The sequence below is a fragment of the Eulemur rufifrons genome, chromosome 8 (genome assembly GCF_041146395.1).
Source record: "Eulemur rufifrons isolate Redbay chromosome 8, OSU_ERuf_1, whole genome shotgun sequence".
NCBI classification, from domain to species: domain Eukaryota; kingdom Metazoa; phylum Chordata; class Mammalia; order Primates; family Lemuridae; genus Eulemur; species Eulemur rufifrons.
The window spans coordinates 105785325-105857413 of record NC_090990.1 but is presented as its reverse complement, the minus strand read 5'-3'; the positions used below and the strand labels follow the sequence as shown (position 1 = coordinate 105857413).

The following is a 72089-nucleotide window of genomic DNA, read 5'->3' as shown; positions in this document are numbered from 1 at the left end:
ACCCCACATTTCCATTTTGCGCTGGGTCCCACAAATTACTTAGCCCATCTTGCCTGTTGTGAACAAGAGAACTTGCAGCAGCTCCACAGCGGTGCCGGGATCCTCGTCTCTATAGTTATTCTTTTTTTGGGGGGTCGTGCTCTGTTGCCCAGGACAGAATGCAGTGGCATGACCATAGCTCACAGCAACCTCACACTCCTAGGCTCAAGCCATCCTTCTGCCTCAGTCTCCCAAGTAGCTAGACCTGCAGGGGCGCACCACCGTGCCTAGCTAATTTTTCTATTCATGTGGGGGAGGGGGGTCTCACTCTTGCTCAGGCTGCTCTCAGACTCCTGACCCCAAACAATCCACCCCCCTCAGCCTCCCAGAGTACTAGGATTACAGGTGTGAGCAACTGCGCCGGCCTTTATATTTATTCTTATTTCTCCTTAACCAGCGACTGGGGGCACCTCAGACAGGGTGGTGGTGTGTTCCGTTTAAACTGTCTGCACTTTAGTCATTTCCTTTTCCTTTTCTGAGTACTTTCAAAGTGCTGAAAGGAGAGGGAAGTTGTATTTAACACCAGGACTCATTTATTCAGCAAGCATCTATAGAGCACCTACTGTGTGTCAAGGACTGTGCAAAGGCTGGAATGAGGAAAAGGGTGTGTAAATCAGTTGTTACGATACAATACCATGATTACTACAGTGAAGGTGCGGACAGGGTGCAATAGGCCAAAGAAGAAGGTTCAATGAAGCCTTGAAGGAAAGGTGAGTTTTGGAAGGTTCAAAGGAAGCATTTCCTGGAGGATGGTGGTGAGCCCGTATGCAGCGGAAGAGGGAACAGCCAGGGCCTGCCAATGGGATGGGCTCTTTAAGGGAGGTGGAGGCAAGAATTGAGCCTAGAGAGAGGGCAGGTCCTGGGGAGCCCTGCGTGGCCCTGTAAGGAGTTTGAACGTCAAAGTTGTCAGCAAGGGAATCGGGTGATCAGACTGGCTCTTTAGAAGAATTCCTAAGTCGGGCTGTAGAAGATAGGCTGGGGGTGGGGGGAAAGAACCACAGGAAAATCACTTGCAAAATCTTGCTTATTCTACAAAATCCTTAAGCTCAGACTCATCTCTTTTGCTTTAAATAACATCAAATTGTATCATATTTCCCATGCTGTTTAGACAACTTGAGCCCCACTGCCACTTTCTTTTCTCTAACCAAGAACTGTGATTTTTTTCAAAGTCACAAACCCTTATATTTAAAAAAAAGTCATGGAATCTTAATTTGATGGTAATAATAACACATTTAAATAAACAGTTCACACAGCACAAAAACTAGTTTGTGGCCAAACATTTCATACTGGAGGGGGCTAAATAATAAAATAATGTTAAAAGGAAGGTATGCTATGAGGATGGTAATAAAAATTGTCTCTCTGTATTTAGCATGGCTTCTTAGCTGTGTTACTGCTAAACAGACATGGTTGTTTTCTCTGCTTATAGGTGACCATGCTTCAACCGTTAACTTGCTGGCTCAATGCTTAATCTTGCTTGGCAACCAGTACTGCTAAAGGGAAACAATGAGTGTATGTATGATCCTAGAAAGAGAAGTTAAAGGGATGGTTCAGAAATTATTTCCTCACACATATTTAAAGCAAGGAAAAATTCAGTTATTTCACCAAGTACAAGAGAACCGAGGCTTCCCTTGCAAAATACACCCTCAGAGCCGCTCAGCAATTATATGGGACCCTGGGGTTCCAAAGAAAGAGCAGGTTAAAGAAACCTAGTCCTAGGAAAGTATAAGTCTTTGCTGGGGGTCAGAGAGGCCAGCTTGATGTGCCGATGTGTGGCTCTGGGAGGTTTAGTTTCTCACACCTTGCAACACACATCTAGACCAGTAAACCCCTCCTCATGAGGGCCTGAGGCAAAAGTCTCCCCAAAGCACTTAGGAAGCAGCCCTCTGCCTTCCTTTCTCCAGTGGCTGGAGGGGCAGAAACAGCTTACAAATCTCAATGGTATCTAGTGTCCAATTAATTAGTGTTGCAGGTAAATTTAAGTTTTCAAACAAATTTTTTTCCTTTGCTACAGCCGAAGTCCTTTCTGTTAAAGACTCCTGGGAGCCTGTGTTTATTTCTCATCTTTACCAAGCTTCCAGGAGCTTTCATTTTCCTCATTTCCCACATAGAAACTCCACCCCGTGAGCTTCTTTCCCTGGAGGCTTCTGCCTGTCCCTGTGCATCAACCTGTGATCTAAACACATGCTTCCTGCCGTGCTTTGAGGGCTCAGGAGTATTGGCTTCTGGCTGCTAGGTTCTCAGCGTCAAACACAGTTAGGGGCTGGGCCCAGCTCCTTGCTAGAGATTGAGTCATCGCCGCTGCGTTCAGTCAAAATGTGTTTGGTTGCAGAGGATCGTGGATTACTGATTTATTTTGTTCTCCAAACTGCAAAAGTTCTCCTAAGCTTTGGTGAAATTCTCTAGGGAGCTGCCTGTACCTGAGCTATTAAAAAATTTTATACATACACACATACAGATTTATTTATACAAGTGTATATTTACCTTTAATATACTGAAGTGTGTAAATAATTAAATGCCAGTTGTGAAATGTCAACACACTGCAACGAAGATTAGTTTGTTTTTGCCTTGTCAATGAAGTTGGAGAATCCCTAGAATTTTCTTCATTCCTATTGTACTTGATGCCTGAAAGGCCTTGAAAATATAATCATCATTATTTAAAAGTGTGACGATACCAATGAGGAAATACAAGGACCACATCCATACAAAGGATGAACCAGGTGCACGTGGCCCAGGTAAGAAATACAGAATCCATGGTGGTAACAAGGACCTTTGTAAGAAGTTATTACCATCACTTAAGCAATAAGCTTCTAGTATCTGTTTTATATCCTGCCCTGGGCTGGGCACAATGGAGTATAATAGCTGTCCACAAGGAACCTACATCCAATTGGAGACATATACTAGGAATTACTGCAGAATAAGACTATATTCTATTCTCAGTGTTTCCATATTCTATATTTATAGTCTATATTGAAATAATTACTAAATTGGACAATAAAGACAGACAAGGGCCATATCTGATGCATATTTAATAAGAATATGATCATAACTCCAATGCCCTTTCTGCATTATTTTTCTTGTTTTTAGCCAGAAAGTATTTTTTAAATTAAGGTATGTGTTTTTTTAGACATAATGCTATTGTACACTTAATAGACTATAGTATACTATAAACATAACTATTTTTGAAATTTTTAAATTTTAATTATTATGGATACATAACAGTTATACATATTTATGGGGTACATGTGATGTTTTAATACAAGCATACAGTGTGCAATGATCAAATCAGAGCAATTTGGGTATCCAGCACTTCAAGCATTTATCATTTCTTTGTGTTAGGAACATTCCAATTCCATCCTGTTAGTTATTTTAAAATATATACCCTTCCTGCATTATTAATCTCTCCTCTACCTTTAGATCATCCCCATCAACATGCAAACATGTCCTGGGCTTGGTTCTAGGTCTTCTACTTACTCTTCTAATTCATCCGGTCCCAAACATTATAAACCATCTGTACACTGATAACTCTAGAATTTCTGTCTCCCTCTCAGCCTATTCATATGAGTTCTAGACTCACAGATTCAACTGGCACCTTGACACTGCCTTTTGGATGTCATGTAGGCACCTCAAACTTAACATGTCTTAAACTCAACTTCTGAATTTCCCCCAAACCTAATCACCATACTCCAGTGCCTGATCGCAGTAAATGACAAATGTCCATCCACCTAGTTCTCATGTAAGAAAGACACCTAGGGTCATTCTTAACTCTTTATTCCTCACATAAAACCACCAGAAAATCCCTTTATATCTATTTTCAAAACATACCTTAAATCCATCCACTTTTTTCCATCACTCTAGTTCAAGTTACCAACTTTCACCAGATCTACTACATTAGTTTCTTCACCTCTGCTTCCACTCTTGCTCCCCTTCAATTTGTTCTCCACAGTGTAGACAGAGTCATCTTAAAAAGTAGAAATCCTATACATCACTTTCTTCCTTACGGCCCTTTAGTGGCTTCATGACATAGCTAGCATGAAATCTGGGATCTTCAGCATGGCCTGCCAGGCCCCGGTGCCTCCCCAGTTCCACCTCCTGCCCTCTCCCCTCACTGGCTATGCTCCAGCCAAGCCATTCCATCTCCAGTGTCTCCAACGTGCCAAGCTCTGCTCTTGCCACGGACGCTTGCGCACACTGGTCCTTGGCCTGGTGTACTCTTGACTCCAGCCTTCCCGATGGCTGGCTCCTTCACATCCTTCAGGTCTCAGCTCCTCACCTTCTCAAAGAGGCCTTCTCTGATTACCATATCCAAATACCTACCCCTCCCTAACACACACACCCTGTCATTTTGTATCACAACATCCTGTTTGTATCCCTGATAGCAATTATTTATTCTGTCTTGCCCACTCTATGAAGTCAGGGGCTAAATTTTTCTTGCTCATCACTTGTTCACCAGCATCAAGCATAAATATAGAAAAAGAAGCATCATCGTGAGCTTGGGTGGCCAGGAAAGATTGGTTGTGGTACATGAGGTGGACCCTATAATAAAGCTGGGGCTGGGGGACCCAGGAGGTCAACACAGATAGGGGAATACAAGTGGGAATGAACAGATAAAGACAATCGGGCCAGATGACATCAAAGGGAACACATTAACCAAAAGCGGTCGTATGAGTAACAAAATGTGAAATTGAACAGGGAGGGAAGGAAGAACAGCTCCAAAAGCCAAGAAAAGGAAGTTCATCTTGATATGAGAAGTAACTGGGACCCAATCTTTGGTCCCAATTGGAGGACTTACATGATACATATTTTATAAGATGACTGCAGGGGTGAGCAGCATGCATTGAAGCAAGGTTCAGCCCAAGGCTGGGGAAGCTGACCAGCAGCACGCACAGTATTCTGGGGCGAGGAGGTGAGGCTCCTGGCAATGTGACAGAGAGGAAAGGGCGAACCCAAGAGACCTGCAGAGGAAGAACTTCCAAGACATCATTAGATATTGGGGCAAAGAGACGATAGGAGTCAAACATGGTGCCAAGATTTTGAGACTGAGAACCTGAAAGAAAGACAGAGTCACGGTGCTGGAAAGGACAGACCCATAGGCGCCCTGATGGTGGCCAGCACCTCTACTTGAGCCATCCAGGAATGGGAGGCCATTCTACTGAATGTCATTTGTTCTGATATTTAGAAAATTCTGCCACATAATGAATCAGGCTTCTTTTAGCTATTTGCTTATTGGTCTCAACTCTACCCTTAGGAGTAAATACAGAGTAAGGGCAGTCCTTATTTCACATGCCAGCCCTTCACATAGTTGAAAACAGTTAATATGTCCCTTCCAATTTTCTTTTTCCCAAGCTAAATCCCCTGTTCCATCAGTCAAGACTGGTGAGATCTAGTTTTGAGTCCCCTAACTCATAATTTTATTGGTTTTATCACAGTTTATACATACCTTGAAAGAAGCCCTAGTACTGCCTGGTCAGCACCGAGCACAGTGAGATTATTACCTCCTTTTATCTGAACACGTTTTACTAATAGACAAAAGTTTGCCTTTTTTGTTTCTACTGTGGATTTAAATTGGAATTTTAGGAAATAAAAACCTTAAGATCTTTTTCACACAAAAAAGCCATCACTTCTAATCATACATTTTTTTGCTTATTTTTATATCCTATATTCAGAATTCTATAGTTATTCCTATTTAATTTCAGTATTGATTTTGATCTATTGTTCCAGAATCTTAAAGTCCTTAGAAACTTATTCTAACACTCTTTATAATTGGTTCTCTCTAATTTTTATATCAAAAGCAGAGCTGTTAAGATTTTCATCCAAGTAATGAAAAGGCTCAGAATAAAGTCCTGGAGCTCACATTAGAAGTACTTTTTTTCACTTTTTTAAAAAAATTGTGGTAAAAAATATATAGCATAAAGTATACCATTTTAGCCATTTTTAAGTGTACATTAATGTATGGAGCATTCAGTACATTCACATCATTATACAACCATCATCACCATCCATCTCCAGAACTTTTCATCATGCAAAACTGACACTCTGTACCTATTAAATAGTAGCTACTCATTTCTCCCTCTCCCTAGACCCTAGCAACCTCCTTTCCACTTTTTGTCTCCATGAATATGACTATTCCAGGTACTTCATACAAGTGGAATCATACAATATTTGTCCTTTTGTAACTGGCTTATTTCACTTAGCATAATGTCCTTAAGTTTCATGTATGTTGTAGAACGTGTCAGAATTTCCCTCCTTTTCAAGGCTGAAACATATTCCACTGTATAAGTCGGCCACATTCTGTTTATCCATTCATCTGTCCGTAGACACTTGTGTTGCTTTCACCTTTTATCTATTGTGAATAATGCTGCTATGAACATAATTATACAAATATCTGAGTCCCTGCTTTCACTTCTTTTAGGTACATACTTAGAAGTGGAATTGCTGGATCATATGTAATTCTATGCTTAATTTTTGGAGGAATTGCCATATTGTTTTCCAAAAGGGCTACACCATTTCACATTTTCATAAGGAATGTACATGTTTCTAATTTCTCCACATCCTTGTCAATGTTTGTTATTTTTGTTTTTTATAACAGGCACCTAATGGGCATTAAGTGATGTCTCATTGTGGTTTTGGTTTGCATTTCCTTGACGACTAGTGATAGCATCTTTTCATATGCTTATCAGCCATTTGTATTTCTTCTTTGCAGAAACATCTATTCAAGTCCTTGGCCAATTTTTTGATTGAGATTTGTTGTTGCTGCTGAGGCAGTGGTCCCCAGCCTTTTTGGTACCAGGGACCAGTTTCATGGAAGACAATTCTTCCATGGATCGGGGGTGGTGGGGGGAGTATCGTGGGTTGGGGGAGGGTGGTACAGAGCTCAGGCGGTGATTGAGGCCCATTTCCTAACAGACCACGGATTGGTATCAGGCCATGGCCCAGGGGTGGGGACTGCAGTGCATAGCAATCCTTATCAGATATATGATTTGAAAATATTTTCTCCCATTCCATGGGCTGCCTTTTCACTTTGTTGATTATGCCCTTTGATGCTCCAAAGTTTTTTTTTTAATTTTGAAGAAATCCAACTTACCTATTTTTCTTTTCTTTGGTGTTATATCCATAAATCATTTGCCAAATCCAGTGTCATGAAGCTTTCCCCTTAAGTTTTCTTCTAAGACTTTTACAGTTAGAACTAATCTTTAGATTGACATCAATTCAGAACTTTATTCATTTTTAAAATGTACTTGTGTAATCACTTAGAAGTCTACCTATTATCATCCAGCTCATATTTCCCATCTACTTACTGAGTGATTAGTTCTTTTATTTATTCCTTCAGTTCCTACAAGGCTAGGAACTATGGCTACACCAGTGAACTGGTCAGGAATGGTCCCACTCTGCCCTCACCAAGCTCATAGTCTATTGAAGAAGTCAAACACTGCACAAGTGATTACAAGCACAGTCATGACACAAAAGAAGCAAAGGAAGCTGCCAACATGTAAGGCAGGGAAACGCAAGCTAATCTGAGAGATTTTATCAAAGTTCCTGGGCATCTTTCGATCTTTTGATCTATTAACACAAACAAGAAAGGAATAGTTTAGCTAAGTACTGATTCCTAATGGTGAGTACTGCTTTCTTCCCTAAGTGCTCATAGACTTCTGTTTGTTTAAGAGTGATGCATTGGTCTCCCAGAGTGCAGTTTTGGTAAAGCAGAAGAAATGAAAAGGTAAGTATGGTAGGAATAGGGTTTGGGTGTGAAAGAGACAAGGAGATACTGAGTTACACATACTCAGTAGGTTTGGCAGTACCAGGCAAGAGAAATAGGATGGTGGCTAGAAGGAAAGCAGAAATAAGCAAAGTTTAAGACAATGGAAACACTGCTAATTTAAGACAGAAAGGAAGAAACCAATTGAGTGGGAAGGACTGAGGACACAAGAGAATGCCGGCCATCTTTGGTGGGAAGATCACAAGAAACAGGAAGGGCACCAGAACCCAGGCAGAGGTAAGCTTTGGGGAAAGATACTGGAAAGCAAAAGGATGAAGGCACCATGTGTGGTAAAGGAGATAAAGCAAGGGACAAAGGGACACAACATGTTAACTATCAGACGTGATAGTGTGTATGCTTAGTATGAGTTATCAGACATTTTTAAGAGTCACCCACAGCTTGCAATGCAAATAGAAGATCAGATGGCTGCTCAGGTGAGTAAATTTGAAAGCTTACAAGACACACTGGCTAGGTGGTAAGAAGGTTCTAGCTGGAGCTGAAAACTGTGTTTCTTCTTTCAGAAGGGAGATCTGGGTGCCCTCTTACTGCTCTCCTGGGCACTGAAAGGTAGACTGAAACACCTTACAGAAAGAAGCACCAGAGTGCAAATTCCAAGATGGGATGGTGGTGGCAGCAGCAGGAAGGTGTTTTCAAGAACTACTATTCTCTGGAGTCCCAAAGCCCAACCAGCCCAAGGTGGGGCTAGCCACAACACTTTTAATAGGGTTATACTGGGGTCACTAGGCTCTCAAGCACTTCCCTCCACCTTCTTTAAAGTTGAGAATCATCAAATTAGAGGACCAACCCCACTCCCCGCCCCGACCACATGAAAAGCAAAATGAAGCCTGTTTCTGACTCAAACTGTTCACAGGGAATGAAGGATATGTGGAATCATAGAACCACAGACTCTCAGGGCTGGCAGAGACTGGCTGGCGGGTGACCTTCTACCATACCCTGGCTAAATGCCAGTGTAAGCTCACAATCCTCCAGTGACATAAGCCCTCTGAGGTAGCCCAATTCATCCATGGTCATTCAGCTCTGATTATTTCAAACATTTTCCTTATATCAATCTCAAGTCTATATATCCTTTTTTTTTTTTTTTTTGTTGAGACAGAGTCTCACTTTGTTGCCCAGGCTAGAGTGAGTGCCGTGGCGTCAGCTTAGCTCACAGCAACCTCAAACTCCTGAGCTCAAGCGATCCTCCTGCCTCAGCCTCCCGAGTAGCTGGACTACAGGCATGCGCCACCATGCCCGGCTAATTTTTTCTATATAGATTTTTAGTTGTCCATATAATGTCTTTCTATTTTTAGTAGAGACGGGGTCTCGCTCAGGCTGGTCGCGAACTCCTGACCTTGAGCGATCCACCCGCCTCGGCCTCCCAGAGTGCTAGGATTACAGGCGTGAGCCACCGCGCCCGGCCTTATATATCCTTGTAGTTTATACAGAGTGGTCTGAGTGTAGTCCTCCAGGGCCCACATAAATCAAATATTTGATATGCCCTCAGTCCCTGCGATCCCTCCTTCTTGGTGATCCTTCTCCAGTTGACAAGTTTGTCCTGCTCTTCCATCACATCTGGCTCTCAGAGCCGAGCACGGTTCTCTGGGTGTGCTCCGAGCTGTGCAGGGTGGAACAGGACTGTCGCTGCCTTCATTCCAGGTACCAGGACAGCTGCTGCACTTTGAGAATTTGGAGGAACACATCATACTATTGATTCACACTGAACAAAATGCTCACTAACCCCCTTTCTGCTTGTGGGCAATTGATTTGAAGACCAAGATCAGAAGTCTGCATTTGTCCCCATTAAGTTTCATCTTATAACATTTGGCCTAGGATCTAAAAATTATATCAGCCCAAACATACCTAAGACATCTATCATTTATTCAATTAGTCATCCAGTTTTTCCCAGTTTTATGTCTTCAGTAAAGGTGAACAGTCCACACTCTGTATCTTCATTCAGTTGTATTTTTATACAAATCTTTGAAAAAACATGTTCAACAGGGCAGAAGCCTATCATACAACGTGAAACACCTCCCCGAAGGGCAACTGACCACTGAATTAGTTACTTTATCACTCATTCTTTAAGTATGTACTGAGCCCCAGCTATGTGCGAGGTCAGGATCTACACACAGCATATAGCATGTTCACAGCACACAGCAGTGAACAAACCAGACACAGTTGCTGCTATTGCAGAGGGAGAGACAAAGGATAATTAAAAATTTTTAAAATAAATAATAGCTAACATTTATTGAGCATTTCCTATGTGCCAAGCATTGTTCTAAATGCTTTGTGTGTTTATTCCTCACGAAGCCCTATGAGGTAAATCCTATTATTGTTCCCATCTTATAGATTAAGTGTACCGAAGCACGGAGAAGTCACTTGCTCAAGGTCATACAGATCCTAAAGGATGGAACATCAACCGAAGCAGTCTGGCCCCAGAGCCTGTGTGTGTAACCACTGGGCTTCCACTGAGTCTCTGCAAAAATTAGCACTAAAGTAAATACACACATACACACATAAGAAACGATTCCCGTGTGAGAGAGAGTGACACTTAAGGTGAGATCTGAATGACCATAAGGAGCCAACTTCTCCAGATCTGGGGGAAGAGCAAGAGGGAGTGTGGTAGAGGATGAGGCTGGAGAGGTGGGCAAGGGACCTATCACATGGGGCCTTGTATGCTGGGATCTAGGCCATAGTGATTCAACCAGCTATTGCTTAATTGCTGATTGCTTCAGTATCCAGCCCACACATACCCATATTGTCCAAAAATATACTGTGAACAATTTCCTTTCCTGATCTGCACACATGACCAAAGGCCACCCCCTTTAGACTTTGAGCTGTTCTTTTCCAGTCCTCACCTTCGGTGTGGTACAGCAAGATACGCCTGGGATGCACAATCACGATTCAGAACCCATTAAATCTCCATCATGCCACATGACCTTGGCCAAGTCACAGCCTCTGTGATCTTCAGCTTCCAGGGATTTTCCCCTTTGTTCCATAACAATGCCTCACTTCTAAAACTGTACCACTAAGGTATTCAGCATTTTGACCTTTGACCTAGGGAGCAATCACACCTTGAACCTTTCCCTTCCTGATCTCTTCCATCCTTCTCTCCAGAAGGCCAGGTAAGCTGTGTCTACCTTTATGCAGCCAGCTTCAGTTACTAACAGCTCCAGGGACTGCTCTCTCATCTCCCAGAAGCCCTGCTGGTTTGACCCCATCAAGTTCTACTTACCCAAGTGTTATACAACCCTCCCCTTAATTACACACTCAATCAGTTCCTCCCGAGCTCAGCAATTTGTGGTCTCTGGGCATCCCCCGGCTGCTTTTCCGGAGGTAGCTCCCAGGCTGGGCCTTGGCAAGCCTCTGAAGCACTGACTGGGTTTCTAAGGCCACGGTGCCCAGAGTTGAAAGCCTTGCTGCTATTTCACACTCTATTTCCTTCCAAATTAATTCTCTGATGAATACTGTCCTCTGCAGTGATTCAGTGCAGGCCATTTCCTTACATCTTTCCCTTACCTTTGAGACTTTTAATCTCTCTCGAATCCAGATTTTCCTCTGTGAAAAGCCTGCCTCCGAGAAAAATGCCCTGGTTTCCTACCAATATAGACAGCTCTACCAACACTGGCTGAAGCTCATGGCATGCCCCCGCCCCCCCTTGCTGGTTTACCTAAGCTGTACCTTTGATTTCAAAGTACATACCTGCCTTCTCTAAAAATCTCTGCCCAACAAGGAGTGACTCAAATTTCTGGATATACAGAGCAAGCTGCTGAATTCTGGTTTCTTTAAGCCCCAAATATAAGTGGATGCAGATTCAAAATTTGTATTTAAGCAGCTAGCATGGTCTAGACCCTTTCACATAGTTATTTTGCTTAACATCCACACACCCTACACCACCCCCAACAGATAGTATAGTCATCCTCAAAATACAGATAAAGAGAGACTCTGCGATATGTTCAAGGAGTTGCTCAAGGTCACAGGGCTCAGGAAAGTGGCAAAACTAGAATTCAAATCCCTGGTCCTTAAGTCCAAGGGAGGTGCTTCTTTCAGCCTCCCTCATGTAGCTTACGCACCCCTAAAACAGCTTGATCTTCAGGCACCAACATCTTTCCACCCCGTGGCAAGCCATCTAGGTCTGGGTGCCCACTGCCCACAGCTGCCTGAGGAACACTTGGGAGGAGCCACAAAGAGGCTTATCTGGCAATAACATGAGCAATGTTTTACAGCTGTATAACTTTTCCTATTAGGAAGTGCTTTACATACCTAAGCTATGTGATTCCTAGGATAATTCTGTGAGGGAGATACTATATCAGAGTCCATATTACAAATGAAGATATACAGGTTTATTAACAGGAAGTTAATGGACTTGCCCAAAGTCACACAGCACACACAGAAGTAGGACTTGAACTCAGAGCTTGTGACTCCAAGATCAGTGCTCTCTCAAGTTCTCAGATATTAGTTTTGACCTTTGCTTCATAAGTGGTGATTGTGGGCCAAGCCTCCCCCTCATTTTTCTAGGAAAGCATACATTTCAAAAGCCAGGTGGAGAGAAAGGATTCCTGAGCTCCAGAGAAGACCAACTTTTTATTGGGAAAGTGTTTTTCAGCTCTTTGTAGCCAGCCTTAGATAGGGACCAGGTTCTGAGAAACTGGCAGGAAGGACTGGGCAGGTTGGGACGCCAAGGTCCCGTTGGCCACTAGAGGGCAGGTTCTGAACAGAGCGCACGGCCGGCTCCCCACAGAATTTTCCAGCCAGCCAAAGGGACTCATGTGTCATGCTTTACCTCGCAGCCCCAGGACACACACTCTAGCCCCAAAACTGACCTGGGATGTTGTAAACATATAGTTGCCCTTAACCCCACCAACCACCTTTGCAGACAGATGGGGAGTGCTCCAGAGCAGCGGCCCCCAAACTTTTTGGCACCAGGGATGGGTTTCATGGAAGACGGGATGCGCAGGAAGGGTGGGGTGGGGATGGAGCTCAGGCGGTGATGCGAGCGATGGGGAGTGGCTTTAAGTACAGGTGAAGCTTCGCTGGCTTACCCATCGCTCACCTCCTGCTGTGCAGCCTCCTGGTTACTAAATTTCAGGGAAGACAAGTTTTCCACAGACGGGGGTTGGGGGCGGGGGTGGACTCCGATGCCTGGTCCCTAATAGGCCATGGACCCGTACCAGTCCACGGCCTGGGGGTTGGGTACTGCAGTTCTAGAGGATTCCAGAAGGGGCGACAGGTGCCACTTACAAAAACCTGAGTTTCCTACAATGAATGCAAACAGGTCAGCGTACGAAGTGCCAGTGCTCTGAGGACTAGCGGTGGGGTGGAATGGGAACTCTCTCCTCCACCCTCTCCAAGTGGCCCTGCAGCGTTTCTGTCCCCTTGCTGTCCTTTTTAACCATCCGCGTGAAGTTGTTAAAGGGAAATCAGCACACAGCAATGACTGGTATTGTCTAATGACAGTCCTTTCATTCTCAAGCCTGCCAGAAACAAGAGCTCTGTAAGATAAGCCATGAGGCTCTTGGGAAGAGCTATCAGATGAATTGGGGATGAAGTCAACCTACCCAGGCAAGACTGGCTATGTGGGTGAAGAGGAGTGACCACTTTCCTCTACCCGGGAGGTCCTCCATCGTCACAGCCAAGGGCAGGTCAGGAGTTTATGAAGTGTTTTTCACATCCATCTTTCCCCTTCCATCTTCGGGACAAATTGTCAGGTAGGCAAACATTAATATCCTCGTTTTATAGATGGGAAAACGTAAGCTCAGAGAAGTGACTTGCCCACAGTGACACAACTGATGGGTGAGCGAGGGAACCAGGGTCTGACTCCAGATCCCCTGCGCACACAGGAACACTGCCCTAGGAAGGGCAGGCAGAGAGGAGGAGAGCTGGAAAAGAGCTTTCCCAAATGCTCCCTTTAGTGGCAGAAACCTAACACAGTTAAGAACCTAGTAGAAAGAGGGAAGAAATAGAGAAAGAACATTTGAAGGTCCTTAAATTTCCTCAATTCTCACAACAACCCTAATTAGTACATATAATTATCCCCATTTTACATGAGAGGAAAATCAGGCTCAGAAACGCCTGTCAAAGGGTCACAAAGAAACGCCGTCAGAATTTGAACCAAGTGAAAGACCTGGTGCTTCCCTTTGCTCTATGCTTCCCCCTAGTGGTGAGTGAGGGGAGTGTGCTAGAAGACCCCTTGGTGCCCGCAGAAAGGAGTAAAGTAGAGGAGTTCTGAACTCATTCATTTATTCAGTAAATCTTCGCTGAGGTCCTCTTTATACCCATCCCTGTACTTGCCTCTAGAAATACAATAACAGAGATAAGCAGGGATTAGACAGGTAAGGGGAGTGTGTGTCAGGGGCCAGAGGATGGAATAATGTGCGCCAGGGTAAAGAGGCCAGAGAAATGGAATTTCCTTTTCTCAAAACAGAGTTCACTTTGGCCAGGGAGGGGTGTGACGCTGGAGAGGTGAGCAGGGGCCAGGTCTCAGAGGGGGATGGAAACAGGAAAGGGTATAACCTATCAGGAAGCCACTACTAAACCCCGGGGTTGGGGGGTGACAGAGGGATGTGTCATGCAAATGCTCAAAGGACTGTTTGGGCACTAGCATGTGTTAGGCACTATGCTAGGTGCTGGGGACACATCTGTAAACAAGATGAAGTCTGCCTTCACGGAGCTTACATTCTAGTCAGGGAGACAAGCACACAGATACACAGATAGGTAATATCAAGCACTGATAAATGCCATGGGGAGAGAGACGGGACGAGAGTTTGCTAGGGCTGACCTAACACAACAGTACCACAGACTGGGCATCTTAAACAACAGAAATTTATTTCCTCACAGTGCTGGAAGCTGAAGTCCAAGATCAAGGTGTCATCGGGGCTGGTTTCTTCTGAGCCCTCTCTCCTTGCCTTGTAGATGGCCGTCTGCTCTCTGTGTCTTCACGCGGTCTCCCTCTGTGTCTACGTCCTAACTTCCTCTTCCTATACCACCACCACTCATACTGAATTGGGGCCCACCCACATGACCTCATTTACCTTAATTGCCTCTTTAATGGCCCTATCTCCAAATATAGTCACATCTGAGGTACAGCCCGTCCTCACTTAATGACATCAATAGGTTCTTGGAAACCGCAGCTTTAAAGAAAATGACATTTGTAAGAAAACCAAAATTTTTTTCTCATCAACATTATAACAAAATGATGTTGAGTGAAACAATGTTATTTGAAGACTTGCTGTATGTTGTTTTGCTTAAAGTCACAGTTTCCAAAAACCTATATACAACGTTGAGGACTTGCTATGGAGGGGTTAGGACTTCAACAAATTTGTGGGGGACACAATTCAGCCCATAACACAGGGTGACAGAGTGTAACTAAGGCTGGAGGTAGAGGGAGGGGAAGGGTTGGAAACATTTTACATAGGATGATACGAGAGGGCCTCTCTGAGATGACAGTGAGCTGAGATGTGAATGAAGAGAGGGAGCAAACCACGCAAATGTCTAGAACATTCCAGGAAAAGGGAACAGCCTGTGCAAAGACCCGGAGGTAAGGACATGGCTCGGGGCTACTCGGCATGCTCCATCTTCAGGACTAGTAAGAAGGGGGTTGGAGGCTGGGGAAAGGGCAGATGTTGGTCAAAGGGTACAAAGTTCCAATTAGATGGGAAGAATATATTTTAATGATCTAGTGCACAGCATGGTGGCCAGAGTTAATAATAATGTGCTGTTGTCTTAGTCTGTTTTGTGCTGCTATAACAGAATACCACACTCTGGGTGATTTATAAAGAACAGAAATTTATTATCTCACAGTTCTGGAAGCTGAAAAGTCAGATCAAGGCACCAGCAGGTTAAGGCCCAGTCTCTCTGCTTCCAACATAGTACCTTGTTGCTGCATCCTCCAGGGAGAACACTGTATCATCACATGGCAGAAAAGCAGGAGAAGGAACCCATTCCCGTAAACCCTTTTTATAGCACTATTAATCCATTCATGAGGCTGGACCTCTCAGTAGGCCCACACCCCAATATCATTGCCTTGGAGATGAAGCGTCAACATAAAATTTTGAGAGGACAAAAGTTTTTAAACCACAGCAACTATATACCTCAAAATGGCTGAAAAAATAAATTTTTAATGTTATCACACCAAAAAATGGCAAGTGAGGTGATAGATATGTTAGACTGATTTAATCATTCCATAATATATAGATATATCAAAACATCACTTTGTACCCCATAAATATATACATTATTTGCCAATTAAAAAGAAAATGAAAAGTTTCCATTAAGGAAAAAAGAATAGTAAGAAGGCTAGCATGGCTGGCGTGCAGCGAGATGTCATAGGGCCTTGAGGGCCAATATGAAGGCTAGCTCTTACTCTGAGATGGGAAACCAGTGGAGCATTTTGAGCAGAAGAGTGACATAATCTGACTTTGTTTTAAAAGCAACACTGTGTTGAGAATAGATTGGGGGAGAAGGGAAGGGCAGAAACACGGAAACTAGTTAGGAGGCCTTTGTAATAATTCAAGTAAGAGATGATGCTGGGACTAAGAAAGTAGCAATGGAAATTTTGAGAAATGGTCAATTGTGGATATAGCCTGAAGAGAGATACAACGGGACTTACTGGTGTATTATATGTAGGGCATGAGAAAAAGAGGAGTCGGGTAACTCCAAAGTACTTGGCTCAAGCAATTGGGTGAATCGTGGTGCCACTTACTTAGATGGGAAGCCTGTAGAAGGAGCAGGTTTGAAAAGCCATAGGAATTGAGAGTTTATTGTGGACAATGGGAAGTTTGATACCTATTATATATCTTAAATATCCAAATATAGATGCTGAGTAGATAGGTGGAAATGAGACTGGAATTCAGGGGGAAAGGTCTAGGGTAAACGTATAAATTTGGGAGACGTTGTGTAAATATTTAAAATTATAGTCCTGCTTAAGATCACCTAGGAAGTGGGTGTAAGAGAAAAGGTCCAAGGACAAAGCCCTGGACATGCCTACACTTATAGAACAGAAAAAGGGAGATTCAGTAAAAACAAAGAAGTTGAGAAACTGGAGGAGAACCAAGAGAATATTTGTCACAGAAACAAAATGAAGAAAATATTCCAAGAATGCTGATGAGAAGCTGAATAAGAATAAAAATTAGCTATTGGTTTTACCACACAGAGGTCATTGATGATTTTGAAAAGGGCTGGAGTGGTAGGGGTGAATACTTAATCACAGTTGGATCAAGAGAGAATTGGAAGGGAAGAATCAGAGATGGCAACTCTTTTGAGGAGTTTTGCTGTAAAGGGAAGAAAAATGGCATAGTAGATCAAAGATGTGGAGGAAAAAAATAAGACAGGAGATTCTACAGCATATTTGTATGCTAATGGGAATAACTGATAGGAAGAGAAAATTGACAATGCAGAAAAAAGATAATTGCAGGAGTCAATGCAAAGCTAGAAGGTTGGCCTTGGATATGAGCAGGGATGGTTCATTCTTAGTAACAGGAAGGAAGGAAGGCCATATGGGCACCAATGCTACTGGGTCAGCAGATTTGGTGGAGGGGGAATATGAAAGTTTTCTTCTGATTGCTTTTACTTTCTCAGTGAAATAAGAAATACAGTAATCAGCAGAGTGAGGATGGAGAGGGGATATTGAAGATTCAGAATGGAGAGATGTGACTATATTCAAGAAATAAACAGGAAATACTGATAATATTTAACTGATTAGACATAGGAAAATGTGAGATGAGGGAAAGAAGGACAGATTTCTGGCTTAGCAACTGGGTGGAAAGTGGAGGTATCTTTCATTCAGATATGGAAACCAATGGGAAGAGGAGGTCTGGGAGGAGAGAGGGGTTTGACTTTGTCATGGAAAGTTTTATGCCTATGAGACATCCAGGTAGACATTAGTGTCTGAAGCTTGCAGAAAGTTTGAAATAGATTCTGGGGAAGAATGAGAACGCTTACAAGGAAATAGGGGATCATTGGGTACCCTGGGGACCCAGTTAAAGGTGGAGCTCTTCTGTGGAGTGGTTCCGACTCCACGACTACGGAGCCCTGGAGGCCCCATTTGCTCCTGGAGCTTCAGCCACCAGGGGCTGTGTCCTTCCCGCCTCCTCCTGCTTGGCCTCCACAGCAGGGTTCCATCTCACCACCCAGCAAAGTCCCTGACCTTGAAGCCTTTTACCTACACAGAACCACCTTTCCTCCTTCCTTACTTGTTAACTCCTACTCACCTTTCTCTACTCAGATCAGGACAAAAGTTTCTCAGAAGACTTCCTCAACTGCTCCCGCAGCCCCTGCCAGGTAGAGCTAGAGGTTTCTTCTCTGTCTCCAAATAGCCCCCCTCGTACCTTATCACAGCACTAAACATACTGCATTGTAATCACCAAGTTACTTATCCGCCTCTCCCACTGGACTGAAACAACTTCAGAGCAGAAACGTTCACCCTTGTATTGACCACTACCTAGTAGGCAGCTCAATAAAAGTCTGCAAAATTAAGATAGAACTTTAGTCCAAAACAAACAAAATCCTACAGGGTCACGATGGCCCCAGCCTGTGTCACATGCAGATGCTTCTGGCCTTAGAATCAAGCCCCAAAATAGAGATCTAGCCCTTTGATCTCATCATTTATACCCCTTTTCCTTTGAGGAAGAGACCTGAATATACGTACAGGAAGGACATACCCTTACCTTACATTAAAGTACAGTAACCCTTGCCCTTCCCGCTCCCCAATCACACAAAGTTGAAGGCATTGTATAAAGGCATTTTATTTAAAAATCAACATGTCCTGCTTGTATAAATCAGTCACTCTTCATTTCCAAGTTCCACTGCTTGTGCTTGGGAGCAGAGTGTGTGGTATTTTTCTGGGCTTAGGGAGTAAACTGACATGGCATTCAGGAACTTGTCCAGCGGACAGAGCCCATCAGGGCAACCTCTCGGCACCTGCTCCTGCGGAAGAGATGTAACTCAGCAGGTCCACTGAGGACACCATCTTTCTGCTGTTTTCAGATGAACCCAGAGGCCTGAGAGGCTCTGACCCAAGTAGTATGTGTGTGCAAACATATAACAGCCAGGAAGGCCCTTCTACCTGGTCATCTTCCATAATTAAAGCATTATGCCCTGCTTGTAAAAGGCCTTTAAGGAATGTTTGTTGAATTGACTGGGTAGACACAGTCAAGTTACATGCTGGGAGAACTAACAGCTTCTGTCCTGGACATCAGCCCTGACGAGCAGTCAAGGCACCAAGGGTGCTGACAGCACACATCACCTCCCCAAGACACCATCATTAATTTTCAAAACAGGCCTCATAGTCAGGATGTCACATATGGGCAGAGACAGTCAGGAGAAGAGAAAGAGGGTGGCCCTGTTCCTAGAAGGAGTCTACGATGGAATTGGGATGGAACCCAAGTTCCACCCTGCCACCATATGCCAAGTTCTGCCCTATGCCTAGACAGCTGTGAGTCACCCCTACAGGATTCAGAGAGCTGACTAGACCAACAGAGACTCCACTGGGCCTGAGGATGGAGACCTGGTGCCAAATCAGGTGGGTGGGATTGGGGGGAGGGTGCCTAGCCACCCCAATCCCACCTCTGAGGTCTTACCTCCCCATGGTAATAGAGCTGCACAAACCACTCCTTAGATTCCTGGTGCTGGTAGAGTTCCATGGTCAGATCAACAGCAAATGGTGGCCATTTGTGGTCAAATATCCCCAGGGTGAGTAGGAGAGGCATGAGGGTCACATCATGAGCTGCATAGAGGTACAGCTTTCTGCAAGGAGGAAACAGTTCTCTACAATTCTTTGCTTCAGGACTCTGGAGGCCAGGACACCGACTCCCTTCTTTGAGTAAGGAACAACACTTGCCTCAGAAACCAGGTGTTGAGTCTGGTATAAAACTCCTTTGAAGTAGATGGTGGGGAGAACCTATTCCCACTCCTCATGTCTTCATGAGAAAGGTCCTCACTGGAGCAACTCTCCTGGCCTCTTCCTTCCCACCCTCTCACTTACTCCTCCCCTGGTGAGTTTCAATGTGTGGCTTAGGCCCCACCTTTCTTCTCTCTTTAGGTCCCACCAGCCTTTGGCAAATGCTCCTCCTACTTTCAGCCATGTGACAAGTTTAGTAGGGCAAGCTCTGTTCCTTGTTGGGGAAGCTTGCAGTTTTGGGGAATTAAGTTCATTCAAAAGATTATTAATAAGACTGTTTGGCTCTGAAAACATTCTCCAAATGGCTTTAAGCAGTAATAAAGGTGTCATTTTCATCTACATCTGCCTGATACCAGTACCTATCTCTTAGGAAGGATCAAATATTTTATTTGTTGACTCTAAACCTAGGCGACTAGCATTGGATCCTGTAGTATTCTACAGACACAAGGCAAAGCAAGAACTGTGAAGGGACTGTGAAGGAGAGGGAAGGACGCTCGTATGATTTGCCATTATAAATCTTGGCCCCAAATTCCTGAATGTTCCTGTTTCAACTCACTGTCCACTATGCCTCCTCCTGTACTCATTGTGGGTTTCTAGCTATGTGCAATCTCTCTCTCTCAAGAAGGCAGCCTTACAACAGTGCTCCTCCAACATTAGGGTGTATACAAATCACCTGGGGATCTTCTTAAAATGCAGATGCTGATTCAGTAGATCAGGCTGGGTCCTGAGAATCTAACAAGTTCTTGGATGGTGAAGCTGTTTGTCTTCAGACCACATTTTGCTTAGCAAGTGCCTAGTCCTAGGACATATAACATTCCAAATCCATGGTCCCAGCCTGGGGTTCCAGGCCACAAAACTGGCAACGGAGGCTTATGAGCCACTTCCAACATTTTAAGATGCCTAATGGATATCACACCTCTGCACACTCAATGAAAGTGTTCAAACTATACAATCTAGTAAGCAATTATCTTTGTTTTGGACTATTATAATAAGAAATCAGTGTGATATCATATTGGCTACACTGTTTGAAACATGTTCAATTAGTTAAAAAAATAGAAAAATTAATTTAGGATTCTTTTTTGCTAAATCATAGTAGGAGGGGAGCAATAGGAAGAAGGGTAAAAAAGGTTGTGAACCTCTTTAAAATTCACGGTCTCTTAAAAATCCACCCTCAGTCACTGATATACTGCTTCTTGTCCCCTTAAGATTTGGGTTCCCTCCCTGCAGCCAGAAGTCCCCATGGCCCTCAGCTGCACAAAGCAGAGTTGCTGTGCCAGGCACCTGATCTTGCCGGGTGGAGTGGCAGGGTCCACAGCTTTCAGCAGGTTGCTCTCCAGGATGTGGAGGAACGGGCCTACTGCCATCTGAAGACTTTCCCTGTGAAGAGTGAACAACATTTAAGCACCCAGAGGGCACTCAGCACTCGGGGGACATAGCTGGTGGTGCCCCCTAGGACCTCAGGAGCTCAATCAGACAGAGCTGAGAGAAAGACAAGTAATGCACAAGGGACAGCGATGGGCAGGAAGGAGAGAAATGGCCCTGGGTGAAGTCTGAGGGTTCTCTGGGAACAAAGATTTCCAACAACAAAAGCACCAGGATATACAACTGAGATGGGAGGGGCTGGAGGAGTAGGAGAGGGGCAACCCACAGAAGTTATGAAGAACTAGGCTTTGAGAAATAAAAGAACAAAGCTGTGAAAGACAGGGGTTAATGATTTCCAGAAATTCCAGAAGACTCTTAGAAAAATGATCAGAAGGAACAAGAACATCCTAAATTATATGTCCTATGTGCCAGCCTTCCTTCTTTTGAAGTTTAGACCATAAGAACATTTCTTATGTACGTCTTATATATTTCACCTAACAAGAAGTTCAGCAGTAGTGCCCCCACGGTTGGCTCTGTGGCTCCATCACTTTTATTCCCAGGCATGTCACCTCATGGTCACAAGGTGACTACTGCAACTCACAGCATCCATTCACAGCAGTGAACAAAGCAGGAAGATAAGGGCTGGTAAGTGCAAAAAGGCTTTGTTTTTGTGACTCTCATTTTTATCAAAGAGAAAAAAAATACCTCTCCTAGAATTCCCAGAACCCGATCACTGATGGAAGGGAATAAGGTTGGCATGATTGGCTTAGACTGATCTTTATTCATGGTGATTGGGTAAATCAAGGAATGTTGCAGCAATGAATGAAGAGTAGGCAACCAACATTGTATGCAACATATACTTTCTAGAAGAATGTGTATAGGCAGAGCCAAGTTGGACGGTCTTGTGAGGTTGTAACCATTTATCCTTGAAGAAACAGCAGTTTTATAAAACCAGGGCTAATTCAAATAGATAGGACAGTGGATAAGGTCTTGTTTAAAATGATTTAAACCAGGAGAAAGGAAACCATGGCATGGCCCAAATCCAACCTGCCTGCTTTTGTAAGTAGAGTTTTATTTGAACACAGCCTTGCATATTTGTTTGCATGTTGTCTATGGTTCATGTTACAAGGGCAGAGATAGGTAGCTGCAAAAGAAATTGTATGGCCCACACAGCCTAAAAGATTTATTAAGTATGTGTGTTGATGGAAGGGAGGGCAGTGACAATTGAGATCTGGTAAGGCCACTTCATTAACAGAAAAAGGAACCTGGCGAGTCCAAGGAAGTGGCAGTAAGCTGTATGGCTTGGCTAGAGCCTTCTGGATGCCCGAGGCTAGTGCACAAGTAGACATGGAAGGAATGCAGTCAGAGGCTCTTATTTTTACGCAATCAACTGTGCAAATTCTTAAAAAAAAGTTAGATGTCTTCCTCTGCCACTTGTCTTTCACAGGACTATTCCTCTACTTCCCATCTATCTCCTCTACCACATCACCTAGTCCAAGAGCAAGCTGAATGCTCTTAATCAGAAAAAGGTGTCTCCTGAAACTTGGTAAGAGAGAAACTTTCCACCCTGGTACTCAGGAAACAGGCCTGATAGAAACAGAAGCCTAAGTACTGGTAATATAGAGAAAACACAGGATTGGTAGTCAGAGGACCTGGGTCCAAGTCCTGGCTCTGCCACTTGCCAGTTGAGTCCAGACCAGGAAGCTGTTTCCCAGCTACTATTTCTTTATCTATAAAGCCAGGCATAATGCCACTGAACTCACAGTGTGAATATGAAAATGATTTATAAATTGTAAAGTGATGAATGAAGTGAGAATAGTTATTCTTCCTTCAGCTCCCCCTACCCAAATCCTTTAAACATTAAAGCAATAGGAAAAAGTGAATGACTGACAGACAGAAGGGTGGTGTTTCCTCGTTGTGTATCATAGGGAATAGATTCACTAAGTCACCAGTCCCTGCTCCAGAATGTAAGGACCTAGGCCTGCTAGTAGGCTGAATGGGGTCATTTTAGCCTCCTCGCACACAGAGACACCAGCTGGCAGGTGTGAGTGGGCCTGATGAACTCCTCTTCCCACACACGTGGAGGTCAGACCAAGCGTGACTTTATGCCAGCAGCCAGAGGCTCCTCACCTGTCTTCCCTCTGCAGGATGTACAAGGCTGTGTCCACAGCTCTCTGTTCAATCAGCCGTGCAAATTTCTTCAGCGTGGGGCAGCTTGGGAGTCTATGCACCTGAAAGGGCCATAGGTACAGTTTTAGAAAGAATTGCTTCTCACCTACTGATCCTGGCAGCTGATCAACTTCCATGGAGCCTGCAGGGGACCGCCTTCTCCTGGGGAACGCCTAAACAGCCCACGAAGCTATGTCCCCAGGGGTCTTCTGAAGCTATTACTAGAAATAGGAAAGCCAAGAAAAAATTTTTTTTCTCCCTTTCTGATGGCTCCCCGTTAGCTCTAAAATGAAAAACATTTGAATTTTTTAAACTTAAAATACAAAAATAAAAAAATTATAAACTTAAAATACAAAGATTGTATTTTATTATTTATTTATTGCCTTTATTCAAAATATAAGGCAAGGAATTCATAAACTTCCATTTAGCCTTCCTTTTCCCCAAAATGACTTCTAAAAAGTATGCCATACAAATACTTTATATGAACTCTTGCCTTGTAACCTTAAACCCATGTTACACATAAGCACAAGGTACATTTCTGCCTTCAGGGCACACTGTCATTTTCATAAGAGAAGGAAGGAGAATCCAATACTGCCTTTGAGTGTCCAACTGGGTATCCAATTTCTGAATCTAGAGAAACATTTCCCATTGTGTAGTCTGCTTTAGGCATTTATTACATAAAGAAAGATTCTGTGGCTAAATAAGTTTGAAGAAAACAGGCTTAAAGATTAACCAGCTTTTGGCTAGGCACAGTGGTTCATGCCTGTAACCCCAGCAATTTGGGAGGCCAAGGTGGGAGGATTGCTTGAGGCCAGGAGTTCAAGATCAGCCTGGGCAACATAGCAAGACCCCATCTCAACAAAAAAATTAAAAAATTAGCTGGATGTGGTGGAACGTGCTTACAGTCCCAGCTACTTGGGAGGCTAAAGCAGGAGAACTTGAGCCTAGGAATTCGAGGTTACAGTGAGCTATGATCACGCTACTGCACTCCACTCCAGCCTGGATGACAGAGCAAGGCCCAGTCTCCAAAAAAAAGAAAAAGAGAATAACCAGCTTTCTTTTTTTTTCTTTTCCTTGAGACAGAGTCTTGCTCTGTCCCCCTGGCTAGAGTGCAGTGGCATCATCATAAGCTCACTGCAACCTCAAACTCCTGCGTTCACGAGATCCTCCTGCCTCAGCCTCCCAAGTAGCTGAGACTACAGGTGCCTGCCACCATGCATGGCTAATTTTTTTCTATTTTTAGTGGAGACGGCATCTTGCTGTTTCTCAGGCTGGCCTCAAACTCCTGAGTTCAAACGATCCTCCTGCCTCAGCCTCCCAGAATGCTAGAATTACACGCATGAGCCACCACACCTGGCCTCACCAGCTTTCTTTACTATAGGCTTCCAGATTTTTAAGATATGCTGATGTACATATAAACTCTCCAAAAACTGATACAATAAATAGGGATTCCAAAATTTTTAGATCCTACCTATCCCTTCCTACCCATCACCCACCCCGCCCCTGCCTACACTCACATATTGGGTATTCTGGGGAATCTCCTTCAGAAACTCCGATCTGGAGTTAAATGTGAGTGAAGATTACTCCCAGTTTGCTCCCTACCCGTCAGTCCCCATAGCCATGCCATCTGGAAATCCTAGCACAGGTGCCTCCAAATGAGGAGGGTCCCACCACTTCTCTCCACCCAGTTCTACCTCAGGAGCCAGTTCATCCAGGTGTCTGTCCCAGGCTCCCCAACCCCAGAGCCTGGGGAAGACAGTACCCAACCTGCTCAGCAGCCATGTTGTCCAGGAGCATGAGGAAATCCACTTTGTCAGCACTGTCAATACCCATCCCCTCCTTCACATTTTTCAAATCCTCTGAGATTCCTGGCTGTGAATAGGCAGTCTGCCTTCGGCCTCTGATAAAAAATAAAAAGTAATGCCTTATATTGTATGGTGATTAACAGTTTATAAAGTGTGCTTCATTCAACATTTGGGATCTCATTTAATCCTCACAACAACCCACTGGAATTAGCTGGTATTATTCCAATTTTATAGATGAGTAAACTAAGGCTCTATGAGGTGAAATGACTTATAAGTTAGCAAGTACCAGGGTTGGGATAAAAGGCTGGATTTTCCAAATCCCACTCTAGTTAACTTCTATTATATTAAAAATGATGCAAGCATGTCCCAGGTCTGTCTGAAAACAGCACTGTCTTTCTTTTATGGAATACATATCACACGGTCTTAGTGCAGCCCAGAAATACCTGAGAACTGAACAAACCAATCTATCCTACATGACAGCATGTTGGTAAGAGAAGGGAACTCTGTGTCTTCCTGTGTTTGTACACCAGGACTTGCAGGTCGATGACGGGCTCAATCATCTTTTATGTAACCTGTTGGTTTCCTCATCTGCCCCACTTGAGAGCCCAGGGTTGTCAGGAAGCTAATGCTTTGTAAACAGCAAAGGCCACTTGTGGCTGTATATGCCATCTGTCTAGCCCTGCATGTGGCTTTCCCAGGCTTTCTGTACCTGCACTAGGAGCCTGCCACTGTGAGCAAGAGCTTCCTCACTTCCTGGACATCTGGTGTCAGACCTGACTGTAGTTCGATCCCTCCTATCCCCTATCCACCAGTGGTGGAGTCTGGGCAGGCCCTCAGTATAGGCAGAGTCCTGCCAGCAAAGGTGATAAAAGGCTGTCCCCCACTGGTGAGCAAGAATCTAGGGACAGTTACCTGGTCCTCTGCCTCAGGCTCCAGCAGTTTTCGTAGTTGGGGTACAAGACTTCAGAGCTTGCCTCATCAGTGTGGATGATGATGGGTCCTGAAAGGAAGGTAGGAAGCACAGGCAGGAAGAGGCGTCAGCGTCTTCTTCCCAACATCTCCACCACTTCTCCCTCCCTTTGTCTACAGAGATGGAGCTGCTCCAGCAGGCAGATTATCCGAGTTACTCCTTAAGGACAGTGGATGCCTTCAACGTGCCCTGGCCCTGCCAACAGGAGCTCTCCTATGGTCTGAATAATGGAAAGAGCAAGTAGCAGCCTTGTTCTGTCTAGCACAAGCCCTCCTATTGGGCCACAAATAGACTAGAGCAGGTTCAGACCTGGATCAGACTGGTACTTCCCTGATCCCTTCTAAAAAAATCTCTGCCTCAAAGCACCACTAGCACTTAAGCATTTCTAATAAAGAATGACTTTATCAGAACAAGGTTACTTTCTTGCTTCTCGAAGTCCAATTCTACAGGCCAGTATGGTGATTTACCACATGACAAACTGAGAATGAATTGCCGGGAACCAAAGACTAGAGTACAATGTTTCTTATACACCTCATAGCAGCTCACTGCTGCTCAGAGCTCCTAAGGACCCTTATTCCCTCCTGTCAGTGCCCAAAGAATGCCATGCTTTGCTCTGTGCCAAGTGCCTATGGCAAGGTTCTCTTTCCACACTACTCAGGCCTAATGGCAAAAGAAGCAGCTCTCATCAGCAGCAACTGGAATTCACTGAGGTCAATTCACAGAGTGATTAGGTGAATCTAAGTCCCAAAGAGCTATTTATTCCACCCAAAATTATTGAGTCGGAACCCTAGGACTTTAAAAGTAGCCCATGGTAACTTTACTAGAATATCGGAATTCAGACCCACTTCATAGGTCTGGACAGGAGAAGGAAATCAGACTAAAAGTCAGAGGAGTTTAGTCCTCAATCCACAACTAATCAGCAGGGTCACCTTGGGAAGTCACTACCATTCTCTGGGACTCAGTTGAAAATCAAGGGGTTGGGACTATACCAGTAATTTTTAATTGTTTCTGAAGCAGTGGAACCTCCCCCCTCACTATTATATAAAGTAATAAAAGAAAAGGGGCTGATGGCTGCCAGGTGGGGGTCCAAAGCGTAGAACACTTGCATGTCCCATCCTCCTCCTTTCCTGTAGTTTCAGAGACCCCTGTGAAAAATCCTAGTGTTCTGCAGGACATGTGAAAAGAATAGATCAAATGATCACAGGCCCTCTCCAGATACACTGTCCTCAGAGAAACAGTCAAGCATAAAAGTGAAGAGTATGGATCTGGAAACCAGACTGCCAGAGTTCGAATCCCAGTTCCACCATTTACCAGCTCTGTGTCCCCAGGCAAATCATTTAGCCTCTCCGTGTCTTAGTTCTCTTAATAATGGTACCTACCTCATAGGGTTATTACAAGAATTAAGTTAATATACACAAAGTTCTTAGAACAATCAATGTTTGGTGGATTCAGTTGGCCCTCCATATCCTTGGATTACACATCCACGAATGCAACCAATTGTGGATCAAAAATATTCAAGAAAAAACAATAAAAAATAACAATACAACAATAAAAAAAACAAATTTTAAAAATACAGTATAACAGCTATTTACATAGCATTGACATTGTATTAGGTATTACTGTATAAGTAATCTAGAGATGATTTAAAGTATACGGGAAGATGTGTATGGGTTATATGCAAATACTACACCATTTTTTACGAGGGCCTTGAGTAACCAAAGATTTTGGTAGCCATGGGGGGAGGAGTCCTGGAACCAACCTTCCGAGGATACCAGGGATAACTGTACTAAGTCCTTTGAGTGCTGGAATAACAATGACTATTATCTGAACCTCTAATGTAACACTAACAACACTATAAACCTCTAATATTTCTATCTGGAGTCTGATACTGATGTCTGGATATTAGACCTACAGTTTATGATAAATAAGGCACACTTAAGTAGAAACTCAAATATGTGTTGGATAAATGACTGATCAAATGGGGAAGAACAACAATCTCCAGCTTCCCCCACAGCCTGATTCTCTGTAGCTTTACCCGGAAGCCTCTAGAGTTCTCTAGGATTTTACTCCTAAAACAGTATCCCAAAGTTGCACCACTTCCATTAATGGTGGCATCTTCTGGATTCTTTGGTCTGTTCAAGTCCCTTAATACTGGGAAAGGCATGGAAGTAGCTGTGACAGAAGTCAAACTGGAGTCCCAATATCTCTGGGTCCAGTGCAAGGAGCTGTGACCCAGACAGCCACACCTGAGACTAGTGATGATACCATTTCCTTCCCTGCTGGAAACCTAGGGCATCATCAGTCTAGGATCTGCCTGTGGATAAGGCTACCACCAAGAAACCTCTTTCCTTCTCAGTTACTCTTTTGGTGTTTCTAAGAAGAGGACATTTGCTTTTTAGAAGCTGAGCAAGTGAGAGCTTTCAGAAGATCAGGCATTGTGGATTACTCCTGAATTCAAGGGCTCCCAACAAGTAAGGGGAGCCTGTCTTATTTGTTTTATGTTACCTAGACATATACTGTTTGTGTGCAGCAGCCAACTTCAGCCAGAATTAGCACCAGTACCCAACCCATCTGGGGGCAAGACCAGCCTCCTCTTTCCTGAAGATTCTATTATCTTACATATTTTTTAAAGGTTTGACAGAAATTTTGTTTCTATTTGAGATACTGCCAAAGAAGCTAAACAAAATAACAAGAAGCTTTGCCTTATGGCACCATTTTAGTGAGAGCATGGTGATCTGAAATTCAGACCAATGATTAAATGTAAATTTGAATCAATTACAAATGGCAAAATGCAGCTTCATTGATGGCCAAAGGCCCTCAATATATGGAATCCACAAGGGAGAACAATTAATGCAGTCCTTGGGGGTGAAAATGTTGGGAACCACTGACTGCAATCATTCACTGGCTGGATATGCCAAAACCCAAACTCAATAGACTTTCTCAGTGAGGAAAGGCTGGACAGAATACTGTTAATACCATCTGGGTCATGCTGCAGATTGTCACCAAGATCAAAACAGTACCAGCAGTCTCAGGTCCCACCTAAGTGTCCCTCCTGCCCTCCTTCCTTGTCAGCAGTGTCTCACCTAAGCAAAAAGCCCCCTGTATTGTTCACAAGCCCTGGATAGGACTGCCGTGTGCAGCTTGTGTAGAAGCTTCAGAGGAGAAGGCAGGAGCTGATGCCTTGCTGCTGCTATCGAGGGCAGGCTGGTAAGGACAGAACTTAAGGCCAGAGAGGAAAGGACCCACCAGAATAGGTGCACCATGGAAGTCACAGGCACAGGAGAAAAGAGACCAAGTGAACGGGCACCAAAAGAGGGAGAGGAGCTTTGAAAGTGAGAAGAGCGAGTGCCTGGGACAGGCGTTGACTTCTAGACCCCAAACACAAACCTTCTTTCTGACGCTGGAAAAGCCCTGCCAGCAAACAACGCGTAGACTCCAGATTCCGATATATGTTAGTGGAACGAACACTGAAAAAAAATTAAAAGGTAGGGACACTCATAAAAGAAACATTTAGTTACATACACTCCACCTTATTCCACAGAGCAGCTGGGAGTCTTTCAAAACTGCATAAAGGGAGCTATGGGGCTAGGAAGAATTCTTTACCTCCCTGGAGGATGGCTGCCCCTAAGAGACTCGAAGGCCAATGAATGATGACCTCCATTGACCACCTGTACACAGGATCCTGTGACAAAAGGGTAACTGCATCATGACAAGTTGTCCCCCAAACTACCTTGGGTGAGAGTGGGAATCATCGAGGAAGTTAGGACAGATTTCCTTATGCTCGAGACCTTAAAATGTATGCAACAACCCTTTTTCAAGTGACTCACAAGACCTCTTGTGGGTTGAATGTTGGTGAGAGAAAGGGGATGTTCTCGACATAGGTCTTCCTCAGTCTCTCTCCCAGTGCAAACATCTGCTGCATGCCCACCTTGGTCAGCTGCCCAGCAAACATGCCCCCCTAAAGTGGGGAAGAAAGAGAGAGAAGACTGAAAACACCTAACAGCCTGCTGAATGCAGCCCTAAGAATATCATGGAAGCTTTGCAATGAGCTCCGCAGAGCAAGGAGGCATTGCTCACCTTCAGGGTGGTCCCACGGTATTGAGAGTCGAAAGGAGAATGTGGTTTCGGGCCACCAGTGAGACTGGTGACTGTGTAATCAAACTGAGTTTGGGGTGGGACTTCTAATAGCTGGGGATTCCACTCTACCTGTGTGACCATAAAAAACAACACATGGTTAAAAAACGTTTTTGAAGCTTACAGCATTAACATCCAGCAGCACTCGGAACACATGGCTGGAATCGCTCTGACATGAGGCCCATAACCTTCCCATGGGAAGAAAGGAAAGGAACTTTAACTCTAGCTCCAATTAAGGGAAGAAAAGATGATGAGTTATAATTGCAGGTGTCCTTAGCCCAAGTCCTGTTATTGCTACACAAGCAATCACTGTTAAGAGGCTGCTCTGGCACTAAGCCCACCATGAAGTAAAGCGGAGAAGTGGCCAGAATGGCTGGCACACAAATTCATTCATTCATTGGTGAACGAATGAAGTATGATCTCAGTGACCATATTTGTAATATCAATCCGCAGGTTTCTATGCCCTGTTCCCCCCTTAAAGATTCTACTTAATGCCTTTTGTAACTACCACATATTTCCCCTCCTTTCATACAATTTTGAAAACAAACAGCTGCCATCTAAGAAGACTGCTTCTTCATCATCTTCCTTTATTCCTTGCAATCCGGCTCCTTCCCCAATTGTGCTGTAATGGTTTTCAAAACATCAAAGTGGCCACAGGTTTTAGAGCTCCAAATGCCCACTCTCTCCTAATGCTACCACAGTTCTCCTGGGCTCCAAAACTCAAACGCCTGGCTCCCTGCTGCTCCACCATCCCCACACCAAGCCCTGTTGATCACTGGCTAGAAAAAAAGTTATCCCAATGGCCCTTCCATTATCTTACTGTCAGAGTATAAACCTTATCACTGCAGGCAAAAACCTGCGATAGACTCCTCCCTTCCACCCCAACAATCCATATATACATAAACCCCTAATTAATATTTTTGGAAAAATTATTTTTCATTCCATTAAAAATGTATTTTATTTTTAATTAAAAATAGTAATTTTATATACCTATGAGGTACAATATGATATTTTGATACATGGTGGAATGATTAATGTAAACTAATTAACAAATCCATCACCTCACATATTTATTTTTATGTGGTGAAAATATTTAAAATTTAATTTTTTAGTAATATAGGCATACATCATTTTATCACACTGCAGATATTGCATTTTTTACAAATTGAAGGTTTGTGGCAACCCTGCATCAAGCAAGTCTATCAATGCCATTTTCCCAAAAGCATGTGCTCACTTCTTGTCCCTGTGTCACATTTTGGTAATTCTCACAATATTTCAAACTTTTTTGTTATTATTACATCTCTTATGGTGATCTGTGATCAGCGATCTTTGCTGTTACTATTGTAATTGTTTTGGGGCACCATGAATAGTGTCCATATAAGACAGTAAACTTAATCAACAAATACTCTATGTGTTCTGACTGCTCCCCCATCAGCCACTCCCTCCTTGCTCTCCCTCTCCTGAGGTCTCCCTATTCCCTGAGACACACAATATTGAAATTAAGCCAATTAATAACCTTGCAATGGCCTCTAAGCATTCAAGTAAAAAGAAGAGTTGCACATTTCCCACTTTAAATCAAAAGCTACAAATGATAAAGCTTAGTTGAAGAAGGTGTGTTGAAAGCGGGGATAAGCTGAACGCTAGGCTTTTTGTGCCAAAGAGTTAGCCAAGTTGTGAATGCAACGGAGAAGTTTTTGAAGGAAATTAAAAGTGCTACTCTGCTTGGGACGGAAGCTCTTATTGACTGGTAGTTCCTTGAGAAAAGGGAGCTCTTAGTCACAAGCCTCCCTGGCTAAAATAAAGAGATCCATCCATCTGAGCTCTGGAAGACAAAGAGTGGGGCCTACGGGCTGCTGCAAGGTTCAAGCCGTGCCACTAGGCTGTGGAACCAGGCTTAGAGTTCTGCGGGCAGCGTGGACCCAGGCATGTGGCGGCCTCTCTGAACCAGCTTCAGATGTGGCCTGTACCATACGCAGGAATGAGAACTAAGGAAATGGAAAAATAAGGGAGCGGGAGTGGAAATGACTGAGCCAGAAAGCAACCGTCCTGGACCTGGGATTGGATGCCTGACTCCTGGGGTCCACTCAGCCTCTGGCCCCCCCAGGACTTGGACACTACAGCATCACTGTGATCCCTTCCAGATGATAAGTCCTAGGTTTTTTGAAAGTAGAAACATGGGTTTTATTTCTTTGCATTCCCTATCATATTGGGACAGTTTCTCCAGGGCTGGGAAGTAGGTGCTCGATTATGTTTGTTGTTAAACTGGTAAGTACTGCGTGTTTTTTGTAAGATTGGTGAAAGCAATGAGAGCTGAGGCATCTGTCAGACTCACTATCTGCAAACCACCTTCTCACGTTTTACTGTTCTCACTCCTGGAAACTCTTATTCGAGCTAGACCTTTGGAAGTAAGGTGTCCATTAAAGTAATTTACCAAAAGTAAAAAAAAATAAAATAAAAAATAAAAGTGTTACTCCAGGGAAAACAACAAATAAAAAAGCAAAACGGCCTTATTGCTAACATAGTGAAAGTTTTAGTGGTCTGAATAGAAGATTAAACCAGTCACAATATTCCCTTAAGCCAAGCCTAATCTAGAGCAAGGCCCTAACTCTCTTCAACTCTATTATAAAGTCTGACAGAGGTGAGAAAGCTGCAGAAGAAAAGTTGGAAGCTAGCAGAGGTGTTCATGAAATTTAAGGAAAGACATCATCTCTATAACATAAAAATACAAGATGAAGGAGCAAGTACTATGTAGAAGCTGTAGTAGGTTATCCAAAGAGATAGCTAAGACCATTGATGAAGGTAGTTACCGTAAAACAACAGATTTTCAATTTAGATGCAACATCTTTTGGAAGAAGATGCCATCTGGGACTTTCAAAGCTAGAGAGGAAGAATCAATGCTTGACTTCAAAGCTTCAAAGGACAGGTTGACTCTCTTGTCAGGGGCTAATACAGCTGGTGACTTTAATTTGATACAAATGCTCATTTACCATTCTAAAATCCTAGGGCCATTAAGAATGTACTGTACCTGTGCTCTGTAAATGTAATAACAAAGCCTCGATGACAGCACATCTGTTTATAGCATGGTTTACTATTTTAAGCCCAATGTTGAGACCTGCTGCTCAAAAAACATAAAAAAGATTTCTTTCAAAATGTTACTGCTCATTGACAATGCTCCTAGTCATCTGAGAGCTCTGATGGAGATGTGCAAGGAGATTTATGTTGTTTTCATGCCCAGTAACACAACATCCATTCTGCAGCCCATGGATTCAGGAGTCATTTTGACTTTCCGGTCTTATTATTTAAGAAATATATTTTGTAAGGCTACAGCTGCCATAGATAGTGACTCCTCTGATGCATCTGGGGAAAGTAAATTGAAAACATTCTGGAAAGGATTCACCATTCTGGACGCCATTAAGAACATCTGTGATTCATGGGAGGAGGTCAAAATATCAACCTTAACAGGAGTTTAGAAGAAGTCAATTCCAAATTTCATGGATGATTTTGAGGAGCTCAAGATTTCAGTGGAGGAAGTAAGTGCAGATGTGGTGGAAATAGCATAAAAACTAAAATTAGAACTAGGCCTGAAGATGTGGCTAAACTGCTACAACCTCATGATAAAACTTGAATGGATAAAGAGTTGCTTCTTATGAATGAGCAAGGAAAGTGGTTTCTTGGGATGGAATCTACTCCTAGTGATGCTGCTGTGAACGCTGTTGAAATGACAACAAAAGATTTAGAATATTACATAAACTTAGTTGATAAAGCAGCGGCAGGATTTGAGAGGATTGACTCCAATTTTGAAAGAAGTTGTACTGGGGGCAAAATGCTATCAAACAGCCTCACATGCTAAAGAGATATCTCTCATGAAAGGAAGAGTCAATTGATGCAGCAAACTTCACTGCCATCTTACTAAGAAATTGCCACAACTACCCCAACCTTCAGCAGCCACCACCCTACCCTGACAGTCAACAGCCATCAACATCAAGGCAAGACCCTCCACCAGCAAAAAGATTATGACTTGATGAAGGCTAAGATGATCATTAGCATTTTTAGCAATAATGCATTTTTAATTAAGGTATACACATTGTTCTTTTAGACATAATGGTATTGCACACTTAATAGACTACAATGTAGCGTAAACATAACTTTTATACACTCTGGGAAACCAAAAAATTTGTGTGACCTGCTTTATTGCAATATTCACTTTATTGCAGTGGTCTAGAGCCAAACCAGTAATATCTCCTACGTATGCCTGTATGTGTGGAATCTTAAAAAGTCAAACTCATAGAAATAGAGAGTAGAATGGTGGTTATTAAAGGGTGGCAGTGAAAGGTGGGTGGGGAAAAAGGAGATGTTGAGGAAAGGGTACAAAATTTCAGTTAGGAGAAATAAGCTTTAGCGATCTATTGCACAGAATGGTAAGTACAATAAATAAGAATGCATTGTGTATTTCAAAATCACTTAATCTTGCTGAGCCATTTTTGTCATATCAATAGCTTTCTCCTAATGTCTCAGAAGTAGGCATCTGGCCTTCAGGGACTTATACATCTTGGTCCAGCTCCTGTCCCCAGCTGTACTGCTTCTCTTATTCCCTGCAACCCAGTCCCTGCCCACTGCTTCCTCTGCATCTTCTTTCAGCTTGCTTCCCTTGCCTGTAGGGATTACTGTTCCTATGTGCCCATCCATTTGCTCTTCAATGTTCAAGGACAGCTCAAGTCTTACTTCCCTACCAGTGACCACTCCAGCTTTCAGTGGTTTTTCTTAATCTGAATTCCTACAGCACAAAATCAAAAGAACATTATTTAACTCAATTTTTTACTTCTTTGTTTTAAAACTGGCATATGAAAACCTACTTTGTCATCTATCATTGTATTTATCTTTACCCCTCCCAGAACTATCCCAGGAGAGTGTCACTGGGAGTCTCAGAATCTCTTTGCACAGACGAGGCCCTCCATTCTTCCAAAAGGCATTGTCTCAGTCCCACCTGCACCCCGTCTCCAACACCTGAGCCTCCCCGTTAACTGGTGCTGCCCTAGCTGACATCAGAAGGCTGGGTGTTCGCAGAGAGACCTTCTTCCCTCTTTCACAGTTAATCATTGCTCCTTCTTTCTGATCCTCTAATTCCCCTGGATAAAGCCCTTCAAGAGGGCTGGACCGCATGCTGGACCCACCTCCTCTCAAGCATCCCCTCACTTCTTCCCTGCCCTACACACTTACTCTCTAGTCACACAACTTTGTTTCCTAGCACCATTCTCATATATCTTGGCCATTAAACATTATGTTTCTTCTGCCTGGAATTTTCTTTTCCCTTCATCTTAAATTCTTATGGAATGAATAAGAATGAAAGACACTTGTTCATTCCATAAGACTCAACTTAAAGGTTCCCAGAAGCCTTGACCATGGCCCTGTGCTTTCACAGCAGCCTTGGTGGCTCTCTTTGGTATCCTTTACCAAAGTGTATTAGGAGAGCTCCTTTACTGGTCTGTCCTATTGAGCAGACTTAGCTTCTTAAGAACAGAGACTGGGTCATCTATGGACCTCTGTATTCTGGATGCCCAGCTAAGGGCCTAGTACACAGGTGGTACAATTAATAGCTCCAACAATTTGTCACATCCTGTGGAAGATACCAAACTTGAGATAACTTGACCCTGCCTTTCATGGGTTTTCAGGTTAGCAGAGAAAGCAAGCTATGACTGTAAATGAGAGCAATACCATAATAGAAACTGAAATGTATAGCAAGAAACTATATGAAGGCCACAGTAGTTCAAAGGCAAGACAGACCTTTTCTGGCTGGGGGATTCAGGAAGTTTCATGGAAGGAACAGCATTTGAAATAGTATTTAGATGAAGAAATATCTGGACTTGTGAGTAAGTGGTAGGTAGGAAGAGAGGGTGGCATTCAGAATTCCAAGAATAGCTAGAAAGCTTGAGCAAAGCAGAGATGGTGAAGAGTGTGTATAGAAAAAGTGGTTTGGTTTGCTTCAACCTGGGAATGGTTTGCAAACTTTTTAATTAGTAAATGCTAAGTAAAGTTTAACTTCAGATTTGTATATATAAAGGCAAAAACTGGAATTTCTCTAGTTGAAGTAGGAGTGGGAACCCAGAGCCACTCAGCATCCCCCTAGTCCACAGGGTCCACAGAGTAGTTTGAAAGCTGGCAGTGTACATCATAATTGGATTGAGAAGACTAGATGAAGAAATGGTAATTTTAAGATGTCAGCAATGGTCTACATGAAAGCCTAAGGCCTCATCTATGGGGGTAGAAACAGAAGAGGTAGATGTAAGACATTTAAATTAGACTTGGCAAGTGTAAGGGCGGCCTTGCAAAAATAACAGGAAAATACCTAATCTCACAATTTCTCCAGTAGCCATTAAAGATCAATCCTGCGAGTTCTTTCACTAACAAGTACCCTGCAGGAGTTCTGTTTTGCACAACTTATGAAAGGAGCTAACAGACGGAAAAGAGATATAAACCTCTCTTTCAAAACTTTTTTTGAGAATCTGCTTTTTCAGAGTTCCTGAGTAAACAGCAGAAGAACAAGCTACAGTCTCAACCGTATCTCGAGGACAGAGTCACATTTGTGACAATCCCTTCTCCAAGGAAAGGCAGGAAGCCAACTCTTGGATTTTGACATCCTTGCAGTTTTTGTTATCGACCTGCTTCCGCTTTTGTTATCAACTGACAGCTGTCACTATTTTTTTTTTCTTCTCTTCATCCCCCTTAAAATCAGCGAGCCACTTGGCCTCATTGCTGGCATCGCCCTTTTCTTTGGGATGCCACACCATCTCCCTGCTCTCTTTCTTCCAGCTCTATTGCCCTTCTCTCTTTCATTCTCTCTCTCCACCCTACCACAAGAAGATAAAATAAACTTTTTTTTCCACTTTTATATATTTGCATAAGAAATCTTTCTCTACCCATGCAGTAAGCACCTATGAGTCTTTCTACCCTAACAGCAAGTGAGTATATAAAAGCTTTATTTGGATGTTTTGCTGGTAGGTAAACAAGGAATAAAGAAAAAAAATTACATTGATTTTGAGCCTGTGTGCTTAAGGTGACAAGGGTAATGAAAGTATTCCTTGAGTAAAACTAAGACCAAGACAGAAGAACAGGTGGAAAGTTGAGTTCAGGTTTGGACATTTTAAGTTTGAGATACCTCCTTTGTGTTCCCAGTGCTCCCAGCATATTCCTATAACTGAAATCTGTTTTGTTTCCCTCCTTCACACTGTAAACCCCTTTAAAGCTGAGACTGAATTATCCATCCTTGTAAGTCCAATGTCTGGCACATGAAGGAAAAATACAAGTTCCCCGCCACTGGCTTTTAATGTTTAACAGAATTCGAGCAGGTTTCTTTTGGATTTAGAGGTATAAATCAAAACAGAAAAGCTGAAAGAAGTATAAAGCACAAAAGGTGTTCTTAAGTAGCTCCTTTTGTGTAGATGGTCATAAGTCTTAAGACCAATTTGAACTGTTTTAAGCCGTCTTAGTTGCCTTTTTACCCTTTAGTTAATTGTAACACTAAAGTCCCTGCCTAATGGAAAGGACTGTGCATGCTTAACCTATATTGTATGTAAATATATACAATGATGCAGAGAGAAAGCTCTGTGTCACTTGCCAAAAAGAAATTTAACTCCACAAACAGGCAGACAGTGAGGATCTTACTCTCCAAAGAACTCCTGCCTTCTCTGCATGCCTGAAGGATTCCTATTGACTGAGAGCTCTATGTAAGTAACTTCTAATAAACTCACTTAACTCATCAAGCTGGATTGGTTTGGGTCATTTCTTTGGGTAGAAAGAGAGGATGGCATTCAGAATTCCAAAAATAGCTAGAAAGCTTGAGCAAAGCAGAGGTGGTGAAGAGTGTGTATAGCAAAAGTGGTTTGGTTTGTTTCAACCTGGGAATGGTTTGCATTCCGCACCATCTCAGTTTGGAGGGCTGTTTTTCTACACCACCCTGGGATTTTCCTGAAACAGCACAGGGCCTGACACACAGGTCCATAGGGCCATTCAGCCTCACTAGGAAATCTTCTCCTGTTAGGCACAGTCACCAGTAGAGGACCTCTGGTGCTTCCCAGGAGACAACTCTTGAAGTTCAGGTCATGTCAAGTCTAGAGCACACGTTTTCAGATTTCCAAGAATGGATGATACATCAGTTTCATATATAGTGTTCATCCCACATACACACTCTCATCCTTGTTCCTGCTCTTCAGCTTCTGAGTCAGTGGCAAAGACTAACTTGATAATGCTTATTTTGTTTATACTCCATCTTTAAGTAGTAACAAAGTAGTTGATAACAAAACCTAAAATATACTAAGACAACCAATTCAAAGTAGGCAAGAAAGACAAAAGCAAACAAATGTAGGGACAAAAAATGGATGCAGTAATAAGACTACCAAAAAATGCACACCATTTACTCACAGGTGGGCCATAGATTTGGCACTAAGCTTTCTGGCTTTTATATAAAAAGAGAAACTTGATCAGCTGTACAAGTTTAAAGACAAAAGCAAGCCAACTGTTCAGGAGAAGCATACCATTTCTAACACTAACAGATAAATTCCTCCCAAGGGTCCTCATAAAGAGGATAGAGTAATATAATGAACATCTTTTCAGTAGTCACAGCAATGAGTTCTGTGGGATTGTTTCTCCTAGTTCTCTCAACATAGAAAGATAGCATCTTACCAAAGCACATTTCAGGCAATTCTATACTGGGATCAATATGCTACATTCCAGTAAAAGGAAAAAATCTACATAAAAGTAAACAAAAAACCTTCCAGGTGTAGATTTTAGAATAAAGCAATAGTTTTAAACCTTGGGGCATCACTGGGAAATTTTTCAAAAGTTACTGATACCCAAGCCCTATCCTAGGCTAATCATATCTGGATCTTTCTTGTGTGGGGCCTTCACTTTCTCAATGCTATCCAATTCCAGATTATTCCAAAGCTTCACCAGAGAAGTTTTTAAAATGTCTGGATGCCCTGGGCCAATTAAATCAGAATCTCTCAGAGGGAGATCCAGGCATCAGTATTTTTTAAAGCTTCCCAGTTGAGTTCAGTGTTCCACAAAGGTTAAGAACCATTGATCCAGAAGAATGGATGGACTGACTGGCACATCCTTCATGCAATGTTTCCTGAATACCACTTCTCTCAGCTGAGCTTTGTATAGGCATTAAGCAACAATGATAGTGGTATTATGCTTCCCAGATTGTCTATATTATTAAATAAATAAGGATCCAAATGCCTTAATCAACAGTGAAGCTGGAGCAGGTTGGACTTTATTTTATAAAAACTAAAGAACCTGCCCAGATGGGGACCATCTATCTTGCCACTGTCTAGGGAGGAGCAGAGGGAAAACTGAAAGCAAGGCCAAATCTCTTCTTTTCAAAGTGCACTTGGATCTACTCTAACGATCAAAAAAAATGGCCAATCAAGTTACATAATTCTATTTCCAAAGCACAGATACCATCTTTTAGCAAGACAGGTTAAACCAACAGCCATTCAAGCCATAAGAAAACAATAATACATCTAGTTTGAAACAATGCTACTTTCTGAAGATTCATGAGATAACTGAAAGAAATGACTTGTCACATATATTTATCTATAAACAAGTCAGAAATCAGGAAACATGTACCAAAGGCAATTTTAATTTTAGAAGTGTTGCCAGGCAGTAGCTTCTGGCTACAATTAATAGCAGAACCAGGAAGATTAGAAAAACTCAATAACAACCTCTATCAAATTGGATCTTGAAAAGAAAACCTGAGAAAGAATATCGAGAAACAAGTTGTTTAAGAGGCTGATGACATTTGCTCATAGCCTAATTTGAAAGAGAGTTGGTCCTACCCCTGGCTTTTATGCACAAGACTTTATACTAGATAACCCAAGATGTTTAAAGCATCTGCCTAAAGTCTGGAGAATATGAGCAGTCAGGAGAGGTAATGTGCCTTCTCTAATTGCAAAGACAGGCCATGGACTCAATATTTTGTGGCCACACAGATGAATGAAGCTGGTATTCTAAGCTCCAATAGTCCCTTCCACCATAAAGGCAAAAGATACCCATCACACATCCTCTGGCTCAGGAGAAAGCCCTAAAAGAATATTTTTCCAGAGCCTTCAGGGAATATATATACTGTACATACCAGGTCTAGGCCTACACATTCAAAGTTTTTTTCTCTACTACCACTGATAACTTTGTCTTTAACAGGAATATATGTATATTCCTATATATTACTTCCCAGCCCTTCTGTAATAAGAATAGAGAAGAATGGGGGAGGGGTGTACATAAGAGATAGGCTATGTGTGTACAAAATCATAAGGAAAATTTAACGATCTAATGTAAAAAGTAAGGGACTGAAAAAAGATTAAAGCATCAAAAGATAAAAATTCTAGTATTAGAGAGAAAGTAGGATAGCCATAGAAAGGCTAACTATCCTAGCACTCTGGGAGGCTGAGGTAGGTGGATTGTTTGAGCTCAGGAGTTCAAGACCAGCCTGAGCAAGAGCGAGACCCCATCTCTACTAAAAATAGAAAGAAATTATATGGACAGCTAAAAATATATATAGAAAAAATTAGCCGGGCATGGTGGTACATGCCTGTAGTCCCAGCTACTCGGGAGGCTGAGGCAGTAGGATCCCTTGAGCTCAGGAGTTTGAGGTTGCTGTGAGCTAGGCTGACGCCACGGCACTCACTCTAGCCTGGGCAACAGAGTGAGACTCTGTCTCAAAAAAAAAAAAAAAAAAAAGAAAGAAAGAAAGGCTAACTAGAAACCTGGTAATAGAATTAAGTACCTGCCAAACATATTTATTTGCATGGGAAGTGCTTTAGATGTTTGATTTCACGCATAGCCAGCCTTTAAAAATGAGTTTTCAGTTGTACAATGTGAAGATACACCCCTGAGGGTTTCTGGAAAGCAACTGTGATCATGAAGAGTACATCCAGTATCAGGTTTGGACAACCTGTTCCACCTACTGCAGCATCAACCTAGAAGACCAACTATGCAAAAGCACTCCACAGGTAAATGTGACACCAGGGGCCTGGGGATTTCAGGTTTTCTATTCCTCTTCATTAGGCCTTCCTGATATGAAAGGTCACATCCAGGAAGGGTAATCATTTGAAAAAATGAATTATTTATTGCTTTAGTAATAATTATCCTAACCAAACCAGACAGATTTTAAGACATAGCCACAGACTAGCCAGTTTTTAATTTTCTTCCTAACTCAAATCTCTTCCACTATAGGTTTAGAAACCTGAAATGGAAAAGGAGAACCCCAAGAGATAGAATATGTTACCAAAAAAACCTTCAAGAGATCTCAAATGGTCTCCCGCAAACCCTGAGAAAAAGCTGTTGTAAAATTTATTTCCAAAGGCATTGACCTTCTGTGATCCCAGTTAAGGTGGTTCTTGTCACAAAGGTCCCTGCAACTCCAACAAACAACCTTCAAAATGTTCACATAAAAGGGCACTGCACCCTTGTACTCAAGTTCACCCAGGCACTTGTTAGAAATGCTGACTCTCGGCCAGGTGCGGTGGCTCACACCTGTAATCCTAGCACTCTGGGAGGCTGAGGTGGGAGGATCGTTTGAGCTCAGGAGTTGGAGACCAGCCTGACCAAGAGTGAGACCCCTGTCCTTACCAAAAATAGAAAAAAAATTGGCTGGACAACTAAAAATATATAGAGAAAAAAAAAATTAGCCGGGCATGGAGGTGCACGCCTGTATTCCCAGCTACTTGGAAGGCTGAGGCAGAAGGACTGCTTGAGCCCAGGAGTTTGAGATTGCTGTGAGCTAGGCTGATGCCATGGCACTCTAGCTTGGGCAACAGAGTGAGACTTTGTCTCAAAAAAACAAACAAACAAACAAACAAAAAAAAGAAACGCTGACTCTCTGGCCCTACCCCACACCTGCTGAATCAGAATCTGAATTTTAAAGATTCCCAAGCATCTTAAGAAGCACTACTGGCCTGACCCATCGGGCCTAATCTGGAAGTTCCGGGGCTGTTCTACAATCGGAAGGTGCGGACGGCTGGGGGCGCCAAGCCAGCCCCTTTGCTCAAGCTCCTACTTGAGCTACTAGCTACTGCTGTTTTCTGTGTCCGCGCGGGTAAAACTCCGAAGGTGTGTGTTCCAGAGACGTGCCTGACCTGGAACACGGTCCTCGCCCCACCAGCCCCAGCCCAGCCGACCCCTCACCTGCTCCTCTTGCGGGAGCGGCTTGAGAGGACTCCGCGCCCCGTGCCGAAACACGACCTGCACCATTTTCAGCTCCAGCAGGCTGCGGTCCTCGAGACGCTGGCCGTCGGCCCCCCGCAGCTCGGCCAGGGCCACCCGCTTCTGGTGGAGGCAGTACGCCAGCGAGGTCAGGACGCCCACCGGGGCCCACACGCGAATACTGAAGACACGGGTGATCATGGTGGTAGCCCCTCAGTTGCCCTCTGGGTTGCGGCTGCAGGAGGCGAACACGAGCCCTTGGCAGGCGCGGTGTCAGCGGCCGCCCTCAAGTTCACGGGAACTGTCGGGCGCGTCCATCCAGCGCTCTAACAAGCGGGGACCACTTCGATTCCCGGCCCTGAGGGAAACCCCGAGTGGGAACGTGAGACAAGAAGCGGAGGTGGGAGCAGCGAATGCCCGCTGGAAGTTTTAACCCGGGTCAGGGTTGGTCCTGCTGCTGACTGGGCTGGGGGAGAACTCAGCTCCTTATCTTTCACTCTCTAGGGAACCTTAAACTTGCATTTCAAGTTTGGTCTCCAGCACTCCTGAAGAGACAAGAACCAGCCCTGAGTTGCTCGGCGGCAGCGGCTCCACTGACACAAACGACCGGATTCCACTTTTCTATAAAGCAAGCTCCCACCCACTTCCTTACCCACCCTGGGACCTCTCCCAAGTGGACCCGCGCAGAGGAGCACGGGAAGACGAGTCCTGTGGTGACGCCTAGTCCGTAGACTCAGAGTTGTGAGAACTACAACTCCCACAAGACTGCGCACACCCGGGCGCCCAGGGGAGCTGGCCCCGCCCCCCGCCGCGTGCCTCGCGTCAGGTCACGCCAGCCAGGGTCCGGCTTGCCGGGGCCGCTGTTGGGTTGAGGTGAAATTGTGCGGCCAGAGAGTTTGCTAGGCAGGGATAGGGAGGAAGTGCGAGGACAGGGTAGAACTGGGTGGCGGTGGGGAGTAGTTCGAGTCTAGTTTTGAGTGTAGAAGACTTTCTTCAAGTCCTGGAAGAGTGGTTGCTGGATTAGAAGCCCAGACGCCTACTGAGCGATTACCCTTGCGAAGCATGGCACTAGGTACTTTATATTTAGTCTTCATTTACTATCCACCTTTTATGTTTACAAAAATTCTCTGGCATAAATCGTCGCAATCCTGTAGAACTTTAAGCTTACTGTTGTGTTTACTGACATACAGAATATTTCTTGTGGAAAAATCCAGGCCTTGCCTGCGGGTGTCCCAGTAATAAAGAACCTTAGTTAACCCAGAAAAAATGCCAGGCTTATCACCTGGTCTGGTTTCTATTCAATGTACAGCTATTCCAAGCTTGTGTTCCCAGATCTTTGCAACAGGACTCAAATTAGAACCGTACATGTCCATCTCAAGATAAAGGCCAAGTTGAGGGGAGAGGCATTTGTGAGGAAAGTCTAACCGTTCCTTTAATCATTGTAGATTCTATCCTTGAATCAAACTGGGCCAGAAGTAAAGACATACCAATGGAGCGTGGCTCCTGACTTAAGTCTAAATTCTGTTCATCAAGCTCTGCGGTCCCCAACCCCCAGGCATGTTAGGGACTGGGCCCCTGAGGTCCGGCTGCGCCTCCCCACACCCGTACCCTGTCCGTGGGAAGGGGGGGCGCCCTCCTTCTCACCCCCCCCCACACAGCAGGAGGTGAGCGGTAGCAAGCCAAGTTTTATCTGTATTTACAGCTGCTCCCCATTGCTGCCATCACTGCCTGAGCTCTGCCTCCCCTGCCCCCCCACCCCCTCACCTCCCTTCCCTGTCAATGGAAAAATTGTCTTCTGTGAAACCCCTCAAAAAGGATAGGGACTGCTATCAAGCTGGAAGGTTCTGATTGTTCCCTGGTGGGGGGAGGGTCATTTTGGAACACTGCACATTTGTCATACTTTTCTCCCTGGCCCAGCCCATGAACTCAATTTTTGGAGTCTTATTGTGTGTACTGATGTAATTAAAAACTGAATACTGTTTGCTATAGGCTCAGTTGCCCCTCTGCCCCTCTTTCACATTTTGAAGCGCTAACCCCCAGTGTGACTGTATTTGGAAATTGGGTTTTTAGGGGGTGGTTAAGGTTCAATGAGGTCATAAGTGTCCTAATCCTATAGGGTTGGTGGCTTTATAAAAAGAGGAAGAGAGAGCTCTCCCTCCACACCCATGCACTGAGGAAAGGCCATGTGAACACACAGCAAGAAGGCGACATCTGCAAGCCAGGAAGAGAGGCTTCACCAGAACCTGACCATTGTTGGGACCCTGATCTCAGACTTCCAGCTGCCAGACTGTGGGAAAATAAATTTCTGTTGTGTATGACACCCAGTCTGTGGTATTGAGGAAAGAAAAAAAAAATGTTTAACTGAGGAATGTGAGCCCTTTCAAATTATTAGTCCCAGAGAGGCATTAAAATGAGACAGCAATCACATCCTACTTCCCCCCTTTTAAGCTATGAATTCATCAATTGCTGCTAGCAGCTGTGAATTACCTAATAGTGCCTCACTGGACAGTACATCCCACACCCTATAGTTTAACAATGCATAGCCAATTACTAATCAACATTATTTCTATAAACCAATGAGAATTCCTGACAGAATTTTGTATCAGCCCCCTCCCTGTACCCCCATTTTTTGCCTTTAAAAACCTGCCTTTAACAAAGGCCAAAGGAGCTCATAGGATACTTTGGTCTGGGTCTGAGTCTTCCCAGCAGTTGTCCTTGTTTTGGCTCAAGTAAACTCTTTAAATCACATTTTGTGCTTCAGGGTCTTCCCTTTAGGTCAACAGTATGTTGTTACGGTAGCCCAAGCAGACAAAGAGACTATGTTACTATAGTTTCAGTAAAACGTCAGAGCACCAGACAACACTGCTTTGGAACCTGTGTAATGAAATGTAACCTCAACGGTTAGAGATCGCTGTTCTCAATGTTCAGCGAAAACATGGTACAGCTTCAATGCAAAAGGGCCCTTCAGCAGCCTTAGTAGTTTTAGCACAACATAGCAGCTTCAAGGCAATGTAATGTTGGCATCTGGGTGCCAATACCTTCTGCAGTAATGGACAAAGCAACCCTAGTCCACACACGGCACTCTGGCAGCCTTGACACAGACTTGGCAATCATCCTGAACACCATCTTTAACTTGTATGAACAATAGCAGTGGTCCTATCCTGGCTCATGTGTTGCTGGGGGAGGGGTGGGAGATGTCTTAGCAGCAGATCTCTGAAGGAAGCCAGAGCAGGTGATGTTGGAAAATGACAGATTCCACGTGGTAGTTGAAAGCATTGTCAGCACATGTGAGACAACCCTTGGGGAGTCCTGTATTTCATGTGTGCTATATGGTATGGTGGTGGTCATAGTGAGCTGCAGTTTTTAAAAGAGAGGCTAGAAGTTCTGAAATCATGCTTTGGGGACGCACCGTGTTGGTGGGGGCGGGAGTGGGGAGTAATACGAGGTCACTGAGTGACTGTTATATTAACCCTGGTTTTACCACCGGGCAGTGATAGCTTGGGAAACAAGTTGTCTTCAGAGGATTGTATTTAATATTATGCAAAAATTTGGTTTCAATCATGAAATTAGATAAGAAACAACCACATTCACTGTTTTATCTCCAGTGGTGAGTACAGTGCCTGGCTCATGGTAGGTACTCCATAAATGCTAACTGAATGAAATTATAGGATATATCATAGGAATGTTGTTGAGGACATTGTCCATTACATCACTTATTTCTTCCTATATAAATCTCCTCCTGAGAAATTTGGTTTAGAGCAAAGCATTAGCATTAGAACAAGCATTAAGAAGTATGAAGATTACTTTCTCATTATTTTTGCCTTGGTTGCCAGGAAGCTTGGAGCATAATTTTAAATTTTTAACTATAGCAAATATTTAGAACCTAATGGCCAGTATAACTGTGACCTTTCCCTCCAGGGTATCATTCTGGATTGGAAGGGAGCAAAACTGGAAAAAGGGAAGTTGCACCAATCCAGGTATGAAACATTTAGGAAATAGTTAACAATAGAGAGTAAGAGGGTGTTCTGGCATTCAGGCTTTGGAAAAGAAGGAAAAAAAAGAGAGTAAGAGGGAGGAAGGAGTCAAGGATGATGTTAACAATAGAGAGAGAGAGGGAGAAAAGAGGGAGGATGATGCCTAAATTTCTGCCTTGGGCAACTTGCAGATAATGACATTGACCTGGGAAAGAGGTTAAGCAGAAATTAGGAAGCTAATTTGAATATGTAGATTATGAGGTATTTGTATGGCATCTAAGTAGAAATGCCCTTTAGACAGTTGATTATGCAGGTTGGAGCTCGGAATACGTTTAGACTAGGAATATATATGGAGGACTCCCCTGCTCATGGTTAATAATTGAAACAACAGGAGTAGATTAGACCCAGATTGAATGGGATATGGGGGCCTAGGACAGGACTCTGAGGAACCCCACCATTTAAAGTAAGAAACAAAGAAAGAGAAACCTGAGAAGGACAGTGAGAAGAAGTGGCAGAGAGGTGGAATATAAAGACTTATTCAAAGAAGCCAAGAGAAGAAAGGTTTTAAGAAGAAGGAATGGGCTGACTGGACACATCAGCTGCCAGAGTGCCTCAGTAAGGAGAAGTTTTAGATGAATGAGAAAAAATGAACAGACAAACAGACATGGATCGGATGTGGGTCTCAAGGAAGGAGCCTTCAGGAGACTCCATGGGAAGAAGTTGCAGCGCAGAACAAGAAGTAGCAAGTTATCAGCAAAGATCAACCACTGAGAGACTTGGAGTCCAGCAAGAAGGGAAGGTGAAGCAGTTTGCTTCTCCCTCCCCTGCATCTCTGACAGCTGGTGGATTCCCAAGCTGCTGGAGAGACTTTCTGCCCACATGACCCAGAGATTGCTGCCACAAGTGGGCTGGGAACTGCTTATGGACAGGGCACCAAGCTCCCAGACCCCCTGGGGCACTTCCCACCTTCACAGACCAGAGCTGAGCCGGCAGGCGCCATATTGCTTCTCTACACACTGTGTGCTTGTGTCCTCCCCCAGGGGGCCTCAACTCCTCAGGTTTCGTCCTGCTCATTCCCACACAGACGTTTCCGCACTCCAATCCAGACTATAGGAGCCACAGGGGTCCAGCAAGTTTGGGGTAATTTACGTGACTCCAGATCCTGGACATTCTGGGCAGACTACCTACCAGGGAGAGGGTTGGAGATGACCAGAGTGCTAGTACTCCTCCATACAGACTCTTTTCCTCCCTTTCCCCTCCCCCACCCATGGCTGCCAAGAGAGACAATTGAGCTACCACACAGAGGCTTCCACAGGGTGTGGGACTCAGGCCTTTCCTCTTGAGGTCCTGTAGCGAGCCAAGAGGTGCTCAGACTGTGAGCTCCTTGCTTGCCAGCCCTCCCTGGTGCTGCTTGCCTGACGGCTCTATCAGAGCAGGACATGCCCCAAGGCAGAGGGACATTGATCCTGCTCGGGCACCCCATGGGTGACTTAGGACAAGCATGCTTCTCCCTGGCATGGTCAGGGATTGACCTTGGTCTAGGGAGGTGAGGGAGCCTGCGTGCACAGATCAGCAGGGTGGAGTGTGGGTCCTAGCTGCTATGTGCTCACTGAGCACCTCTTCCCTGTGGGAGGGCCACACTCTCAGCTCAGGCCAGGATCCTGGGTGGGGGGCTTTGCAGCCCATTGCACAGTCATGGGGGAGCTTGGCTGGTTTGAGTTCCTGCCTGTCGGCAGACTCAGAAAAAAATGGGAAGACTGTGAAGTAGAAGAAGGGGAGAGGAGTGAGGCCCACTGCAGACTACCAGTTTAGTAGTCTCAGATGGACATGCCTCCACAGACTTTCTGGTTGGGTGGGGCCCCTTCAGCCTCTCCCTGGCAGCTCTGCCCAGAAGCTGAGAGAAGACCTTTGATCCCTGCCAAAACAGCTACCTTGCCAGCTTTTGTCGAGCCTGAGGGCAAGCTCACCCACTCCAGCCCTGCCCAGCCACACTCTCCTACCTACCTCTGCTGGCATAGATTAAGGACTCACCTGGAAGTTCCAGGGGCCCACCTGGGGCATTCTAGTGCTTCTCCTGGGGGACAAGAGCCAATCACAGGACCCACAAACAACACTGCAGCTCGTTCCTTCCAGCAAGTGCCACCTGCTGAGAGGGAGGTCAATTTGCATGCCCTTTACAGCATTTACTGACTCAATCTTATAGGGTGTGTGGGGGTCCAAGAAGTGACCATTTAGGGGAGTGCCTGCCCCTCCCCACAGAAAAACTGTGATACTGGATTAGGATGGAAAAAACCTAGCCGCAGGCCTTATCATACAAGTGTTTAGCCTCCTCCCTTGTGAACAGCCCTCCCAGTTTGGACAACTTGCCCTGACCCTCCTACCAGAGTGGTCAGAAAAGCAACTTCTGCACCCTGCTAAGACTGCAAAGCCTTTCAGGCTCACACAACCTAGCTATGAGCTAGCTGCTTTGCTCCTTCTCCACCTAGGTGGTCGTGGAGATCAAGACCCCCCCCCATGGGAGCTACAGGGTCCTTCCTAAGGCTTGGGGCACTCAAGTACTCCACCAGGGTGGGCAGAGTCTACCACAGAAACAAAAGAACATCTTGGAAGCTGGATCTATCACATGAACATCAACTAATGATAGGGAGAACAATGAAATAGCCCATCATAGTGTCTTCCAACTCAAGAAAACAGGCTGTGCTGATTCATACTCACAAGTACCACCCATTATCACTGAGAGTAAGCTGGGGGACCTAAATCACTACACATTGTTGGGAAGAGGTGAAGACAGCAGGTCAAAGGTAACCTGAGAGGTACACCAAACCTGATAGAACACCCCATAGGCAACTCAGAACCAGCACTCTCCTCCCTGGCGTGCTCTGGCATCAATCCTCTGGGACTCAGAGACAGGCCCATAAGCCAAGCTTAGCACCCTGAGGTCTCGAACAAGAGGCCAGGTGAGAAGGAATCAGTGAAAAAAACTCTGGAAATGTGAAATATCCGAGCAAAAGGATACCCCCAAAAGAAAACAATAACTCCATACCAATGGATACCAACCAAAATGAAAAGATTGAAATGACAGATGAATTTTGAATATGGATGTTAAGGAAGCTCCATGAAATACAAGAGAAAATAGAAACCCAACACAAAGAAACCACAAAAACAATGCAGGAAATGAATGAAAAATTTACTAAGGACATTGAATTATTAAAAAAAAATCAAACAACTTATGGAAATAAAAAATTCATTCAAGGAAATACAAAACACAGTGGAAAGCCTTAAGAACAGGCTAGATCCGGCAGAAGAAAGAATCTCAGACCTTGAAGATGACACCTTCAAGTTAAACAAGTCAGTAAAAGAGACCTGAGAAACAAAAGGAACAAACAAAACCTACAAGAAATATGAGACTATGTAAAGAGGCCTAACATAAGAATCATAGGCATCCCTGAGGGAGAAGAAGAAAATACACAAGGATTGGAAAACCCATTTGAGGGAATAATCAAAGAAAATTTCCTTGGCCTTGTTGGAAATCTAGATATCCAGGTTCAAAGAAGCTCAAAAGACCGCTAGGAGATTCTTCCCAAAGAGGCAGTCACTATGACACATTGTCATTAGACTGGTCAAAGAAAACATGAAAGAGCCACTCCTACCAGCCATAAGGCAAAAGCAACAGTTAACTTACAAAGGAAAACACATCAGACTAACTGCAGACTTCTCAACTGAGACCTTACAAGCCAGAAGAGATTGGGGCTCCATTCTCAGTCTTCTCAAACAGAGTAATGCCCAGCCTCGAATTTCGTATCCTACAAAACTAAGTTTCTTATATGAGGGAAAAATAAAGACTTTCCCAGACAAGCAAACACTGAGGGAATTTGTCAAGACCAGACCTGCCATGCAGGAAGTACTTAGAACTGCATTATACATGGATCAATACAATAGACACCCACCAGTGTCTAAAAGCTAAAGGTTAGAGCCCAGAGACCACAATGGCTCAAGAGGCAAAACAAAGCAATGAAGTTCTACTCAATAGGATGAACAGAAATCCACCCCACTTGTCACTTTTTTTAATAATGTGAGTGGCTTGAATGCCCCATTCAAGAGACATAGGCTGGCTGAATGGATAAAAAAATACAAGCCAAGTACCTGCTGTCTCCAGGAAACACATCTAACCCACAAGGACTCATTCAGACTCAAGGTGAAGGGTTGGAAAACAATATTCCATGCAAATGGAAACCAAGAGAAAGTCGGTGTAGCCATTCTCATATCATATAACATAGACTTCAAATCAATGCAAGAAAGACAAAGGTGATCATTATGGTGAAGGGAATAATTCAATAAGAAGACATAACAATCCTAAATATTTATGCATCTAACACAGGTACGCCCAGATTCATAAAGCATAAATCATTTTGATCTAAACAAAATGATAAACAGCAGCATCATAATAGCCAGGAACTTCAATACCCCACTGACAGAACTGGACAGATCCTGCAAGCAGAAAATAAGCAAAGAAACAATGGACTTAAATGGAACTCTAGAACAAATGGACCTAACAGACATTTACAGAATATTCTACCTCAAAACCACTGAATATATGTTCATCTCATCAGGTCATGGAACATTCTGTAAAATTGATCTCATCCTAGGCCACAAAACATGCCTCAACAAATTTTTAAAAATACAAATTATACTGTGTATCTTCCCAGACCACAGTGGAATAAAATTAGAAATCAATCCCAACAGAAACACTCAACTCTACCCAAAGTCATGGAAATTAAACAACCTACTGCTGAACAATTATTGGGTCAAGGAGAAAATTAAGATGGAAATCAAAAGATTTTTTGAACTAAATGACAAAGGGGACACAAGTTGTCAAAATCTGTGGGATTCAGCAAAAGCAGTCAGAAGAGGAAAATTCATAACCATGAATGCCTACATCCAAAAGACAGAAAGATCACAAATCAACAATCTAATGAATCATCTCAAGGAGTTTGAAAAGGAAGAGCAAGCCAATCTCAAACCCAGCAGAAGGAGTGGCTGCTAATGAGTACAGGATGGTGAAAATCTTTCCAAAGTAGATAGTGGTGATGGTTGCACAAATGTGAATGTACTAAAAACCATTGAAATGTCCACTTTAAATGGGTTAATTGTATGGTATGTGAATTATATATCAGTAAAGCTGTTAAAAAACTTAAATGAAAGATCAGTGTGAAGCTATAAGAAGATCAAAAAGACAATTGATATTGGTATGTACTGCAATCAGTTTATAAGATACTGAACACCTGCTGTATGCAAACTATGATCAATAAAATTAGGAAGAAAATTCACAGTGCATAACAATAAAATAATACATTCTATGAAAAAAAAAGAAGGAATGGACAACAGTGTCAAATGGAAATGAGAAGTCAAGTAATGTAAGGCTCAAGTGTCCACTGGATTTAACAACAAAGTAATCTTTCATTACTTTAGTGAGGACAGTCTCAGTGAAATAGTGGGGTGGAAATTAAATAGAAGTGGAGAGTGAATGGGAAGTAAGTGTAGACATCTTCAAGAAGTTTAGCTGAGAAGAAGTGAGTAAGTGTGGTAGCTGGAGGTGTTTGATTCATGAAATTAAGGCAGGATTATCTTTTGAAGATTAGACAAACTTGTAGATATGTTTAAGTGTAGATAGAAATAAGGCTGCAGGTAGGGAGACAGAAAAATCGATCCAGTGAAGTGTTTAGGAGGGTAGGAGAAGATGAGAAATGAACTTAGATGTCATAATTAGCCTCAGAAGGAGAAAGTAAACATTTTTCATGTTGACAGGAGGAAAAGAAGAAAGAACAGGCATGAATGGAATACATTTATAGTGCAGGGATTCAGAGGTCTTTTTTTCTTTTATGGTTTTTTGGTCTACAGAATCAGAGTGTGTGTTGGGGGGATGGTGATTGATGCTCTTGATGATTTGAAGAATGTGGGAAAATGAAATACTCATAGTATCTACAAGAGAGAAGGTCATGAGTAGGTAGCCAGAGGCTTGCCAGGTATCATGAAGAGCCCCACAGAGAACAGTTTTCTCCAACTTCATAAAATATCAGAATCACCTGGGCTAATTGTTAGACTGCAGATTCAAGAGCACCAATGTGTCTCACTAGATATGGGTGGAGTACAGGACTCTTCCTTTTAAACAAGCACCCACGTGATTTTGATTTAGGAGCCCTTGACACTTTGAGAACTGATGGAGAGTCAAAGAGGGGGTTATTTTAGTATGGAGGTTTTTTTATAAAATGGGGGGCAATTGCCAGTGGAGAGGAAACAATTAAGAAGACAAAAAGGAATAGTTGATAGAGCAAAATTCCTAAGGAGTTGGGAGAAGATGTGATATAGAAGAAAGGAGGAGGGATCAGCCTTGAACAGGGGAAAGGTTACATCTTTAATTGAGGGTCATCTCTTCTATTAGGATGGTAGAGAAGGAGGTGAAGATAGATGTCGAGGCAGGTAACATTGATAGTTTAACCTCCAACAAATTACTTCCCCCAGCGATGTCTGCAGTAAGCTTGGAAAAGGGAAAAAATATTAATAACAATAATAATAATAATGGAATGTTGAGTGCTTACCATATACCTGGAATTACACAATGGGCCATTTCATCCTTATAGTAACTCAAGTAGTAGGTCCTATCCTATCACCATTTCATAGAGAAAGAAGCTGAAGTTAGAGAACAGAGAAGTTAAGTAACTTGCCCAAGAATGCACAGATATTAAGTGGCAGAGCCTGAGTAATCTAAATTTGAACCCATATTTGTCTGCTATCTAAGCCCACACTATGAACCACAGATATTATACTGCTAAACTTATATTGGGGAGGGGATGGCAATTTGTATTTAGCATAGATAATACCCCTCTAACATGAGAGATAGAAACTTTGTTTTTCCTTCATGACTTCTCTCCAGTGAGTCTCTTTCATTCTACCATCACCTCAATCCTGAGGGATGGCTTCCTGCTTTTCTCTTGAATATCATTTAGGACTCTTTCTGTTGCAAGTGGCAGAAAACCTGACTCAAGCTGGTTTAACAAGAAAAAAGACAAAAGAATTGATTAGCCCACATAATTGAAAACTTCAGGAGAACAGCCTTGTGGCTTAGCTGGATAGAAGCTTGGATAATATTGCTTTCTGATTTCTTTTGTAGCCTCTAGCTCCATCTCCCACTCTGTTGTCTTTGTCTTCCAACTTTATCTGGTGACTCAGAGCTCCCCGCTGCATCACACGATGGCTCCAGCAGTTTTACTCTCTTTACTACTCAGTCTAAGTGGAAATAAAGAGCTTTTTCCCCCATGCAAGCAGAAATCCTGAGCCTCAGAGGGATCATTTGCCAGATTTGAGACACATGCTTAACTCCTGAACCAATCATTTCTGACCATCCTTGGAGTTGAAGGGGAAGTCAAACCTACCCAAACCACATGAGCCACAAGAGGTTCAGGCAATTCTTCAAAGGAGATTCAGAGAGCTGTTTTTACTAAAAAAGGGTGAATGGATGGTGAGAGGAAAACAACAGATGTCTTCCATGCTGTTCTCCCATCTCTCCTTCCCTCATTAATCAACTTCCTGTGTGCATTGTCAGTGACTCATGCTGAAGTTGCTGACCTTTTGGCAAAATGAGGTGGGCTTGATACTCTACACAACTCTCACAACTCTAAAAGAATATGTCTGTATGTATACATCTTTGTAATTTCCTTCTTTAAACATTTTTATTGGCTCCCCATTGCCTACAGAAGAGTGATTTACAATATCAGTTTTCAATGTTCCACTACTTGGATATTCCATGCTGTTTTAAAGTACTGAAATACTGGTATTTCTGTTGTTGTGATACTGTTATTTTGGAGTTTAAAAAGATCTGAAATCTGAAACATTTGTGTCCAGAGACATACCAGAAGAATGTTTCATTAAAATTTGGAATCAAATATAGATGGACTTGTTAAGAAAACTGTCTTTTGTACTTTCATAATCCTCAAGAAATAAAAGAACAACTAACAAAGTAAAGCTTCTAAATGCAAGAATAATTCTTATCTATTACAAAGGTTTCCAAAGAATGGAATATGAACAGAACACCAGTGATATTAATATAGCATCTGCACTAGAATCTCCATTTATGTGAGATGGGAAAATGAAGACAAATCAGAAATACTTTCTCTAAAGCAAAAACAAACAAACAAACAAACAAAACCATTTGTTATTGTCCTAGTCCATTCAGGCTACTGTACAAAATACTTTAGATTGGGTAATTTATAAATAATATAAATTTATTTTTCACAGTTCTGGAATCTGGGAAGTCCAAGATCAAGGTGCTAGCAGATTTAGTATCTGGTGAAAGCTTGCTCTCTGCTCCGTAGATGGCCCTTGTTGCTGTGTGCTCACATGGCTGAAGGGCAGAAGGGCCACAAAAAGGTAAAAGAGGAGGACCCGCTCACTCAAGCCCCCTTTTAAGGGCATTAATCCTATCCATGAGAGTGGAGCCCTCTGGCCTAATCACCTCCTAAAGGTGCTACTTCTTAATACTGTTGCAATAGGGATTAAGTATCAACATGAATTTTGGAGGGACACAAGCATTCAAACCATAAGAGTTATCAATTTAAAAAATTATCTCTACAAAGAAAGGAAAAAATGCCCCCCCAAAATCTCAAAGTTATCAACCAAGAGATAGGGCTATTTGTAGAAGATAGGACTATTTGTAGATAAAGGATGTCTTACCTGTTTTGTGCTACTGCAACAGAATACCTGAGACTAGGTAATTTATAATGAACAGAAATTTATTGGCTCACAAGTGTGGAGGCTGGGAAGTCCAGGATTGAGGGGCTGGCATCTGGCAAGGGCCTTCTTGTTGCACTATCCCATGGTGGAAGGCCTGAGGACAAGAGAGGATAAGAAAGCAAGAAGGGGCCAAGCTTGTCCTTTTATAAGGAACCCACTCCCACAATAATGTCATTAATCCATTCATGAAGGTGATGTCTTAATGGCCTAATCACTTTTTAAAGGTTCCACTTCTAACACTGTTACATTGGGGATTAAGTTTCCAACACATGAACTTTGGGGAACACATTCAACTCATAGAAGTGGGCTAAAGAAAAATATTTAAGAGCAGCTTAGCTGGGCATGGTGGTTCACGCCTGTAATCCTAACACTCTGGAAGGTTGAGGTGGGAGGATTGCTTGAGGTCAGGAGTTGAAGACCAGCCTGAGCAAGAGCAAGACCCCACCTCTACTAAAAATAGGAAAAATTAGCTGAGCATGGTGATGCACTTCTGTAGTCCCAGCTACTTGGGAGGCTGAGGCAGGAGGATCACTTGAGCCCAGGAGTTTGAGGTTGCTATGAGCTTGGCTGACACCATGGCACTCTAGCCCAGGCAAACAGAGCAAGACTCTTGTCTTGGGGGGAAAAAAAGCAGCTTATAACTATCTCCTTATCTTTTTCTTAACCAGCATAGATTCAGAAAGAAGTTTTTAGCAACTGGAAAGTTTTTCACAACTCATTGATGACATCATTAATGGACTAAGTACACTTCAAAAAAATCACAATCCTATTTTATTTTTAACCTCAATTAAACTTTATTTTATGTAGTATTTAAGCAATGTTTTATTTTTATATTATAATAAATTATGTTTAGGCCGGGCGTGGTGGCTCACACCTGTAATCCTAGCACTCTGGGAGGCCGAAGTGGGAGGATTGTTTGAGCTCAGGAGTTCGAGACCAGCCTGAGCAAGAGCAAGACCCTGTCTCTACTAAAAAAAAAAATAGAAAGAAATTAGTTGGACAACTAAAAATATATAGAAAAAAATTAGCCGGGCATGGTGGCACATGCCTGTAGTCCTAGTTACTCAGGAGGCTGAGGCAGGAGGATAGCTTGAGCCCAGGAGTTTGAGGTTGCTGTGAGCTAGGCTGATGCCATGGCACTCCAGCCAGGGCAACAGAGTCAGACTCTGTCTCAAAAAATTAAAAAATAAATAAATTATGTTTAAAGTATGTTCAAGTATATTTACATCTTATGCTTATGAATTTTTGTATTTGAAAAGTATTAAATGTCTTCATCAGCAAGATGGCAGAATAGGACTTTCCAGCACCAGTCTCCCTGCAGAAACATCAATTTGAAAAACTATTCATACACACAAATAGCTTTATAAGAGCTAAGAAAACCAGGTGAGAGATTACAGCACCTGGGTGTAGCACAGAAATAAGAAAAGATACATAGAAAAGGATAGGAAGGAGAATTTTACACTACCCATGTCACCCCTCCCCCAATACCAGGCAACACAGTGTGAAGAGAAACAACATACCCTCCATTTGGGGGAAGATCAGAGATGTGAGAGCACCAGACTTCCACTGCAGTAAAACCCAGCACTTTCAGGCTCTCACAGCCCCTGACTCCAGGCCAGTACCTCCTACCCATGGACTGAACTTCTAGGCTCACTCTGGAACCAGGTTAGATCCTACTGCCCCAGACCTCAGGTCTGCCCAGCAGGCTTGCTCTCCAGGCCAACCCAGGCATTCCTAGGCTCCAGACTGGTCCCAGTGCCTGGCCAGTCCCTCTGGCTCCAGGCTTTGGCCCACTCCACTGCCAGGACAGCCCCAACAAATTCAGGCTCCAGCCCTACCCTGAAAACTCAGGCACCAGGCCTGCCCCAGGTTTAAGACCAACCTAAAGCCAGGTTGGCTGATACAGCTCCCAGGCTTTAGGCCCACCCCAGTGCCAGGTCAGCACCCCTGACTTCAGGCACAAGGCTGACACTGCAGACATAGGCTCCAGGCCCACCAAGTGACAGGCTGATCCCTGTGGCCTCACACTCCAGACTAGCCCCTGCAGCCCCATGCTCTAGCAGACCTAGAGCCCAGGCTTACTCCAGCGGAGTAAGGTCCAGGTTTGTCTCAGTAGAATCTAGTGCTGGGCTGGTCACCATGGAGCTAACCTCCAGGACTGCCCCAGTGGACCCAGATTCCAGGCCGACCACCATGACCCCAGAACCAAGGTCAGCCCTAGCAGATGTAGCCTCCAGGCCAGCCCCCACAGATCTAGGCTCTGGGAAGGTCCCCGTGGCTCTAGGCACCAGGACAGCATCTGCAATCCCAGGATCCAGACTAGCCCTTTTGGACCCAGGCTCCATGCCTGACCCAGTACCAGGTTGGCCCCAGGTTCCAGTAAACTCAGGACCAAGACCTGCTCAAGCAGACCTAGAGTTCAGGTCCATCCAAGTATACACCAGTAGCAGGCTGGCCCCCATGGACTGAGGCTCCAGGCCCACCTTGCAGCCCATATTCTGGGCCAGCCCCTATGGACCCAGGACCCAAGACCAACTCCATGGTCTCAGGATCCAGGCCCATAACAGCATCAGGGCAACCCCCATGGAATAATCAGGTAAACATGTCACCACCAATGAAGCAAAATAGTCACCACCAATGAAGCAAACTAGTAACTGACCCTAAATAAATAGAGGTATATGAATTGCCTGACAAATTATTTAAAATAATAGTTTTAAGGAAGCCCATTGAACTTCAAGAAAATACAGAGAGTTCAATGACACCAAGAAAACAATAAATGACCAGAACAAGGAATTTAATAGAAAGACTGAAATTATTAAAAAAAATGGAAATTCTGGGTATGAAAAATACAATAAATAAAATAAAAATGTGATAGCACCAACAGCAGATCTGATCAAGCAAAGGAAAGAATCTGTGAACTCAAAGACAGGTTATATGAAAATATGTAGTCAGAGAAGAAAAAGGAAAAAATGAAAAGGAATGAAGAAAGCTTATGGGATTTATGGAACAACATTAAAAGAGAAAATGTTTGAGTTATAGGAGTTAAAGGAGAAGAAGAGAGACAAAAAAATAAGAAAGATTATTTAAAGAATAATAGCAGAAGACTTTTTAAATCTTAGAAAAGATATAAATATCCAGGTACAGCAAGGTCAAAGGACTCCAATCAGATTCAACCCAAACAAGTCTATGCCAAACATATTATAATCATACCGTCAAAAATCAAAGACAAAGAGAGGATCCTGAAAGTAGCAAGAGAAAAGAAACAAATGGCATATAAGGAAATTCCTAAAAGGCTGTCAGTGGATTTCTCAGCAGAAATCTTACAGGCCAGGAGAGAGTAAGATGATATATTCAAAGTGCTGAAGGAAAAGAACACTGTCAGCCAAGAATACTATACCCAGCAGATCTGTCCTTCAGAAATGAAGGAGAGGTAAAGACTTTCCCAGACAAACAAAAGCTGAGGGAGTTCATCACAAGAACTGTTTTACAAGAAATGCTAAAGGGAGTTCTTCATGCAGAAAGAACAAAACACTAACTAGTAACATAATGACATATAAAAGTATAATACTTAATAGTAAAACTAAGTGCACAGTCAAATTCATAATACTCTAATATGTATTGGTATTGTATATAAATCACTTACATCTTTAGTATGAAGGTTAAAAGACAAAACTATTAAAATAATAGGTACAATAATTTATTAAGAGATAAATATAAAAAGATGTAAACTGTGTCATCAAAAACAGAATGCAGGGGGGGTGGAGTAAAAGTGTAGGGTTGTCAGCTTAAATAGCCTATTATAAGATATTTTATGTAAGCTTCATGGTAACCACAAAGCAAAAACCTCACATAGAAAGACAAAAGTTAAAAAGTGAGGAATAAAAGCAAACCACTAGAGAAAATCATCTAATCACAGAGGAAGGCAGCAAGAGAGGAAAAAAGGAACAAAGGATCTATGAAACAATCAGAAAACAATTAAAATAGCAGTAGTACTTTCTTACCTATCAATAATTACCTTGAATGTAAATGGAGTAAATTCTTCAATCAAAAGACAAAGAGTGGCTGAATGAATAAGGTGGGAGTTTCTTATACATGTTCTCTGTAAGAAATACACTTTACTTTTAAGGAACACATATTCTATGAAATGGAAACTAAAAGAGAGCAAAGATAGCTATACTTATTTCATATAAAATAGACTTTAAGTCAAAAACTGCAAAATGAGACAAAAAAGATCATTATGTAATGACATAGATATCAATTCATCAAGAAGATAATAACAATTGTAAATATATATGCTGTAACATCAGAGCATCTAAATATATAAAGCAAATATTAATAGATCTGAAGAGAGAGATAGACTGCAATATAATAACAGTTGGAGACTTCAATATTCTACTTTCAACAATGGATAGATCGTTGAGACAGAAAACCAATTAGGAAACATTGGGTTTGAACTATACTTTGGACTAAATAGACCTAATAGACATCTATAGAACATTCCATACAATAGCAGTGAACACATTCTTCTCAAGTGCCTATGGAACAGTCTCCAGGATGGATCATATGTTAGGCTATAAAACAAGTCTTAACAAATTTAAGAAGATTGAAATCATATCTTTTCTGACCACAATGGTATAAAACTAGAAATCAATAATAGAAGAAATTTCATAAAATTCATAAATATGTGGAAATTAAACAACATGCTCCTGAACAGTCAATGGGTCAGAAAAGAAATAAAAAGGGAAATTGAAAAATATCTTGAGCCAAATGAAAATGGGAATACAACATACCAAAACTGATGGGATGCAGTAAAGCAGTTCTAAGAGAGAAGTTTATGGCAATAAATGCTTACATCAAAAAAGAAGAAATAACCTAATATTATGCCTCAAAGAACTAGAAAAAGAAGAAAAAGCTAAGCCCAAGTTTAGTAGAAGGAAGGAAATGAATAGATCAGAAATAATAAAAATCAAATGAGAAATAAATGAAATAGAGACTAGAAAACAATAGTAAAGATCAACAAAACTAAGAACTGGTTTTTTTTTAAAAGATAAACAAAATCAACAAACCATTAGCTAGATTAGCTGAGAAAGAAAGGAGAAGACTCAAATAAATAAAATTAGAAATAAAAGAGGAGGCTTACAATTGATACTACAGAAATACAAAGAATCATAAGAGACTACTATGTACAATTATATGCCAACAAATTGGATAAGCCAGAAAAAAAGAATAAATTCATAGCCATACACAACCTACCAAGACTAAATCTTGAAGAAATAGAAATTTTCAGCAGAATAATAATGAGTAAGAAGATTGAATCAATAATAAAATGTCTCCAATCAAAGAAAAGCCCAGGACTTGATGGCTTTGCTGCTAAATTCTACCAAATATTCAAAGAATAACTAATACCAATGCTTCTCAAAAAAATTGAAGAGGAAGGTGCTATAGTATGAATGTTGGTGTCCCCCCAAAATTCTTATGTTGAAACTTAATCCCCAGTGTGGGGCCTTCGGGAAATGATTAAGTCATCAGGGCTCAGCCCTTGTGAATGGAAGTGGTGCCCTTATAAAAGAGATTGAAGGGAGCATGTTTCCCATTTCTACCATGTAAGAATGCAATAAGAAGATACCATCTTTGAAGCAAAGTAATCTTTTACCAGATACCATATTTGGTGGCACCTTGATCTTAGACTTTCCAGCCTTCAGAACTGTAAGCAATAAATTCTATTGTTTATAAATTACCCAATCTAAGGTATTTTTTAATAGAAGCCTGAACAGACTAAGACAAATAGAAAACTTTCAAACTCATTTTATGAGGCCAGCATTACCCTAATACCAAAGCCAGACAAGGACACTACAAGAAAAGAAAATTTTAGGCCAAATATTCCTGATGAACATAGATGCAAAAGTCTTCAATAAAATACTAGCAAGCTGAATTCAACAGCACATTAAAAGGATCATTCATTATGACCAAGTGGGACTTATCCCAGGGATGCAAGGATGGTTCAACATACATAAATCAATAAATGTGATACACCACATCAACAGAATGAAAGACAAAAATCATATGATGATCTCAATAGATTCAGAAAAGGCATTCAACAACATTCAATATCCTTGTATGATAAAAACTCTCAACAAATTAGGTATAGAAGGAATGTACCTTAACCCAATAAGAGTCATATACAACAAGCCCATAGATAATAACATCATATTCAACAGTGTAAAGCTGAAACATTTTTCTGAAGATCAGGAACAAGACAAGGACTCCAATTCTTACCACTTCTATTCAATACAGTGTATTGGAAGTCCTAGCCAGAGCAATTAGTCAAGAAAAAGAAATAAAATGTATCCAAGTCAGAAAGGAAGATGTTAAATTGTCTCTATTTGCAGAAGACATTATCTTATATATAGAAAACTCTAAAGACTCTACCAAAAACTATTAGAATAAACAAATTCCATAAAGTTGCAGGTTACAAAAATCAACATACAAAAATCAAAAATGTTTTCATCCATTACCAACAAACCATTCGAAAAAGAAATCAAGAAAACAATCCCATTTACAACAGCTAGAAAAAATAAATTTAATTAAGGAAGTGAAATAGCTGTACACTGAAAACTATAAAACATTGATGAAAGAAATAGAAAAATATACATATACATACATACATATACATAAAATATACATATAAATGGAAAGATATCCTGTGTTCATGTATTAGAAGAATTAATATTATTAAAATATCCATACTACCCAAAGCACTCCGTAGATTCTATATAATCTCTATCAAAATTTCAATGACATTTTTCACAGAAATAGAAAAAACCCTGAAATTTATATGGAACCACGAAAAACCCCAAATAGCCAAATAAATCTAGAGCAAAAAGAACAAAGCAAGGGGCATCACACTACCTGACTTGAAAACATACTACATAACTATAATAATCAAAACAGCATGGTATTAGAATAAGAACAGACACATAGACCAATGGAACAGAATAGAGACCCCAGAAATAAATCCATGCATTTATGGTCAATTGATTTTCAACAAAGATACCAAGAACATAAAGTGGGGAAAGGACACCCTCTTCAATAAATGGTGCTGGGAAAACTGTATATCCACATCTAGAAGAATGAAATTAGATCCTCAAATCACACCATATACAAAAATTAACTCAAATGAATTAAAAACTTAAATGTAAAACTTGACACTGTCGAATTATTAGGAAAAAAATAGGAGAAAATATTCATGGCATTGGTCTGGGCAAAGATTTTTTTGTATATGACCCCAAAAAGCAAAGGCAATAAACTTAAACAAATGGGATTACAGCAAACTGAAAACTTCTTCACATCAAAGAAAACAATCAACAGAGTAAAGAGACAGCCTATGGAATGGGAGATTGTATTTGTAAGCCATACATCTGATAAAGGGTTAACATACAAAATATATAAGGAACTCAAACAACTTAATAGCAAGAAAACAACCCGATTTTAAAAATGGGCAAGCAATCTGAATAGACATTTCTCAGAAGAAGGCATTTCTCAAAAGAAGACATATAAATGGCCAACAGATATATGAAAAAAATGCTCAGTATCACCAATCATCAGGGAGTAGTAAATCCAAACCACAATGAGCTATCACCTCACCCCAGTTAAAATGGCTACTATAAAAAAGATGAAAGTTAATTGTTGTTAAGGATATGAAGAAAAGGGAATCCTTGTACACTGTTGGTGGGAATGTAAATTAGTACAGCCATTATGGCAAAAAGTATGGAGGCACTTCAAAAAATTAAAACTAGAACTACAGCACCATATGATCCAGCAATTCCACTGCTGGGTCTATATCCAAAGGAAATAAAATCATTGTGTCAAAGAGATAGCTGCACTCCCATGTTCATTCCAGCACTATTCACAATGTCCAAACTATAGAATCAATCTAAGTGCATAGATGCATGGATAAAGAAGATGTGGTATGTATACATAATGAAATACTATTCAGCCTTAAAAAGAAGGAAGGCCTGTCATTTTCAACAACATGGATGAACTTCAACAAGGACATTACATTTAGTGAAATAAGTCAGACACAGAAATACCACATGATCTCACTTATATGTGGAGTGTAAAAAAAGTCAAACTCATAGAAATAGGGAGTAAAACGGTGGTTACCAGAGAGACTGGGAGTTTGGGGAAATGTTGGTCAAAGAACACACAATTTCAATTAGACAGGAGGAATAAGTTCAGGAGATCTATTGTACATCATGGTGACTACAGTTAATAACAGTGCATTATACATTTGAAAATTGCTAAAAGTAGATTTTAAGTATTCTCATCACAAAAAATGATAAATATGTGAGATAATGGATATGTTAATTATCTTGATTTAGCCATTTCACAATGCATAAACGTAAAAACATGTTGCATATCATAAATACATGCAATTTTTACTTGTCAAATAAATAAGTATTAAATACTTAGTTTTAATGATCTAAAGTACTTAAAATATATTATGTAAGATAAATACCAAAATATACTGAAATTATACTCCAGTATTTAAATAACTCTTTAATTTGGCACTGGAAGCCTGTCCAATTGGCTTCATGTCTACATTTTTAGCATCCCTGTAACTATCTCCATCCCAGAGGTAGAGTTTGTCTATGTGTCCTTTCCGAAATAGACCTTGGATCTGGCTACCTCTATTCCTTTGCTCAGGGCTCCTTCTCCTATTCCTACCTGTAATGTTTATATTGAACAAGCACAGCTGGTAGAATGGATTCTTAAAGCAAATTCATTTTTGATTTCCACTGTCTCTTTAAATCTCCACCAAAGGGCTATTTCTTCCTTGTCGCTAGAAAAAACAGACGTTGTCCCTCAGAAGTAATGAAAGTACTCAATCACTTTTTAAGTCACAAAACAAAGTGGCAATCAGGAATTAAAATGGCAGTCCTAGGTAAGAATTATAACTTCGACCTTAGTTTAAAGTTGAAATTTCTTCTCTCCTCCAGCCTGAACTGGTTACCTGCTAGAAGTCTGAAATTTGAAAGTAGTGAGTAAGGGGTTCTTGCTTTCTTCTGTCTTACCTCCTCTCATGAGTCTTCTCTTTTTCCATCTTTGTAAAGCTGCTTCTAACGCCTCCAGGGTCTGGAGCTTGAGGAGAGAGATCAGTGAAGGTGTATTAGCAAAGATCTTTATTGACTGGTACTGGGGAGATGATCAGGCTGGTGCTCTCTGGCCTTTGCAGATATTTAAAGCCAATTTCTCTCTTCAGAGAATTTCATGGGTTGTTCTGAGACCTTCCTTTTCCCTAACTTCTGCAGTCCTAAATATCCAGCAGCAGTTCATCTCCAGCTTTCTTCTATTGAGGCACCTCACTCCTGCAGGGGGTCATTTTGATCAGGGGCTAAGCAACACCACACCAACTCTCTTTTCCTCATGGACCACATCTGGTCCATAGGAAACACGTTTGCCCAGGTCATCTCTGGAAGTGCAGCTCTTTCCCCACACCTCAACCCTCTGGATTTAGATGTCTCAAGTGTGACCTCGTCAGCAGTCCCCTGTGTCCCTCAAACTCTAGGAGATACACATGAAGCTCTGCAGATGGTTCCATCAAAGGCCTGTCCTTTGGTTTGATTTAAGTAATGGATATTCCTTCACCTCCTTTCTCCTCCTTCCCTCTCCTTCCCCGCTTCCCTCTCCCCCTACCCCAGTTAAGGAGGGTAAAATTCTGCAAAACTAATTCTCTCCAAAGAAATCCTTTCTGATCTCCAATTCAACATCACTTCATGCCATCAGTGTGGGTGACAATTTAAGAGTTATCTACCCCTCCACCCCTTTTTACCACTTTTTGCCTTTTTACCGGCTTTGAAAGTGTTTTCATTTTGGTTCAATACAATAGCCCTGGAATGTGCCTCAGTTGAATCTTTCATTTTAACATCTGGTTACATCCCTAAAGCTTACTTTTGTGCCATTACCTCTACCAGTCTTCCCCAACATGCCCAAAGTAGTAACTTTTACTTCTTTGAACTATGAGGTGTGGATCATTATGCCATTCTCGTGGCACTTATTTTCTGCTTTGTATTGTAGGTATGTAAGTAAACTTATCTTCACCAAAAATGTGTAAGTTCCTCAATGGTAGAGACTATGCCTCTTTCATTTTTATATCACCAAAGTCTTACACACAGTATATACATAATATTTATTGTATTAAAATGGATTGCTCAATATTACTACAGATTGTAAAGTCTTAGAAAATAATCTCTTCAATTCAACATGTATTTATTGAATATATACTGAGTTTCAAGCACTGTGCCTAGTTGAGGACACAAACATAGACAAGACATAGTCCTGCCTCAGAAGAGCTCACAATATTCAGAAGTGGCTGATGTGTTACAAAAAAATTATGTAAGTCTACAATGAAAGTATGATCTAACCACTGAAAGGAGTGGTTAATTCTAACCAGGAGGTTCAGGGAAGTCTTCAGGAAGTTTGAACTATCTGAATTGTTTTGTTTTTTTAATTAAGCTATAATTCATATAGTATAAAATTCACCCATTTAAAGTATACAATTCAGTTTTAGTATGTCCACAAAATTCTTCAATCATCACCACTGTCTAATTCTAGAACATATTTATTACCCCCAAAAGAAACCCCAATCCTATTTGTAGTCACTTTCCATTCCTCCCTCCCCTAAACCTCTGGCAACCAGTAACCTATTTTCTGTCTCTGTGGATTTCCCAACTCTAGGCATTTCATATAAATGGAATTGTACAATATGTAGCGTTTCGTGTCTGACTTCTTTCACTTAGTACAATGTTTTAAAAGTTTATCCATGTTGTAGCATAAATCACTACTTCATTTTTATGGTTGAATAATATTCCATTGTAAGGATATACACTTTATCTATTTATCATTGGTAAACATTTCAGTTGTCTCCACTTCTTGGCTACTATGAAGAATGTTGCTATGAACATTGATGTACAAGTCTTAATGAACATGTTTTCTGTTCTCTTGGATATATACCTAGGAGTAGAATTGCCAAGTCCTATGATACTGAATTGGTTTTTGAGGGATCATAGCTTACTAGTAACTAGACTAATAAGAGAAAAGGGAATTCTGGATCATTATTACATCAAAATTCTCAGACTCTCAGTCCAAGTGCTACTAAGTGCTCTACCTTCCTGTCAGACAACCTCGAGTGTTGTTTTAGTACCTTATGGTTTTCAATCCATGAAATCACCCTACCTATTTGGTAGCAATTATGGCTGCTTCCTTAATGAAATATACTTTTTGAAGCTATGGCCCATTTTAGGTGAGATGTGGTAATTTTAATGATCAAATCAACAGTTACTCATCCAACCCCACAGTCACTGCCTTTTGGACAAGTCTGGAGCTTCTGGCAGAATAAACCAATGAGACACTGGTCTTTGAAAGGCTGGGCTTCCCTGATTCCTAGAAACAGCTGTTATAGGTATGTGCTCAGCATCCCTTAAATCACCTGGAAAGCAATTCATCTCCCTCCTCCAGCTGCAGAGCTTAGTTGATTAAATTTTTTTTCAAATAATTACTGAAAGAATGGCCTTGCTAATAAACTATCTAACAGAGAGAAAAATAAACTAACAGAAAAAAAGAGAGAAAGATCACAGCACACAACAGCCCCTTGTTTGTTTAAGCACCTGTAGAGTTCTGTTTTAATAGCCTTGAAGAGCCCTAAACAGACAGCAAGGGTGTGAGCAACCCCACTCCCAGCTGCCTCCAGTTCCCACCAGGCTAGATTCCAAAGAGACTGAAAAGCCAGCCTCACAGAGAAGGGAAAAAAAGGGAAAAACAGACGCAGCCACTTCACAGCTGCTTTTTTGCTATCAGCTGGCAGCAATCACTTTCTTTTCCCTTTACCACCCACCCACCCCCCACCCCCGCCGCAAAAACCCCCAACCCCTTATCCTCCTGTTCAGCACTTCTTTCTTTCTCTTATGCTGCACCCTTCTCACCTTTGAGCTATAAAATAAACTTTCTTTAAGACTACTCTAATCTTTATGTCAAGAATTCTTTCTCAGCCTCATGCTATAAGTTCCCACCCTAACAATTACAAGTGTCATACTTTGATGTGATGATTTTGGGACTAACATTATATTGTTTGCTATAAGAGAAGTTTTTTTTCCAAAGGAGGAAGTGTAGGGAGTGGATAAAGTTCATGAAAAAACCAAACTAATGCCTGATTGAAAAGAATTATACCTTCCCCACTTCCAAAGGCTAATTTATGTGGGGGTGGCTGAAGGGGCTCACTCTCCTGCTATCCTAGGTATTCTTTTCCTAGGCAATGTTAGTGTGTGTACATACTCATTTTCAAGAGCCAATTCAAATGCCACCTCCGCCCAGAAATGCCTTCCCTGGTTCCACAGAGTGGAAGGCCTCCATTTCTACATTAATTCTTTGGTTACTCTCTATTAGTCTGTTTTGTGTTGCTATAACAGTATACCACAGACTGGTTAATTTATAAGAAAAGAAAATTTATTTCTCACAGGTTTTTTGTTGGCTGGGAAGTCCAATATCAAGGTGCTGGCATCTGACAAGGGTCTTTTATGATACCATCTCATGGAAGAAGGCTGAAGGCCAAGAGAGCAAGTGAGAGAGCAAGAAAGGAAGGGGGTTTAACTCATCCTTTATATCAGGAACCCACTCCTGCGATAATGGCATTAATCTATTCATGATGGCAGAGCCCTCATGACTTTATCACCTCTTAAAGGTCCCACCTTTCAACACAGTTGCTTTGGGGATTAAGTTTCCAACAACGTGAACTTTGGGGGACACATTCAAACCATAGTAGTAATCATCTCTAATAATCTTTACCATGTGTTTTGATTGCATTTGTCTGCTTTTGTTCCCCACTGTTCTTTACACCAGTGCTTTGTACATAGTAGGCAATAAATAAGTGTTTGATTTAATTGGCCTGAAGTGATGACCCTATACTGGGTAGAACTTTAGTCTGTCTGCACATCATGCCAGTCTCAGCTTCATGAAGGAGGAAATTCACTACCAGGGCAGCACAATGCTTTCCTGGGTTTATACTCAGAGCTTGCACAATGTGAGTTAGACACAAATTCCCAATTTTGTGTTCTCATGACTCTTTCCATGCATCCCACAAAATTTTTTGGGTACTTACCATGTTCTGGGTGGGATTTAGAGATGAATAGGACAGAGTACAATTTTCCAGGCTGCTACATAATTATTACATTTACTTCCTCCAATAATGAAGCAAGGTAAGTGTATTAGTTAGGACTTTTCTGGTTGCAAGGAATGGAAAAGACATTTCAAAGATGTAAACAAAAATAAAATGTATTCACTCACGTAACCAAAAAGTACAGATGTAGACTTCAGGTGCTGCTGGGTCCAGAGACTAGATAATCCTATCTTGATGCAATCTCACTGTGTTCATCTCTTGGCTCTGTTTTTCCTCTGTCTTTATTCTCTGGTAGGCTTTCCCCTCATAGTCACAAATGGCTGCCAACAGTTCCACAATTGCCTTCTATCTTGTTGGTAGCCCTTGTCAAAAGAGAAAAATTCTTTCAAGCCACTGCAGCAAAATCTTGGGATTAGCTCTGTTGAGCTTCCTTGGATCTCAAGCCCATTCCTGAACCAATTGCCTTGCTCAGAGGGAGGGGATTTACTGATCGATCAGACCCAGGTCATATGCCCACCCCAATGTCTAGGTCAGGGGTGGGGAACCCACAGCCTGAAGGCCACATATGGCCTTCTAGGTCATTATGTGCAGCCTTTTGACTGAATCCAAATTTTACAGAACAAATCCTTTTATTTTTATTAATATATTTTTATTCATCTTTTATATTTTTATTTTATTTTTAAAATGAACATATTTAAAATACCAAAGAATAAAATAAATTTCGATGAAATAATTCTCCCAGATTCACTGGCACAATTAGAACATTAGTAGCCATAAGGGCTAAATTGACGTCTGCTGTGCTCATGATTTAGTTCTAACTTCCCCTGCCTGACTGACACCACTACGCACTAGGCTGCTTGGTGAGAGTTCATGGGGGTTGAGTACGCCAGTCTGTTATCAGCTTTTGACAGCAGTGTGCTGCATTTCTGTTTGAAGTGAAATTTGTGAATAGTTACACAGTTCGACAGTATTTTTTAATTCTGTCTGCTTAACAGTCCATCATGTCAAAGAAGACCAAGAGAACACTGAAGGAAGAAAATGGATTTTTTTAATGATGATTGGGAATTTCAATATTATCTTGTTTCTCCTAAAGATAAGATGATTTGCTTGCTTTGTGATACTGCAGTATCAACATTAAAGAAATTCAATGCTCATCAGCATTATAACACTCATAGGACCAAATATTTCAAATTAGAGGGAGAGGCATGAAAGGTTGTACTGCAGAAATTAAAAGATGGGGCTGGGCACAGTGGCTCATGCCTGTAATCCTAGCACTCTGGGAGGCTGAGACAGGAGGATCACTTGAAGTTAGGTGTTCAAGAGCAGCCTGAGCAAGAGCAAGACCCCATCTCTACTAAAAACAGAAAAATTAGCCAGGCATAGTGGCTCATGTCTGTAGTCCCAGCTACTTGGGAGGCCAAGGCAGGAAGATTGCTTGAGCCCAGGAGTTTGAGGTTGCTGTGAGCTAGGCTAATGCCACAGCGCTCTACCCAGGGCAACAGAGTGAGACTTGGTCTCCAAAAAAAAAAAAAAAAAAAGAGAGAGAGAGAGAGAGAAAGAGAAAGAAAGAAATTAAAAGTTGAAAAGCGAAAGCAAAGATAATTCTTTCAAGCAGCAATAAGACCTGTAAATAATGCCACTGAAGCAACTTATAAAATAGCTTATATACTCGGGGGGAAATAGGAAAGCCATTCAGTGATGTAGAAATTGTGAAAGAATGCATTGTCAACATTGTAGGATGTTTGGACCTTGATAATGTTTCAAAGTACAAACAACTGCCTCTTTGAAGGAGAACCATAACCAATTGGAAGCATGACTTAGGCTTCAACTTAACAGAACACTTCATGTAATACTTCAAAAGGAAAATACATATTATTTAATCATTTTGGATGAATCAACTGATACTACTGACTTGGTACAGGTTGTATACTTCATTCAGGTCATAACAGAAGATTTACTTTGCTATGAAGCGTTACTCACTTCGGGCACTCTTGCCAACAGACCACGGGGAATAGATATCTTCAACAACTTTCAAGATAAATGTGAAGTTAGACTGAATTTGGCAAATTTAGTTAGTATGTGTACAGATGGTGCACCTTCCGTGACAGGAAAACATGAAGGGTTTATTGCACAGATTAAAAAAGTATTAACAGATCCAGATGCTGTCATTGTTTTTCATTGTACCTTGCATCAGCAAAATCTCTATGTTAAATCTACTATTTTAAGTGACACTTTGCAACAAGTTATAAGTATTGTTAACTATATCCCTGAAAATGCAACATGGCATCTTCAGTTTCATAACATGCTAAATCTGAATGATGAGGTATTTGGTGTGGATTTGCCATATCATTCTAAAGTGCATTGGCTATCGCAGGGACAGGTGTTAGCCAAAATTTTACCTCTGTGAGAACAGATAGTTAAATTTCATGGAGAACAGAATCAGCAATGTGAATTATCAAAAGAAGATTTCTATAGGAATACAGCATTTCTGTGTGATATAATGCCAAATCAAAACAACCTGAATATTTCTTTGCAAGGTAAAACTAAGTCTATATATGATATGTGGCAAAAAAAAAAAAAAATCCAAGCATTTAGAAAAAAGCTATCTTTTTTCAAAACACTTCTTCTTCAAAAGAAAATTTCAGATGATCATTTTCTCCAGTTAGCAAAGGTCATTGATAAGCAGGATGATATGTGTGAATCATTTGAAGAATGTGCAGCTGTTATAGACTATTCAATGGAGGATACAATGAGAGGTTCGCTGACTTTGAGAATCATGACATCACACTCAAATTAGCATTTCAGCCTCACCTAGTTGATATCCCTAAGGCACCTAAAGAAGTACAGATAGAATTGATTGAGCTCTCAGATGTCTCAGATGACATTTTAAAGTCATTGTATGATGCTAAGAAAGATCCAATTGAAATATGGAAAAATGCAGTAGAATACCCATGCCTTTGGCAACATGCCTGAAAAATGCTTTCTTGCTTTTCAACCACTTATTGCTGTGAATCTACATTCTCCTACCTAACCCAAATCAAGATGCCCTTAAGGTTAAAATGACTGATACTCATCTAGAGGATCAATTGACACTGCAGACCTCCATGCTGCAACCAAATATTCAAAAGCTTTCCAACAAAAAGCAGGCATAATAAAGTCATTAAAAGGTTACTTGGCTTTAAAAGTAACAAATAGTTTCCATTTTTTGAAATTAAGTACATAGTAGTTAGATTTTTACAAAATAATGTATATTTTAAAATATATCTAATTGAAGTTTCTTGAATGTGGGCTTATTTGATTACAGGTAAATTAATGTGGCCTTCCAACATGAAAAGTTTCCCTACCCCTGGTCTGGAGAGTGGAGCCATCCAAACCTTATGGGCTAAGGGTGGAGAAGAAGTGGTTCTCTAGGGAAATTTGGCAACCTCTTATGTGAAGGGGAAATGGATACTGGATAGACAAAGTCCATTACAGTAGATATAATTAACTCCATTTTAGACAAGGAAATTATGGCTTGGGAAGATGGCATATGCTGCTTAAGGCCTCATTGGTAATATTTATCAGTAGAGCGAGGATTAGAACTCATGTCTGTCTAATTTCAAATTCTAGGTTTTACACCATGTAGCCCATGCTTTCAGAGAGTTTATACTCCTTGGCCTTATAGCCTTGCCAGCCAGTGGGAGTCTCTCTCTCTCTCTCTTTTTTTTTTATTGTGGTAAAATACACATAACAAAAATTTACCATTTTAACCATTTTTGAGTGTAAAGTTTGGTGACATTAAATACATTCACAGTGTTGTGTAACCATCACCACTATCCATCTCTAGAAATTTCTCAT

The 72089-nt window shown here is 42.0% G+C and overlaps 1 protein-coding gene across 2 annotated transcripts; it reads right to left on the bottom strand.

The window, feature by feature from the left end:
* Positions 1-18512: 18512 nt before the first annotated feature.
* ACP6 (acid phosphatase 6, lysophosphatidic) lies at positions 18513-42985 on the bottom strand. Of its 2 annotated transcripts, XM_069480729.1 has the most exons (10): positions 42303-42985; positions 30069-30197; positions 29819-29949; positions 29379-29458; positions 25934-26021; positions 24984-25116; positions 23178-23278; positions 20967-21062; positions 19366-19531; positions 18513-18712 (listed from the first exon to the last, which is right to left on the bottom strand). In XM_069480729.1, the coding sequence occupies exons 1-10, from the start codon at positions 42519-42521 to the stop codon at positions 18569-18571; spliced, it is 1287 nt and encodes a 428-aa protein (XP_069336830.1). In that variant the 5' UTR covers positions 42522-42985; the 3' UTR covers positions 18513-18568. The 2 variants fall into 2 exon arrangements, with proteins under 2 accessions (XP_069336830.1, XP_069336832.1); XM_069480731.1 differs by lacking the exon at positions 18513-18712 and having other exon boundaries at positions 18720-19531.
* Positions 42986-72089: the final 29104 nt, after the last annotated feature.

Excerpts from the sequence above, each read along its gene's own strand:
- ACP6 (XM_069480729.1), bottom strand. The coding sequence starts at position 42,521 with ATGATCACCCGTGTCTTCAGTATTCGCGTGTGGGCCCCGGTGGGCGTC. Across the intron at positions 30,198-42,302 it reads CGCTCCCGCAAGAGGAGCAG|GTAGAGTGGAATCCCCAGCT; the intron begins GTGAGGGGTCGG and ends ATGGTCACACAG. Across the intron at positions 21,063-23,177 it reads ATCCTGCAGAGGGAAGACAG|GGAAAGTCTTCAGATGGCAG; the intron begins GTGAGGAGCCTC and ends CACTCTTCACAG.